Source organism: Nuphar pumila, chromosome 5, assembly GCF_984573655.1.
Source record: "Nuphar pumila chromosome 5, dmNupPumi1.hap1.1, whole genome shotgun sequence".
Taxonomy (NCBI): domain Eukaryota; kingdom Viridiplantae; phylum Streptophyta; class Magnoliopsida; order Nymphaeales; family Nymphaeaceae; genus Nuphar; species Nuphar pumila.
In genome coordinates, this window is record NC_143253.1 from 4803204 (window position 1) to 4875292 (window position 72089).

The 72089-nt window shown below is 38.8% G+C and overlaps 2 protein-coding genes across 2 annotated transcripts; one reads left to right on the plus strand and one right to left on the minus strand.

Annotated features, from left to right (window-relative positions):
* Window positions 1-1365: 1365 nt before the first annotated feature.
* LOC149836552 (gamma-glutamyl hydrolase 2-like) lies at window positions 1366-42778 on the plus strand. Its single transcript, XM_090007036.1, has 10 exons — window positions 1366-2002; window positions 4078-4164; window positions 14909-14998; window positions 15740-15834; window positions 17130-17190; window positions 26897-26986; window positions 27159-27221; window positions 40054-40142; window positions 42282-42374; window positions 42464-42778. Exons 1-10 carry the CDS (start codon window positions 1511-1513, stop codon window positions 42495-42497), a joined length of 1194 nt encoding a protein of 397 aa, XP_089863162.1. The 5' UTR covers window positions 1366-1510; the 3' UTR covers window positions 42498-42778.
* A 19722-nt stretch (window positions 42779-62500) lies between these two features.
* Window positions 62501-65614, minus strand: LOC149836553 (uncharacterized). Its single transcript, XM_090005430.1, has one exon. It carries the CDS (start codon window positions 65579-65581, stop codon window positions 63080-63082), a length of 2502 nt encoding a protein of 833 aa, XP_089861556.1. The 5' UTR covers window positions 65582-65614; the 3' UTR covers window positions 62501-63079.
* Between the last annotated feature and the right edge of the window lie 6475 nt (window positions 65615-72089).

Here is a 72089-nt window from a genome sequence, read left to right on the forward strand (position 1 = left end):
TTGGTCCTCATTCTCTCTGGAGACTTTGAAATACACTACATAAAGAATACACTTGACATGACTATGTACAAATAAATATCTCAAAGCACTCATAGTACTTACACTCATTTAAAGTAAAGAAGTACTAATGTACCTCAAATCATTAATTAGAATAAAGACAAAACTACAACCCAACGTTCAAATGTACTATTATAAGAAATAGACTTTTTACATAAAAATATGTATTACCTAAAACAATACAACGACTAGTGTACCCTCTATTTCACCTTTATGGAAAAAGGCATTCTCGAACTTCTCTAAAAGATGGTTTTGAAATGACCTAACATTTCACATTTCAAAAAGTTACAATTCCAAAATGTAACGACTACTTTTTATAAGCTATATAAACACACACACATAAACTATTCAAATAAGAGGAATGGAATAGACGTGTGAGCTTACAAAGAGAAAAATTTCTATTCGTGATTTGAAAAGAGAGTCTTGAAAAAGAAAGAGAAAAAGAAAAAGGAAGAAAAGAGAAAAAGTCAAGTCCAGCTCTTTGACAAAGAGTATCCTCTGAGTGACAAACAGAACATTCTTAGAATCCTTCATTCGTGCATTCATATCATTCTGAAGATTCTATAGGAAGTATTGTAACTCTGTTATTCACTGTATTCCTTCTTTGTTTAAAGAAGTAGACCTCTGTGAAAGAGGGTGTTGCCATTTTCTGTTGAGAGAAGAAGACCTCTTGGGAAGAGGGTGTGCCCCTTCTCTGTTGAGAGAAGAAGACCTCTTGGGAAGAGGGTGTTGTACTATTTATCCGGTAACTCGGATGTTATAGTGGAATCTCAAGTGGTTTGCTTGGGGACTGGATGTAGGTCTGGATATTGACCGAACCAGTATAACTTCTGTGTTTTATGTGTTGTGCCTTATTGCTTAATTATTTTATTTTATCGATCATTATCATATTTCACTATTCACCCCCCCTTTAGTGGAATTTCACTATCAACAGTCCATCCCGCCTCCACGGGGATGGATTTTAACCTTCATCCCCCCGGTCCAAACAGGGCGAAGCGGCCCATTTCCCCCCGTTTCATTGCCATCCCTATACCGGCCCTGTCCTCAAGATGAAGGATGATCAGGTGGTTTGTGCACTCATATTGCACTTTATCTTTCCACGAAAATAAAAGGCAACGAGACAGACTTATAGGACTGCTGGGCCCACAGCTGACAAAGCATGGGGCCCACAAGAACACCATCGCATGGTTCGGAAAAGTGTGCCCTTCTGCGTTCCAACGTGGCACCATTCTATCCGCCAAGATTGTGTTTCAAAAACAAGCCAAACCATCTTCCAGTTGTTCTGGTAACTCAACCCTCAGACGGCGACCTTCTGGGAAGGACCAAAACAGAGTCCACTGAAGCGTCTTTTTCTGGCACACCTCCACTTCTCGGGAGGCCTCAGGTGAAAAAAAAACCTAACCCTAATTCCGCCGGATTTCCGAATCTCCGGAGCTCAGGGAAACGAAGAAGAATGCTTTTTCCTCTCTGCGATTCCGCCTCCGGCCACGGAGCCGTCGAAGATGCCGGTAGGGTTAGGGTTTCGAACTCGCTCAGTTCCCATTTTCCGTCTTCTTCGTCGTTGTCTTCGCAGTCTTCTTGCTCCTCCTCTTCGTCCTCCTCGAGGTCTCAGTTCATGCCCTCGGACATGTTCAATTGTCTGTGGATACATCTCATGATCTCCCTTTCCAAGAATCTCACCCACGGCAGGGCCAAATCCCTCCTCCTTCCCAGCGAGCCCGATCTTGCACAGGCACGGCTTTCCCGCTACCCGTTCCCCGATCCAGCGTTGAATTACCGGCCGGTGATCGGGATTCTTTCACACCCCGGCGACGGCGCGAGCGGGAGGCTAAACAACGCGACGAACGCGTCGTACATCGCCGCGTCGTACGTGAAGTTCGTTGAGGCTTCGGGGGCTCGCGTGATTCCCCTCATCTACAACGAGCCGACGGAGGTTCTGCTAGAGGTGAGAGGAGGAATTCAGAAAATTTGAGCTCGATTCGGTTTAGTTCGAATTTTCCTTGTGCAGAATCCACATGACATTGTGTAGCAAAGACGATAATCGGTTCGAAGATGCTTAAATACCTCTAATTTGTTGTTTTATTTTCCTTTGACGGTTGTTTTTGCTGTTGTCGTAGTATTAAACTGATTGAATAATCTGAATTCCAGAAACTATATAATCTACAGTGCTTATTTCATGGAACTGGAAAGCACATTCCATGGAATTGAGAACCTTCATGTTTGGCAGATACTCTTGAATCAGCTATTTTGCATAATCAGTAAACAAATCTGGTGTTCTACTGAAAATGTGTAGGCCTTAGTATTCATGTGCTTTGGTTTTTCTGATGTAAATTGACTTCGTGGTCATGTACCTAAGCGCCCTGCTTTTCTAATGAGAGCATAATTTGTACTGCATTATTGCCATATTAAAATATTTCAAACAATTATTTTTCTTTATAAGATAGGAACAAAGATTTGCATATGGTTTTTATTGATTTAGAGAAGGCATACGATAGAGTACCTAGGGACGTTCTCTGGTGGACAATGATGAAGAAATGTGTTTCTCTCAAGTACATTAGTATAATTAAAGATATGTATGAAGGAGTAGTAACCAATGTCCGCACTTGTGGAGGAGTGACAACCAATTTTCCGATAACGGTTGGGTTACATCAAGGATCTGCTTTAAGCCCTTTCCTATTTGCGATAGTGATGGATGAGCTTACGAGATCAATTCAAGAAAATGTACCGTGGTGTATGTTGTTTGCTGATGATATTGTTTTGATTGATGAGTCTAGAGCTGGGGTTAATGCTAAGTTAGAATTATGGAGACAGACATTGGAAGCTAGAGGTTTTAAGTTGAGTAAGAGTAAGACTGAATATATGGAATGTCGGTTTAGTAAGCAACGAAGTAGTGATGAGAGTGTAGTGAAGCTTGGTGAGCAAGAAATACCGGTGAATGATTATTTCAAATATTTGGGATCCATCATTCAAAAGTATGGAGAAATTGATGGAGATGTAAATCATAGGATAAAGGTTGGGTGGATGAAATGGAAAAGTGCAACTGGAGTGTTGTGCGATCGTAGAATGCTATTGCGGTTGAAGGGAAAGTTTTATAGGACGACTATTAGACCCGCTTTACTATATGGTACGGAATGTTGGGCTGCCAAGAGACATCATATTCAAAAAATGAGTGTAGCTAAGATGCGGATGCTTAGATGGATGTGTGGAAATACAATAAAAGATAAGATTCGGAACGAGGAGATACGTAAGAAGGTAGGTGTTGCACCCATTGAAAATAAGATGCGAGAGAATCGTTTACGGTGGTTTGGACATATTCGGCGAAGGCCTAATGAGGCTCCAGTTAGAAGGTTGGAGAAATGGGAAGATATATTAGTTAAAAGAGGTCGGGGTAGGCCTAGGAAGACTTGGATGGAGATGATAGGTAAGGATATGAATGCTTTGAACCTCACCGAGGACATGGCATTGGATAGAAATGATTGGAGGAAAAGGATTCATGTGGAAGACCCAAAATGAATTTCTTTTTTGGTTCATATCGCTGACCCCAATTGTTTTGGGATGAAGGCGTAGTTGTTGTTGTAAGATAGGTTTAGCAGGTGTTTCCTAGGCCGTCACCAAAATCAGTCCACCAATGTCAGGATATCATCGGAGTGATCTCTTTGCAGTATTTAAGATTTTGTTTTCCTTGAAAAAATGTGGGAAAATGTTAACAAAATCAAAGAATGGATAACATTTTTTGTTTTTTCATTTTTTCTTTAACTGGAAAACATTTTTTTACCACAACGAATTTCTTTTGTTCGTATCATGGTGATAAAATTTCTTGAATTTCATGTGATAATAATTGCATCAAATAGAAAAAGATAGTTGCAACTTCGACCTCCTGTAATATCTCTTAGTTGATTTGCCTTTTGAACTCCCAATCTAGTCGTGAATTCAAGAACGATATTGGCTCTCATTTTTTTGCTCTTAATTATTTTTTTACAGTGACATATTTTGTGAATAAAAGCAGTTTTGTGATTGCAGAAACTAAACCTGGTCAATGGGGTTCTTTTTACTGGAGGGTGGGCTAAAAACGGTTTATATTATGATGTGGTGGAGAGAATATTTAAGGTATTTAATCATTGATATCATGGTAGGGGAATAAATAGACCGACCATCTCTTGGAATGTAGTTTGTAGTGATTTTTATTTCTTCACAAGAAGTTTAATCTAGATCCATTTTGTTTGTTTCTGGAGATTGGATAGTTTGCTTGTTTTAATATTTTCCCATTCAGTATGAACCACATCTTTTAACATTTTATGTGAATGTTAATGTTATGTATCAGGCAGATCTGTAGAAGAATAATCTGCAAAATTTGAGATCTATTCTTCATTTGGTATTAGTGTTAAAAATACTTGAATGTAAGAGTTCAAAAGAAGGAGATTAAGTTATATTAGTATGATTGTCACCAGTTAAGTGTGAAGAGCAGTCTACAAAAAATATAAGATATTGTTAGAGTATCCCCAACATGGTGATGATAAAGTATAATTAGTTCTAATGAAGATATGTGATGTTGAGACATCATAATAGAATAAAGAACGAAGCTTCATAAAGGCAGAGGCATGTGCTATAAAAATCTGACTATCTTTGTTGTCTCCTTATTTTCTAGTTTTGAAATTGTCTATAACAAGTTTGTATTATTAATTCTTGCTCCTTTACGGTTCTCAGCTGAAATACTTGATCAATCCATGGAAATTGATAAAGATATCACGTTCTCTTTTGGGCATGATGTCTACGTGAGATACATGAAATAAATCATTTGACACTTGTAGCAAAGAAGGAAACGATTGTGTGTAATTGCTTTATCTCTGATTGGATTAGTGGCAAACAGCAACCCCTAACCAAGAAATGCAGTAAACAGCATAGGAAAAAAGTAGCACGAACTATCAATATGATCTATATTGTAAAATTTATCTTCATGAATTTTTCTCTCTGTCACAGGGAACACTATTTAGGTTCCCTTGTCTAGGGGACATGGCACAGCATGTGGACATGCCATGTGACATGCTATGACATGTCCAAATTGATTGGACTGGGAAGAGCTTTTCAGTTGGATTGTGGATTAAGAAGTGTGATAATGTTGTGTTGATGGGTCAAATCCACTTGGTGGCTGTTGTGAACCTGTAGTTGGGAAGAACAACCGGTATTCATGATAAGATCCATCTCTTGGATATTCTTCTGGATATGACCCATTTTGACGTGACTGGCCAGACATAAATGTTGCATATCTTAGTAGCCATTGAATTGGAACACACTTGCAATCTACCTAATTTTCTTCCTTGAATGTTCTTTGGTGACCTCTCATCATGTCACCATTCCTATTTCTGTACATTCTCCTTTTTGCTGAATATATTCCCTTTTTTTTGCCTTCAAAACCGAAAAAATTGTATGGAGGATTTGATTACAAATGATCTTGTGCTTAATCAAATTCATCTCTTTGTGGGAATTTTCTTTTTAATTTTGTAACTTTTACCCACATAATGTTACCCTTCTGCATTGGAAGTGGGATTGAGCTGCTGAGTAATATGCATTCATGTTTGACATCTTGTATGTTTAAAATTATTGGTGCAAATGGGTTTGTTGAAGTTCAGATCATGAGAAATCGGAATATGAATATTGGGCAGAAAGTCGGTACCCGAATCCAGATTGGAACTAGATCCAGTGTATTTGAATTGAATTACTAGATCCAACAAAAAGGGGTTGAAGATGAGGATTTTGCGTAAAATCTGCAAATGGTTTACTTTGGATCTGTGTCTGAATGTAGAACTGACAAACACTGCAGAACCAAATTAGAATCAGATCGGTGATTAGAAATAGGAAGTAAATATCCATAAGGAAAGCTCTTACTTTTAGAATAACAGTATCAATTGGTATTTCATGCATTGCGTGGTTGAAAATGTTGGTGAATTAGATGAAGGTCTAAGTAGTCAAAAGCAGTGTTGTGAGAGGCATACGCCTTAGTACCTGAAGCGTACGCCTCAGAGGCGAGGCACACACTCAAGGTACTGAGGCGTTGCTGTGATGCGCAAATTGCCCCTCATCAACCTTCTACCAGTTGTGACCACCGACCACCGGAGTTGCTGTGCTGCTCAGTCTTCTCCGACCACCGGACGACCGGCATATCCCTCACTTCCGTACCAGCTGGGCGCGTGGTCCTTCTCCTACTGCCTCCCCTCCCACCGCTTCACTTCCATACCAGTTGTGAGAGGCGTACGCGTCAGAGGCGAAGCGCAGGCTCAACGCCTCGCTTCGCCTCATCGCATTTAACAACCTTGGTCAAAAGCACTAGTTGATGCCTAGCTGCCAATCCCCTAAAAGGCCTAGTCGGGACCCAGAAAAAGAACAATAAAAAATAAAAATTGCAATAAATTCTTAAAAAGCAATAGAAATACATATTTAACACAATTTATGAAGCTAAACAACTGAAACAAACACATAATTCATGAACGACGCCAAACAATTAAAACATGATTACATTTCAAACATTCAAATCCATGTAAACAAATATTTGTTTAGTTGTATAGTCTAGAGACCCAGAATGATTTTCTTTTTTGGTTCATATCACCGACCCCAATTGTTTTGGGATGAAGGCGTAGTTGTTGTTGTTGTATAGTCTAGAGACCCACAATAATAGAATTATATAAGATAAAATATAAAAATATAAAAAAAAACCATTTAAAAGCTTCAATGTTTCAAAATACACAACCAAACATGATTTTAATGTTTTAAACATTATAAGACAACAAACATAACCTATCAACTTTGGTGTTTTCCCACCTAGGTACTCGCCTAGGCACCTAGGCGCTTGTAATGAAATGGTGATCTTCCACAAACGCACAAAAGCTCACAATGGGTATCTATTGGAGACACTACAAGCACTACCCATAAAAGGGTATAAATGAAGAACACAATAAAAATAATAAATATTTGTTTATCATGAGAAATGCTTAAAAAACATTGAATTACAAAGGAGGGGGTCACCCCTATTTATATATGAAAGAAGAGGAGTGGGAAGAGCTCTTCCTAAGAGTCGTTGGTCCTAGTCCAACGACTCTATTTATAGCCGTTGGACTAGGTCCAACGACTATATTATTAGTCAAGATTTAATTAGATCTTGACTAACTAGTTCAACGTGAACTAGATAAAATAAAGAAAAAGAATAAAGAAAATAAAGAAAGTAAAAAAGTATAAATATATATTATATTATTATTATATTATATGTATTACACATTTTGTATTTTTAACATTCTTCCTTAAAATTATGATATAATGATCGAAAGTTTGTTTAAGAGGAAATGATATCTAGGAGCAGCGAGAGGTTTGGTGAAGAAGTTCACTAATTGATATTCCGATGTAACATATGACAGATCAATGGTTTTATGTAGATATTTTTTTCTAACATAGTAACAGTCCATTTCAATATGTTCGGTGCGTTCATGAAATGTTCGGTTGCTGGCAATATAGACCGCACTTTTGTTGTCACAGCACATGCATAAAGCTTTTGTCACTTCAATTCCCATGTCAGCTAGCAAACGTCTGAGCCAAACTACTTACATTATTGTGGTGGCCATGGCTCAGTATTCAACTTCAGTGGACGAAAGAGAGACCTTATATTGTTTTTTGCATTGCCACGAAATCAGGGATTCACCTAAGAAAACACAAAAACCAGTGGTTGAGTGTCTCTTATTGGGATCACCTCCCCAGTCAGCATCATTATAAGCAATTAAATCTAATGAATATAAAACAGACAAGAAGAGGTCTCGTGAAAGGGAGGACATTAGGTATCTAATAATACGCAAACTTGCTCCCATATGAACAGAAGTGGGAGCGTGCTAAAACTGGCTAGCTGTATGTACAATGTGTGCTATATCAGGTTTAGTAATGGAAAGATATGAGAGTGCTCCAATGAGTTGTCTGTAAGGAGTGAAATCATCAAGAGGTTCTCCATCATCAATTATTATTTTGATGTTGACAACTTTTAGAATGTCCACTTTCTTATCATCTGTAATTCCAGACTTGGAAACAATATAAAAAAAATATTTAGATTGAGATAATAAATATCCACGAGGGGAATAAGCAACTTCAGTTCCTAAGAAATATCTCAATAAACCTAAATCAGTCATTTCAAAATGAGTTTTAAGAAGCTTTTTGATGTTTTCAACTCCTTGTTTGTCACCTTCGGTGATAATCATGTCATTCACATAGATAAGGAGAACAATAATCCCTGCATCATAATTCTTAATAAACAAAACAGTATCAGTCAAACAATATCAAAACTAATATCAAGCATAACATGACTAAACATGTCATACCAGACTTTTGGTGCCTCTTTTAAGACCATAAAGATTTTTTTTTAAACGAAGAGCTTTACCCTTAGGGATACTAATACCAGGTGGGGCTTTCATATAAACTTCTTCAACTAGATTTTCATTGAGAAAAGCATTTTTGACATCCATTTGAAATATGAGTCATTTTCTAATAGAGGCTAAAGTGATTAATGTCCTAACAATGGTCATTCGGGCAATTAGAGCAAAAGTTTCTTCGTAATCGATGTCATACTTTTGGGCATACTCCTTGGCCACTAATCTGGCTTTATACCTTTCAAGAGTTTTATCACTCTTGGTTTTAACTTTGTAAACCCATCGACAACCTATAGGTTTCTTGCCCAGAGGAATATCTTGAATAGTCTAAGTGTTAGCCTTTTCTAATGCTTCTAATTCTGCCTTCATGGATTATACCCATTTTGTATGGTTTTTGGCTTGTGAATAGGATGACGGTTCTACATATGATTGCATTAATGCGATAAATGCCTTATATTTGGGTGAAAAAGATTTATTGGACACAAATTTTTTAGGCGGTCTAAAAATTTTGGTTGACCTTCTGGTTTGTACTTCGAAGTATTTTTCTAATGCACATGGAAGATTAGCTTCTCTACGTCTTGAATATTGTAGACTAACATCCCTATGAGTTTGCTCTTCATTATTATGTTAAGAATCAATAGTACCTTGATCATTGTGTGAATCGTATTCATGATCACATTCATTAGATTTTGAAGTCAAATCTATCAAAAAAAATACTCGATTACTTCCTTGGGCTTTTCAAATTCAAATAAACTTTCTTTTTCCAAGAAAAATACATTTCTTGATACATACAATTTTCTATTTTGAAAATCAAAACACCTATAGCTTTTTTGGTTATCTGCATATCCTACAAAGGTACTAGAAATTACACGAGGAGAGTGTTTATTATTCTTGTTGGTGAAAACAAAATATTTGCATCCAAAGACTCTTAATCTAGAGTAATCAGAAGATAGGCTTACAAGTTTCTCAATTGGAGTTATGTTTTTTAAAGAAGAAGATGTCATTTGATTAATAAGATAGGTAGTCGTTAGGGCAGCTTCTGCCCAAAATTCTTTGAGAACTTGATTTGTTATTAATAAAGTCCTAGTGGTTTCCATAATGTGTCGATGTTTTCGTTCGGCCTGATCATTTTGTTGTGGTGTGTGTGGACAAGATCTTTTATGTGTGAAACCATGTAAATTAAGATAGTCTTTAAATTCTTTGGGCATAAATTATCTCCCTGAATCAATGCGAAAAATGAAAATATCATTTTGAAAATTTTTTAGCCATTTTGTGAAATGTTTGAAAGTATGAAAAAACCTCAAATTTATGCTTAAGGAAGTAAATCCAAGTATGCCTAGAAAAGTCATCGACAAAAATTACATAATATGCATATTCACCTTTTGATATGACTGGTGCAAGACCCCAAACATCCGAATGTATTAACTCAAGTGATTTAGAAGAAACAAAAGTTCTACCATGAAATGGTAACCTTTTTGTTTTGCCATCTTTACAAGTAAAACTTTCAGAATTACAAAATTTTCTTAAACTTGAAAAATGTTGGATTTTAGACATATGAGGATGGCCAAGTCTTTGGGTCATAGATCCAATTCTAGTTTCTAAACATTATAACAAAAAGCATTCTTGTGCAATTCCAAAAAATCCATATAAAAATCTGTTTGTGAAAGAAAATTGCGCTGTAATGCGCCCAAGGTCCATTGATTTGCTATTTCAAATATCATTTTCGCTGAATTGCTATTTAAAAACTCTGATAAACTAATAATTACAAAGCTTTCGAACTTTTTATAAAAAGTACAAGTCCTGGATTTTGACGCGTTACACTGTTTTCTTGATTCTAGAGCTGCCAACCACATTACAGATGATGAGGGTAAGTTCTCAACTTTAGTTCTTTATATTGTTACTGGAGATAAGACTCGTCACCCCATCAAATACATTGAAAATGTGTCTATTCCTTTGTCTAAGTATAGCTCTTTAAATCTTTGCAATGTATTTTTTGTTTCCAACATCAAGAAAATTTTTATTTTATTTCTAAACTTGTGGATAATACCAATTCATTTGTGGTATTCACTGCATCCTCTGTTTGTATCAAGGATCTTCACACGAAGAAGATATTTGTTGCTGGAAAAAGGTAAAAAAATATGTACATCTTCAAAGAACCTGCATTCGAGTCAGTTGATTCTGTTTCAAAGTCGAGTCTATTGTCATTTAGTCCATCTAGTTTGTTTATTACTTCTAGGTTAAATAAGGCCAATGTCTGGCATAGTCATCTTGCTCATTGTAGTCATGGTTTCGTTGAGAAATTGGTTTCTAGTAAACTCATTCTTGAGTCTAGTTTAGAATGTGAGTCTGACAGTGTCATTTGTCCAAGTTGTCAAATTGCAAAGAGTCATGTACTTACTTTTAATTTATTGAATGAACAAGCTTTGAAACCTTTTGAAATCGTGCATGCAGATGTATGAAGACCAATACTTAATGCTTCTTCTTCTGGTAGTCGTTATTATTTCCTTTATTGATATCTTTTTTTGTTATACATGAATATATTTTGTGAAACATAAACATGAAATATTCAATATATTCACGAAATTTCATGTGTTAGTTAAAAATCAATTCTCTATGTTTATTATGAATTTCCAGTGTGATGGTGGTGGTTGAGTACTCTTTGAAGCAATTCATTACTTATCTTGAAAATAATGGAACCAATAGAAGAATATCTTGTCCTTACACTCGTCAACAAAATGGGCTGGTTGATACAAACATTATCATATTGTTGAAAATGCCCTAACAATGTTACATGCCAAAAAAATTCCTTTATATCTTTGGACAAAGGTTTTTTTATTCAGCTGTACACATTATAAATGTGTCGCCTATGAAGATCTCCCTATTATGCACTGTTTGGGAAGCATCTTGGTTATGATTCTCTACGAGCTTATTGGTGTATTTGCTATGTTTGTATAGATAAATCCCTAAAAAATAGATTTGAACCCAAAGCTCATGTTTGCAAATTTGTTGGTTATGCTGATAGTTATAAAGGATTCAGGTGCTATTATATCAAGAATAGATGTATTCACATTTCTACAAATATAGTATTTGACAAAAGTTCCTTTGAGTATGATTCTATTACAGAACAAGTTCATAAAACAAATGAGGGAAGCATTGAATATTACCAGCCATGGTTAAGTGAAGAACTGTTTTTAGGGTCTAATGAAAGTTCTATGTCACAAGGAGAAGTTCTAGAAATCCACAAGAAGGAAATGAAAGTTCCTACCTTTTATGAAGAAAATGTAGCTATGAATAGGTGATATAAAGGACATGTATATATCAGAAGAAATACAAGGGCAACTAGTTTTGAAGTTGGGGCACAAAGGGCAGCTAATAATGAAGTGGGACACGAATTAGAAAATATGGGCAATCATGAAGACACCATCAACCGGTGTGATGAAATCATAACACAACTAGAGTTCAGAACTTCAAACAAGGTTAGACATCATGGGTAAGACATGAAAATTTTAGCACAGATCATCAGTCTTTCCTTATGCAAATAGAAAAACAAGAACCAGTTTCTTATTCTCACGCTATTCGAAATAAGAAATGGGTTGAAGCCATGAATGATGAAATGAAAGTGTTGCATGAATGTCAAACATGGGAAGTTGTTAAAAGACATCCAGATAAAAATGTGACAGAGTCTAAGTGAATTTATAAGATTAAATATAAACCAGATGGGACTATTGAAAGGTATAAGGCTCGACTTGTTGCAAAGGGTTTCCCGCAAGAATATGATATGGATTATAAAGAGACATTCAACCCTATGGTTAAAATGAAGACAATATGTATCATCTTGTTTCTATCAATAGATTATGACTGGACGCTGAACCAACTTGATGTTAAGAATGCTTTCTGACACGCAAACTTGAAGAAGAGGTTTATATGGAACAACCACAGGGATGCAATGAAAATTATCCAATTGAATACTTGTGCAAACTCAAAAGGGCTATATATGGACTAAAGCAAGGCTCTCGTTCTTGGTTCGAGTGTTTTGCTTTGAAAATACAGAGACATGACTTTTGCATATCTTCACTTGATCACTCTTTGTTTATCCACGAAGGTAAAAGATATATGATTGTTTTTCTAATATACATGGATGACATCATTGTTACAGGGAGCTCAGATAAACATATTAAGGAAATAAAGGAAGTGTTGAATAAACACTTTAAAATAAAAAATCTTGGTCAATTGAAATACTTCTTGGGAGTTGAGGTTGATAAAAGAAAAGATGCTCTGGTCTTAACGTAAGTACTCTATGGATCTCTTATGACATGTATATCTGATTGAAGCTTCTGTTAATTCATGTCCCATTACACCAACAATTGAGTGTTAATGATGGAGAGTTGTATAGTGATCTTATTGAATACATGAGTATTATTGACATGTTATAATATCTTATCTTCACAAAACTAGATGTTGTACATGCAATGAACCAAGTATCTCAATTCATGCATTAACCAAGAACTACCTATATGGAAGCAATGAAGCGAATTTTCAGATATTTAAAAGGTACTCTGGGAGATAATTTATTCTATAGGAAAAGAGATCATAGGGAAGATCTTCTCATAATGATGGCCTATTCAGATGTTGACTGGGCAGTAGATCCAGATGAGAGAATATCAATTTTCAGGTTATTGTATATTTGTTGGAGGTAATCTAGTTTCTTGGTCCAGTCGTAAACAACAGGCTATAACACGATCAAGCACAGAAGCTAAATTCGGGCCATGACAACAACAACCTCAGAGTTGACATAGATAAGAAGTCTGGTACATGAACTAGATAAGGCAGTCCCTAGATCAGTTTTATTTTGTGACAATCAGAGTGCCATCAAAATCTCATTGAATCCTGTTTATCATGGAAAGACCAAACATATAGAAATTGATCAACACTTCATTAGAAGTAAAATTGAAGATTGTGAACTTGAAGCCAGATTCATCGGTTCAGAAAATCAAATTGCAAATCTCTTCACCAAGGGTTTGACAAAGCAAAGGTTTTAGCATTTGAAGTCCAAGTTGTCCATGGTGATTACCATGTACAACTTGAGGGAGGCTATTGAGAGATGATGATATTGGATCTGGATTTGGATCCGGATCCAAACCAAGATCTAATACAACAGACATTACATCCTGGTTCCCTTATTGGGTTGGGTTCCTTATTGCAGTATTATTCGTTGTAATTTCTATTTTTGTAAAGTGTGTGTGATGGGCAAATATGGAAAGCCCACTTGTATTGTTTTCTATATAATGCAATGGACAGACTTACGTTCTCTCATTGGGAATCGTGGAATAGAAGGAGCAGCAGCCCCAATCCTCTCATCTTCTCTTCTTCTTCTTTGCGATCATCATAAGGTACCAATTCTAATAATCTCCACGTGGATGTGATGTTTTTGTCAAACAGAAGTATTGTGGATCAAGCAAAGCAAGATGCACTTGATGCCACTGGGAATAGGACAGTAATGAGCTGAAACTTGGGAGGATGCTCTTAGTGCTGATACAGTGAAAGAGGAAAACATATCTATGACAACTGAAAAATGGCTGCTGGACCCTGGATAGTAGAGGATCAAAAGATTCGGCTAAAGTTGAGAATAACAGATGATGTTAGTTGTATGAAAGATGTGCGAGGATTCCATTCTATATCTCCAAGAGGTCTAAGCATCTGTGTGCTGCATTCATGTCAGTCATGTTGGTAGAAAAATACTACATTGATGAACTTTGTCATACCCCTGAAAGTATGGCCTGTTTATTGTTTGCTGACTTGTATTACTTTCTGAGAGTAGCAGTTTTTTGCAATATTTGCACGATATTTGTATTTACGAGGGTTCTCCTCTCCATTCTCAGTTCAATGTCATATCCTACCATGTTGGATCTTTTGTGCACATTGCCCAAGCTGGCATGCAAATCTGTAAGCCACCTTCATGTTCTTTGAACTTTTTCCCATGTTCTTTGCTCTTTAATAGTTATCGTTAGAGATATGTTTGCCCTTTATGCATTCATCTCCTAATTTATAGAATTTATTTCTTTGTGTTTCGTCTTTGGTTTTTGCATGCCATTCTTGTCAACCTGTATACCCCAGATGTGCTTCTCTGTGTTCTGGGATGAGCCTGGGATGTGGCATCAATCTTAACCGTTGTTCCATCAACTAAGTTTCTTGTAGATTGTTGTCACAATTCATGATATCTTCCATTGTGACACCTCTTATCTTTCACCTTTTATTGACTGTCATCATGAATATTTGATGTTGCTGATGGTTAATGTTGCACCCTGTATTTATGTCTCATCAATGAAAAGAAAATGTTTCTTGCTAGTGATTCATTTAATATTCTTGTGAGTATGTTCAAGTTTTCTGCATTTCTTTGTTTCTTCCCCAGTATTTTATCACAGTTTTTTATCTTACTGCTTCATTTTTACATGCAGGAAGTCCTACTGAAAAATGATGCTGGAGATCACTTTCCATTGTTTGCTATTTGCTTAGGATTTGAGCTTATAACCATGATTGTTAGCCAGGTAAATTAGAGAATTCTCCCTTGGCATGGCCTGACATGAAATTTTTGCACTTTCAATCTGTCTTTGTTGGTGTATTGATCCCTATTGACTGATTCATGTATAGACTGTTAATATGGGTGTCAATAAAACTACACTCCTGGGGGCATATCATTGCATGTTGAATGTAGTTTCAGCAGATGTTCAAGGGGAAAACTCTTTTTTCCAAGGATGCCTGCAAGCACGTCTACTTAGCATTGCGCCACAACACTTTGTTAGGTGATACTTTTGTTTGTAATTTGCGTTGGTGTGCCAACACTTTGTTTAGGTGACCAAAACATAATCACATCACCTGTATATCTGCCAACTTAAGAAAATGCAAACAAAGTAAACTCATAGTTGGAAGTGGAGTTTGCACTTGAAAGTGACAACTCAATGATCTTAAAACTTTTCAGTCAAGAATCATCAAATTTTAGTTGTACGATCTGGGACATATCCAAACTGCTCTAGAATAATGGGCATTAGGGAGCATGCTGTTTGGTGCTTGAGAATTTTTTTCTTTCTTCCAATAAATTCTCGCAAGTCTGATGCAACTGTAAGTGGTCCAAAACATGAAAAGTTTCACGAGATTTTCTTTATGTGTGTTGTGTCAGACAAACACTAATGCATGCTTTGGGCAGTGGACAGTCTGTTTTACCATTGTTTCTTCTGGTTGTCCTCGTATTCTGTTACTTATGATTAGAAATTTTCTGCTTTTGGTTGTAGGACAAGAAAATTCTTGAAAGTTTTAGTGCACTTGATCAGTCATCTGCTCTTCAGTTTGTAGAAAATGTCAATATTGAAGGAACTGTATTCAAGAGGTATATATTTTCAAATTATGTTTCATTTTGAAATTGTAAACCTGGGTTTCCAATTTTCCAACTCTTTCAGTTTCTTCTGCTACATTATAAAGTCATTCAGCATTGTGCATATGTTTGTGATTTCATATGGATTATTCTCTGCAAATCATGGTCTCTTATTTGCATTTAAGAATGTTGGAAAAATATTCAATTTTTGGCATATTTATAATCCGTCAGTGACATATATTAAGAATTATATTTGCTTTGAAAACCCAAGTAATTCTCCTTGTTGACTAATAAATGCTTCACAATCATATGGAACCCAGATGAAGCAGTTTTAAACCATGCGTTGTAGTTTAGGCATTTATGCTATTGTATAAGGAGACCCAGGAATACTTGGGAGAGATGATGAGTGGAAATGTCGAAAATTCTGGGATATGTAGCATTTTAGCCTTAATTTGGAAAAATGGAGATATTGAGCATGCAAAGTGCTTGATGACATGATTCTACATACACGAGTATCAACTTCCAGTGCTGGTGACATTGAAGATTGGTGTGATGGGTACCTTCTTGAAGAGTATAACTTCATTAATATCTGGCTTTATTGTGGCTTCTAACAGCTTGTGGCATGTCCTTTCCTGTAGATTCTTTTGCTACCAATAGTTGGCTTGGTTTTAGAACCATTTTGACTAAATAAATAACACATTTGGCCGTCACCGTGTGTGTGTGTGTGGTGGCATTTATGAGCCTATATGGACCATCCCCTCTTCAGAATAGGATGGTCTCAATTTTCATAGGGTAATATTCGGTCCTATTGCACAATGGGATTGTCGGTGATCAATTCTGATGGTATTGATGTGGGACTATCTAGATAGGAATCATTCTCATGAAATGCACCCTGCTCTGTGATCCCACATAGTGAGGTTATAAGAAAATATAATTTTCATGTCTCATAGTTCTGGTCAGTAGGGCTGGACAACAGGCTGGACTAGGGGCAAAAACTGTGGCCTGTGTCTGGCTCATATGGATCTGGCCATGGGCTAACTGCAGGCCCGCCCATTTCAAGAAGGGAAATACATCAGTCCAGTCCTAAGTCTGGTTCAAGCTGGGTTGGGTCTCTAAGTGGGGCCCAAGCATGGTCCAAACAGGCTGGGACCACAGCAGGTGAGGGTTGAACCCTAGTTGTCAGCTTTTGAATAACTGATCTGGATGAAGGCCTCGAGTGAGCACCATGCACAAAAGGATTTTGAACTACTTCAGCATGATTCATAATGGATGATAGTGACAGCTATCTAAGTTCACAAATTGTTGTGCAGATTTTCGCCTGAGTTGCTTCAGAAATTAACAACAGAGTGCCTTGTTATGCAAAACCATCAGGCAAGTTTTATGAATTTTTCATTGGCTATTGTTTATGCCATTGTATGATGAAATATTTGACATTTGTTTTTTGTGATACAACAATGTTGCCAGTCACTTTGCATATTTTTGTTGGCTTGGTTTAAGTAATTTACTCATTATTTACGAATTAATCTTAGCTTCTTTTTATGAAATAAACAACCTGTACATGGATCAACTTGGAAGCTATGATAGTGTTCTTATGCAAGCAGTAGGCATCCAGATTGTAGACTCATGTAAATGACCCTGTGATTCGAAAGCAACCAAAATATCTAGCCTTCATGATAGGTCCCTCAGAACAAGTATGCTTCTTCCCTATGTAGTCAAAAGCAGTAGTCGGTACCTAAGCGGTGGAACCCCAAAAAGATTACTCGGAGACTAGGCTGAATAGTTGGATTAGTCGGTACCCCAATTAAAAATAAAAAAAATAAAAATTTACAAATGTAGTGCTAAAAGCCTAAAACTAATAGCAAACAACCATGCAACATAAGATTAATCAACAATGAAATACATAAAGTATAAGATATCGCTACTCATCATGCATAGAAACCTGTTATATTACCAAACCTGCCCAAAAATTAATAACAGTTGAAAAACAAATCAAACAACTGCCAATATCAACAAAAGCTAAATAAATAGTCTTAAAATAAAGCCTAAAAATTTACTGAAACTTACACATGTTGTAGCCTCGAATTTGAGAACATGGACAGAAATTTGCACAATTTACATGAATTGGTACCCCAATTAAAAAAGTTATAAAATACACAATTTACAGGAAAATCCACAGAAAAATACACATATGCATGCAAATAAACATCACACTTTCAGTTTTAGCTTTTCACAAAAAAATTTACTGAAACACAGTAACACACACATGACATAATCAGTAATACAGAAAATCACACATTACTAATACTAAACATGGTTCAGGTTTTTATAGAAAAATTCACAGAAACACACAGAATGATCTCTCTCTCTCTCAGCGGACGAAGCAGTAGCATCAGCAGAAGTTGAAGGCAGAGGAGGAGAGACAAGGGAAGAAGAAGAAGAAGGCAGAGGAGAGACAGGGGAAGAAGAAGAACAGGAAGAAGGCAGAGGAGGAGAGACAAGGGAAGAAGAAGAAGAGGAAGAAAGCAGAGAGAGAGAGAGAGAGAGAGAGAGAGAGAGAGGTGTTAAGGTTTTTAATCCTCCCATTTCCATAAAAACAAAACAAAAAATGACTAAACTGCCCTCATGCTTAGGCGAGGGCAGTTTAATAGCCGACTAGGCACTCTAGTCGGAAAAATTGGTACCCCAGCAAGGGGTTACCTAGGAATCCCACTGATTCCTAGTTTTTTTGGCAACTAGCCCGACTCGGTGCCTAGTTGGCGCTTTTGACTACATAGCTTCTTCCTAGCAAGAGCAACCAAATGATCTAGCCCTTCAAGTATTCCTAGGAACATATTGTCTTTGAGATTCCTTTTTCATGTTTTTTAGTTGTCTAATTTTTATATATCTTACCCTTAATCTCATTCTAGCTATGTCACATAGGTGCGGGTGCAGCAATACGGCACTTTAAAAAAACTTGGGTGCGGGAGGTGTTAAAACTGCTTGCGTTGGCTGTTTTATCGTGAATATCGAGAAGGAGGAGGGGAGAAGAGAGGAGAGAGGAGGAGGGATTTTCCTTTGTAATCGGCAGTCACTCTGATTTTTTGTGTGCTGCACTAAACATCATTAGAATAAAATGGTTTACAATCACCTTTTTACAATGGCAAGATTTCCCCTGGTTAGTAATGTAAAATACATTATAATGGTAACATACATGTGCATATGTTCTATATGGATATGGATCCAGAACTGGATCCATATCCGATCTATATTCTAATACCCTCCCTCAAGTTGTGCATGGGATTGAACCATGTGCAACTTGTTCTTCAGATACCAAAAGCGGTTACTTGTGAGACCTTTTGTGAACATATCAGTAACTTGGTCTTCTGAAGGCACATAGACCGGTTCAATCTCTTTGTCTGCTATCTTTTGTCTGATGAAATGTTGGTCAATCTCAATATGTTTGGTCCGACCGTGATGAACAGGATTGAACGCAATTTGTACAACACTTTTATTATCACACATGAGGATTGAACTTGAGGTAGTCTCTTCCATTTCTGTAAGGAGATGCCTAACCCAGGTTACTTTTGCTGTGGTAGCTGCCATAGATCTATATTCTGCCTCCGTGCTAGACCTTGCCACAGCTTTCTGTTTTCTGCTACTCCATGAGATAAGATTGCTTCCAATGAAAACACAGTATCCTGAAACCGACCTCGTTTCATCTGGGTCTCCTGCCCAGTCTGCATCTGTATAGGCCAATATGTCATGTTTCGGTGTTGCCCACGAAGATTGAGCATATTTGAGTTAATCACCCACCGTGCCTTTTAGATATCAGAGAATACGTTTAACGGCATCCATATGACCAGTCTTTGGTTCATGCATAAACTGAGATACTTGATTTACAGAATATACAATATCTGGTCTAGTAAAAGTAAGGTACTGTAACATGCCTAACCCAGGTTATTTCTTTATCTGATGTTGTTCATGCACCAAATATAAAAAAAAACATTGTCTCTGTATCTAAACTTGTTGACTCTACCAATTCATCTGTGGAATTTACTCCTACTTCTGTCTTTGTCAAGGACCTTCAAACGAAGGAGATGTTTGCTAAAGGAGAGCGACGTGGAAACATGTATGTCTTCAGTGAAGATCTAGCCTCCAGTGTCTTGAAGCCCAAGCCTGATCACCTCTCTGAAAACGTCCTAAGTTTATCCAAATGTAATAAGCCAGATCTATGACATTCTCGTCTTGGTCATTGTAGTCAAGTCTTTATTGAAAAGTTAGTGTCCAATGGTTTTCTTTCAGAGTCTTTTTCACTTTCATTAAAGAATAAAATGTGTTCCAGTTGTCAAGTTTGCAAGAGTCATGTACTTCCCTTTCATCAAATAAATAAAAGATCTTCTATCTCTTTTACAATCACCTTTTTACAATGGCAAAGATTGCCCTATTGTAAAAGTAAGGTACTGTAACATGCCCACTAAACTGCGATACTTGCTTGCATCAGGATACAACTCGCCATCACAAATGTTGAGTTTTTGATTGACAACACTAGGTGTAGGCACAGGTTTGCAATCTGTCATTCCTGCTTTGGCCAAAAGATCAAGAGTGTATTTGTGTTGAGTTAATGACATTTCTCCATCCTGTCTGTCCACCTCTACACCAAGAAAATATCTTAGCTTTCCAAGATCTTTCATCTTGAATCGCATATTCAGCAAAACTTTAATTTGTTGAATATGCTCTGGAGCATTGCCAGTGACCACTATATCATCAACATATATAAGCAAGAAAACTACAGTGGTTTCATCCCTGTATATGAATAAAGAATGGTCTAATTGGGAACGAATAAAACCGTGGTTCTGAATCTCTGAGGAGAAGCTTTCAAACCATGACCTGGAGGCTTGTTTTAAACCATACAATGCTCTGGTTAATTTACATACATATGCTTTTGGGTCTCCCTCTGCATAACCTTGAGGTTGCTCCATATAGACCTCTTCTTTTAAGTCCCCATGAAGAAACACATTTTTGACGTCAAGTTGACTAAGGCTCCACCCATGTTCAATAGCCAAGCCGAGGATAATACGAATGGTTCCCATTTTCACTACTGGGCTGAAGGTCTCATCATAATCTTCACCATATTCTTGGGTGAAACCTTTGGCAACAAGACGTGCCTTGTATCGTTCAATGCTCCCATCCGGTTTATATTTAATCTTATACACCCATTTTGAGCCAACAACATTTTTATCTGGGGGACGACCAACTATCTCCCATGTTCGACACCCATGAAGTGCCTCTATTTCCTCATTCATTGCCTCAATCCATTTGTTAGATTGAGCAGCTTGACAAAACCCAAGTGGTTCTTCATGTTTTTCAACCTTGGATAGGAAAATTTGAAAATCCATAGAGAAGTTATCGTAACTTACCCATTTTTCAATTGGATGTCTTATCCTGCTTGATCTTCTTGGTGCCTCTATGTTATTGGGGAATGTCATGTGTTCTCCAACAGGTGCATCTGTTTGCACTCTGGGTCTTCTGGTGCAGACGTTCCCTTTGTATCTCTGACATTCTGTTTCCGACATCTTATCTGAAACCGTCTCATCATGTATGTTTTCAGGAGCCAAAGTGGTACATTCAGCCGCATGTGAAATAAGTTCAACACTGAGCCATGGATTATACCAATTATCAGTCATAACACCATGTTCACGATCATAGTTGACTTTATTTTATGGAAAGCTACTTTCATCAAAGACAACATTTCTGAAAATTCTGATCTTCTTATTGATGTGGTCATAACACCTGTATCCCTTGTGTTCATCTGCATAACCTACAAACTGGCATATAGAGGCTTTGTCTTGAAATTTGTTTCTCATGGATTTGTCAACATGTACATAACATGTGCATCCAAAAACTCGTAACTATTCCAAAGAGAACATAATAGGGAGACTGATTTTCAAGGATAAGCATAGGAAGACGATTTATCACATGAGTGGCAGTGTGAAAAGCTTTTGTCCAAAGGTTGATAGGCAAATTACAACCATGCATCATACTCATTGCACTTTCCACAATATGTCTGTGTTTACGTTCAGCAATTCCATTTTGTTGTGGAGTATACAGGCAAGAAACTCTACGATGTACCCCATTATCTTGGAGGAAATCTAAAAATTCTTTGGAGGAATACTCACCACCTCCATCACACTGGAGAATTTGAATATTTTGGGAGAATTGATTTTTAACATAGGCATAAAAGTGACGAAAAATAAGAAAAACCTCTGATTTGTGTTTCATGAAGAATATTCAGGTAAAACGAGAGAAACTGTCAATAAAAGATACATAGTATTTACTTCCTGAGGAAGAAGGATTGGGAGCTGGACCCCAAACATCAGAGCATATTATCTCAAAAGGGATAGAAGATCTTTTATTTATTTGATGAAAGGGAAGTACATGACTCTTACAAACTTGACAACTGAAACACATTTTATTCTTTAATGAAAGTGAAACAGACTCTGAAAGAAAACCATTGGATAAAGACTTGACTACAATGACCAAGACGAGAATGTCAGAGATCTGGCTTATTACATTTGGATAAACTTAGGACGTTTTCAGAGAGGTGATCAGGCTTGAGCTTCAAGACACTGGAGGTTGGATCTTCACTGAAGACATACATGTTTCCACGTCGCTCTCCTTTAGCGAACATCTCCTTCGTTTGAAGGTCCTTGACAAAGACAGAAGTAGGAGTAAATTCTACAGATGAATTGGTAGAGTCAACAAGTTTAGATACAAAGACAATATTTTTCTTTATATTTGTTGCATGAACAACATCAGATAAAGAAATAGATGACTCAGACAAAGGAATAAGGACATTGCCTATGTTTGAAATGGGGTGGTGAGTCCCATCTCCAGTTACAATATTAGATTTTCCAGAATAGGGAACCAAAGTAGAGAATTTACCTGCATTGCCAGTGACATGAGTCGCTGCCCCGGAGTCAACATACCATATTCCATCATCATTCTGTTTCAAGTTCAAGTTGGCCATCGCAGATAAGAGAAGATCCTTAGCATCATCACTGACCCGAAAAGTACCTGCAGTTCCTGGTGTAGCAATATTTCTATTATTTTGCGCTCTGTTTCGATTCTGCGGGTTGAACCAACAGTTGGCTTTGATGTGGCCTCGTTTATTACACTGATAGCATGTAGGAACATTCCTTGAAAAACCGGTTGTGGAATTTGGTGTAGGTAGTAATCCACGTCCACCCTGGATGGCAGTTCCCCTGCCTCTGCCACGTTCTCCTCGTGCTTGATCAACTATCATTCCTGTGGCAAGAACCTCATGTGTAGATGATTGTCCAGCTGGAGCATCAGACATGCTCTTCAGAGTCATTTCATATTGAAGGAGTTTGGCACGTAATTCCTCAAAACTGAGTAATGTAGGTAAGCATAATAAGGAGGTCACAAGGACATGATATTCTGATCCCAAGGCATTCAATGTTTGTTGCACCTTTTCTTTATCTGATACTGGATACCCAACCATGGCTAATTGGTCCGTAATGCTTTTAACTTGATTTAGGAATTCAATAATGCTCATTGCCCCCTTTCTTAACATTTGAAATTCGCGTTTGAGAAACAGTACTTTAGCCTCTGATATCTGAGAATATGTTTGAGCCAAAACTTCCCACAAAACTTTGAATGTGCAATCATCAGGAATGGAAATCAATATCTCTTGAGATAGTGTGGAAGTGATGTATGCAACAAGAGCCTGATCACGCTTCATCCAAGAAACGAATGCAGGATTGCGGATAGTACTCGACAATCCTCCATCTTCTTTGGTTTCAATTATGATAAATTCTGGAGGTATTGGAGTAGATCCATCCAAGTGGCCTGAAAGGTCTTGACTACGAATAAAAGGTGCAATTTGCCTTTTCCAAGTCAGGTAGTTGTTGGTAGTTAATTTCTCCGAAACTAGTTGTCCAAGGAAGTTGGAAGAAAGACTCGAATAGCCTGAAGTATCCATTGGTAGCTGGTTGACAATGGGAAGACACTGCTTGCCTGAAGTATTAGTAACTGAAACTGAAATGAAAACACTTGTGGCTGAAGTAACAAGAAAAGAAAACGACAGAGTAATGCAAGATTAAGTAGAAGAGAATAAAGTAGTCTGACAAAACAGTTTTCAGACCAACAGTAACGTTGGCGTGATATGGGAATGAAACTGGAAATAAATCTCAGCGAAAGAAAATAGAAGAAACAGAAGATGACGTTGAACCAACAATATCGTGATGTTCAGAACTGTCAGAAAGGGAAAACAGAAATTAACGACAGCATGGGAAGGAAAAAGTTGGCGTGATATGGGAATGAAACTAAAAATAAATCTCAGCAAAAGAAAAATAGGAGAAACAACAGATGACGTTGACAGAAATGGAGTATTTCAGCAATAGAAGAAGAAGAAACTCGGCTGCTGTTGAAGAACAAAGGGCTCGACTGAAGTAGATAGAGAGATAAAAACAGACGTGACCTGTTTGTAAACTTGACTGAAGGTCGGCTCGGCTGTCTGAAGAGGAGAAATAGCAGGTACGGTAGGTCGTGGAGCAGGCCCTTTCAATGTCTGAAGAGGAGAAATAGCAGGTATGGTAGGTCGTGGAGCAGGTCCTTTCACGATCCCTGATGAAGAAATAGGCTCGACTGAAATAGGCCCCTTTCACGTTCCCAATGAGGAGAAAGACTCGGCAGAAGGCTTGGCAGATCGTCACCAATGGGGCAGACTCTTTCACGATCCCTGACGAAGATACTTTTACGCCCAGATTGATCGGTGCTCTGATACCATGTTAAAACTTCTTGCGTTGGCTGTTTTATCATGAATACCGAGAAGGAGGAGGGGAGAAGAGAGGAGAGAGGAGGAGGGATTTTCCTTTATAATCGGCAGCCACTCTGATTTTTTGTGTGCTGCACTAAACGTCATTAGAATAAAATAGGTTTACAATCACCTTTTTACAATGGCAAGATTGCCCCTGGTTAGTAATGTAAAATACATTATAATGGTAACATACACGTGCATATGTTCTATATGGATATGGATCCAGAACTGGATCCATATCCGATCTATATTCTAATAGGAGGGTATATATATATATATATATATTAGTGCTGGGACCTCGAGGTACCCTTTGGGGGGGTGGCTCGAGGTACCCCTTAGGGGGAGGGGGGTGGGGGCTCGAGGTACCTCTACCCATTCTCGAGCCACTCCCTTTTTTAATGGACCAAAATGGACTTGATCAAAGTTGACTGAGTCCATTTTGAACAAAAATAACCATGGGTGTGGGTTGACTGCACCGGGTACTGCACCTGCACCTGCACCCACGTCGCGTTGCTGCAACGCAGGTGTGGCGGCCTCTATGCCGAGTCCTTGTAACATAGCATTCTAGTTATGAACACCTTGAATGGATCTAATGTAGAAGGGAGATACTGGAGACTCGAGGAGAATGAAAATAAAGAGAGAACAAGTAGTGAAAGGTGAAAAGGGTGGGATGGAGGGTAGAGGTTCTCTTAATGATTGGGTATGATAGAATTAAAACTCATTTTTTCTTGTCATATATTGATTCCCATTTCTTGAATCTAAGTAGGAGCTTTACGTAACTCCACTCCAAAATTAAGTTTCTATAGGTCCTGATACTGGAGACTCGAGGAGAATGAAAATAAAGAGAGAACAAGTAGTGAAAGGTGAAAAGGGTGGGATGGAGGGTAGAGGTTCTCTTAATGATTGGGTATGATAGAATTAAAACTCATTTTTTCTTGTCATATATTGATTCCCATTTCTTGAATCTAAGTAGGAGCTTTACGTAACTCCACTCCAAAATTAAGTTTGTATCGGTCCTGTTTTGTTGATTGGGAATTACTGTGGCAGTGGCTTTGGGTATTGTGATTTTTATTTCCTATATGACTAATTACCTCACTAAATGAAATTTGCTCCTAAATAAGTCAGCTATGATACAATTCAGGTTCGTTTTCTTCTTGTCTTCTCATTTCTTGAATCTAAATAGAAGCTTCATTTAAATATGAAATTAAGTTTGTAGCGGTTATGTTTAGTCTCAAGTTAAGATGATGTTGAATGGTTATTTTATTCACCAGATTTTGGCATTGACTCTGGGTCTTGTGATTTTTATTTCCTATATGACTCGTTGTCTCCTAATTAGTATTTTATGACTTGTCAAAATTTCATTTGTAGAGTCGTGGTCATCAACATTTAAGTAGATGTTTGAAATCTACCAACTTATTGTAATCAAATAAAAGAGAAGTATACAAGAACACAATAGGCAAAAAACCCCTATGGGCAATACAAAAGAGCCACTAAGGGCAATACAAATGCCCTAAGGCCCAAGAGAGAGTGAGAATAAGAGGAAAAAAAACACATGAAAAATATAGATTTTATTCATAAAATGCTCACAAAGCAGCATAACATAAAATGGGCTGAGGACCCATTTAAATATACAAATGAGAGGGACAAAGGGAGGCCAAGCTAGCCGTTAGAGGTGCCTAACGGCTAGTTCAACAGCCACAAAAAATGTATTGCATTTAAATAAATATATATACTATGTATACATAATATACATATACACATAGAATGTATGTATATATATATATATACATACATTCTATGTGTATATGTATATTATGTATATATATAGGTATAATAAATAGGGACAAAATACATATTTTAACACTTATCAGTTTTAGGTTCTCTGCAAATGCTTTTATTCATTATTTATTCTTTCCTTCTTGTTTTTGTAACCCTCTAACATGGATTCTGCACATTGGTGCTTTGATGAACTGCATTTGGATTGCAAAGCTGGAACCTGTAACATCACTCATCTGTTGACACACTAGATTTTCTTGAACATGGACATATCTTAGTCAGAATTTTCTATGGCTTAACCAATTTAAAAGATTGTTTAATTGGCTATTTTTTAATTCTGTTCTTTTTAGCATTTCTTTGTTTCCTTTCCCCTTTGGTGGTATCTGTTGAACTTGTCCTGTTTACCATTGGAAGCCCTTTCCATTATTAGCAATGGATTGGGATTGGGCTGATTTGTCCCTCTGATTATAATCTTGATCACAGTATGGCATATCTCCAGAAAGATTTCGAGAATGTTCTGCTTTATCAAGTTTCTTTGAGATTTTGACAACAAGCAGGGATAAAAATGATAAGGTACAAAAAGATAACTCCTTTGATTCAGTTGCAGTAAATTTCCGCTCTGTGGTGGTTAGTTGGGGCACTGTCATGCAGTTATATATGATAATGTGTTCCATTCCTTATTAATGGCCTTTTATTTACATATCATGTGTATGATCTCTTACTCACTGCTATTTGATTATACCAGGTATATGTTTCAACTATACGAGCATACGACTATCCTGTGACTGGCTTTCAATGGCATCCAGAGGTATGTTTCTCTTCTCTCATTCTTCACCTCATTAATTCATGACTGATTTGTTTGTTATATTAAATAAGTCATGTTTTGAGGTTGTTTAGAAAAATTAAGCATGTTTGGCACTGTCAAACCATCGTCATGCTTTCTTTTTAGAAAAATGCAAGTGGATTATGGGCCCATGCAGCTAGAAAAGCCATAGTTTTCTTTGAAAAATTTACAAAAACATGCCTGACTTTTAACCTATTTATGAATACACGCCTAAGTTTTGAAATTTTACAAATACAAGATTAGTTAGCAAAATAACTCCCAAACACATGCCTCCCTTGACTTAGGTGGGTTCCATGGTCAAACCATGGTTATGCTTCATAAATTTACTATGTTGCCCTTTGTTGTTTCTACCATTAAAACAGGCTTTACCAAACCTTCGTCGTTAACCCATGATTCCTCTCTCCCTAACTGCTTGAAGATTAATCCAATCGCTAGAGCTCGTCTCTCCCTTGTTGGGTCCCGGTCACCAGTGACCTATGTCACACAGACTCGGCTAGGGAGGCGCCGCACCCGAGTCGACACGCCCAGACACGAGTGCGGACACAGGTGCGGCTTCGGACACGATCCGGACTCGGTCAATGCCGAGTCGGACTCGGTCAACGAGTCAATGCCGAGTTTGTCCTTTTGTGGACTCAGTCAACGTTGACTGAGTCCAAAAATTGTCCATTTTTAGGGTAAAAAACAAAAAAAATGATTTTTTTATATATTTTTAAAAAAAATATATATATAGCATGAGTCTCAAACATAAGCCCCAGAAAAAAAAAATCCGGAGGGAGCCCTCGGACCCCTTTCTGCAAGGGCAAAAGTACAATTTGCAAAGTTTATAAAAACACTCATGGTGGTGCCAAACTTTAGAGGACAATATCTACATATATGCACACAGGATATATATATATATATATATATATATATATATATATATATATATATATATATATATATATATATATATATATATATATATATATATATATATATATATATATATATATATATATATATATATATATATAGCCGAGTCCCCGTGTCTAAAATTTTTAAAATTGCGCCGCACCCGCACCCATGTGACATAGCCAGTTACAACTCTCTCTCTTTCTCTCTCTCAAAGCAAGGAGATAAACAGAAGCAATCTGAACCAAACCCCCTCCCCACCACCCAAGGAATCTCTCTGCCATTCTCTCACTCTGCTCTCAACCCCCCCAAAAGCCCCTCTCCTTCCGTCCTGTCTGTTAAAAGACTGGTGTTTCCATATGAAATTGGGGTTCTACTTTAAGATGAATTGAAGTAGTTGGTTCAACAAGGTTTTGGCTGGAGATATGCTTTGGAAGATGGCTCGTGCACCATTGTTGCTTGGTGACATGCACTGGTGACACAAAGATACCTGAATCCTTAAATGAGAGAGAGAGAGAGAGAGCACCAGGATGTGGATTCCGGCATCCCACAATCTGGTGGGGAGCAGTTGTAATGAAGTTCCAATCGAGAGAGGCAAGAACTCCAAGAGCAAGCACGGAAGCACGCACATACACAAGAGGCCACTAGAGGGCACACAATAAACCACAAAAGGTGGTCAAGCACACAAAGAAGAAAAAAATATATTTCATTCACTAAATGCTTCACAAGAAGCTTAAGAGATACATGGGGCCATGCCCCTTATTTATACACAGCAAGGGACCCAAGGAGGGGCTCCCATAGGGACGTTGGAGCCCCTCCAACGGTCATATTTATGACAGTTGGAGGGGGGTCCAACGTCTCTATGTGGGACCCCCTTTAACAATAAAAAGAAATAAATAAAAAAACAGAAAAATGAAAAAGAATAAGAAAGGAAAAAGAAAAGGAAGCATATCTAGGATATGCGTGTACATGTGAAATGACATAAATACCCCTATCGGGTATTACAATATAAATATATATATTTATATATATAGATAGACATATATATGTCAATATATATGTGTATATGTCATAATCTAAATATATAAATATATATATATATACAACATATTTTAACACCCCCCCTCAAACACACAGGGAAATCACCGAGAGTTTGCTAAGGAGAAATAAGAAGCGAGGCGATGGCAAGGCTTTGGTGAAGAAATCCGCCAGCTGATATTCAGTATGTACATATGGGAGTTGAATGGTGCCCCGTAAGAACTCATCACGAACATAATGACAGTCCATCTCAATGTGCTTTGTTCATTCATGAAAGGTGTGATTGCTAGCAATATAGATAGAGCTCTTATTGTCGCAACACAACTTTGAAGGAGTTGAGAAGGAGACACCCATATCTTTAAGCAAGCGTCTTAACCATACAATTTCAGTTGTGGTAGTGGCCATCGCACGATATTCTGCTTCGGTAGACGAGAGAGAGACTTTATGCTGCTTCTTACACCTCCATGAGATAAGTGAATCACCAAGAAACACACAATAACCTGTGGTAGAAATACGATCATCGGGGTTACCCCCCCAATCGGAGTCAGTATACGCAAGTAAAGTAAGAGGTGAAGAAGAGGATAAGAATACTCCCTTAGTTATGAAAATTTTCAAGTATCTGATAATCCTCATTACTGCTGCCATATGAATAGTAGAGGGAGCAGTCTGGAATTGGCTTGCACTATGAACTGCATGAGAAATGTCGGGCCTGGTGATATATAAATATGTTAGAGATCCAATCAGTTGACGGTAAGGCGTGGGATCTGCTAAAGGAGTGCCATCACTGGCTCTCATCTTGGCATTGATGACTTCTGGAGTCTCCACCCTTTTGTCATCTGTCAGCCCAGACCTAGCAATAATGTCAGAGGCAAGCTTCATCTGAGATAGGACATACCCCTTGGGGGAGTATGCAACTTCAATACCTAAGAAATACCTTAGAAAACCCAGGTCAGACATATCAAAATTTTTCTTAAGAATATTTTTAATAAGGTCAATACCTTTCTTATCATTACTTGTGATAATCATATCATCAACATATAGCAATAAGATAGTTATGTATTCATTAGAGGATTTAACAAACAAAGCAGTATCGGTGTAACATGAAGAAAAGCCATTATCAAGCACGACTTTGCTAAAAAGATCATACCAAGCTTTTGGTGCTTGTTTAAGACCATAGAGAGCTTTGTTCAACTTTAAAATATTTCCTTTCCCAATTTCAAGACCCGGCGGAGGATCCATAAGAACTTCTTCACACAGATTTCCATTTAGGAACGCGTTTTTAACATCAAGTTGATATATCGGCCATTGCTTAATGGAAGCTAGAGCAATTAAGGTTCGTACACTAGTCATCCTAGCTACAGGAGCAAAGGTTTCTTCATAATCAATCCCATATTCTTGGGCGTAGCCTTTTGCAACCAAGCGAGCTTTGTATCTTTCTAGGGATCCGTCACATTTGGTTTTGACTTTATATACCCATCTACACCCAATTGCTTTTTTTCCTAGTGGTTGAGGAATAATGCTCCAGGTTTGGGCTTTATTAAGAGCCTCTAACTCAATTTTCATAGCTTCAATCCAATGTGGATGATCTTTAGCTTCCTTAAATGACGAAGGTTCATGGTATGAATGTATTAACATAAGGCAAGACCTATAATTCGGAGAAAAGGATTCATAAGACACAATTTTTTGTGGTGGCCTACTAGTACGAGAAGATCTCCTAGGTGGATTGTTGTCAATAGATTCTTCTAAGGAGAAGTCTTGAGAGTATCTGTCAATAGCAGGTTGATGTTCATTTCCTAACCGCCGGGTATATACATTTATATCATTTAGACTTTCATTTTGGGAACCATTATCTTGTTGTGAGATATCATTATAGTGTAAGATGCCATCACAAGTAGTATCACAAATAATTGCCTCAGGGGATTCAAGTCTAGGAGCTAAGTCAAATAGAAAAGAATAATCAATGTCTTCCCTAGATGTGTGGATATCGAAACCATTTTGTTCTTCAATGAAGTTCACATTTCTTGACACATACAATTTATTATTTCGAATATCATAGCATCTATAGCCTTTTTGATTCTCACCATAGCCAATGAATACACATTCAAGAGCTTTAGGAGACAATTTATCTTGTCCTTGACTAAGTACAAAGCATTTGCATCCAAAGATTCTTAGTCTATTAAAATCTGGAGTAATTTGAAATAGTTTTTCAAAAGGTGAAATATTTTTTAAAGAGGAGGAAGGTGAAATGAAATGGGGATCTTCGAAACACGAGCTTTGATTAACAAGAGCAAGTGTCAAGAATGACACTAAAGCATAACCCTTAAAAAGGGTATAACTGGAAACAAAATAAAAATAAAAATGTATTCTTTATTGATATGAAAAACCAATTGCTTAAGAAGCATTGGAGTAAAATACAAGAGGGGCTGCACCCCTTTATATACACAGCTGAAAGAGAACTCAATAGAGCTGTTGGGCACAGTCCAACAGCTCTATTTAGAGCTGTTGGAATGTGTCAGTCCAACAGCTCTATTGCTAGTCAAGTCTGGACAGGACTTGACTAGCAACAGTCATTCTAGTTCAAACTGAACTAGATGACATAAAGACAAAAAATAAAAATAAAGGAAAAAAAATACAAAAAAGAAAGAAATTAAAAAATGTATTTATATATATATATATAATAATATAATATTATTATATATACATATATGTACAGTTTTACATTTTAACACTCCCCCTCAAACTTACGGTACAATGAGCGAAAGTTTGTCTAAGAGAAAGTGAAATCGGGGAGCAGCGAGAGGCTTTGTAAAGAGGTCTGCTAACTGATATTCTGAAGTGACATATGGCAGATCAATTATCCCGTGTAGATATTCCTCTCTGACGTAGTGACAATCCATTTCGATGTGTTTGGTGCGTTCGTGGAATGTTCTGTTACTGGCAATGTAGATCGCACTTTTGTTGTCACAACACATTTGTGAAGCCTTTGTTGCTTCAACTCCCATGTCAGCAAGCAGTCGTCGGAGCCAAACTACTTCCATGGTCGTGGTTGCCATGGCTCTGTATTCAGCTTCGGTGGATGAGAGAGATACCTTCTGCTGCTTTTTACACCTCCACGAGATTAATGATTCCCCTAAAAAGACACAAAAGCCAGTGGTTGAGTGTCTGTTATTGGGATCACCTCCCCAATCAGCATCAGTATATGCAATTAAATCAAGAGAAGAGGAGGAAGATAAGAAAAGTCCTCGTGAAAGAGAGGACTTGATGTATCTGATAATACGCATGACTGCTCCCATATGAACAGAAGTAGGAGCATGTTGAAATTGACTTGCTGTATGAACAGCATGTGCTATATCTGGTCTGGTAATGGATAGATAGGAAAGTGCCCCGACAAGCTGTCTGTAAGGAGTAGGGTCTGCAAGAAGTTCTCCATCATCAATCTTCATTTTAACATTAACAACTTCTGGAGTGTCAACTTTCTTATCATCAGTAATACCAGACCTGAAAACAATATCAAAAGCAAATTTAGTCTGAGATAATAAATATCCTCTAGGAGAATAAGCAACTTCAATGCCTAAAAAATATCTCAACAAGCCCAAATCAGTCATTTCAAAATGAGATTTAAGAAGTGTTTTGATTGTTTCAACTCCCTGTTTATCGCTTCCGGTGATGATCATATCATCCACATAGAGAAGAAGCACAATGATCCCTGCATCAGAATTCTTAATAAACAAAGCAGTGTCAGTTAAACAGAATTGAAAACCAATATCAATCATAACACGACTAAACCTATCATACCAAGCTTTTGGTGCTTGTTTAAGTCCATAAAGAGCTTTTTCTAAGCGAAGGACTTTACCCTTAGGAATACTTAGACCAGAAGGGGGTTCCATATATACTTCTTCAACTAGCTTTCCATTTAAAAAAGCATTTTTGACATCCATTTGAAAAATAGACCATTTTTTGATAGAAGCTAAGGCAATTAAGGTTCGGACAGTAGTCATACGAGCCACCGGAGCAAAGGTTTCTTCATAATCAATCCCATATTCTTGGGCATAACCTTTGGCTACTAAACGGGCTTTATATCTTTCAAGAGTACCATCACTCTTGGTTTTAATTTTATAAACCCATCGACATCCTATAGTTTTCTTCCCTGGAGGAAGATCTTGAATATTCCATGTAGAAGCCTTTTCAAGTGCATCTAATTCAACTTTCATGGCTTCTATCCATTTGATATCATTTTTTGCTTGAAAATATGTGGATGGTTCTTCATATGAGTGAATTAATGCAATAACTGCCCTATATGTGGGTGAGAAAGACTCGTATGATACAAACTTTTCTGGAGGCCTCGAGATTCGGGATGATTGTCTAGTTGGAATGTTAGAATATTTCTCAAGTGCACATGGAGTATTAGACTCTTGTCGCCTGGAATATTGAATACTAGTATCTCTATGAACTTCTTCATTTTCAACATTAAGATCAATAATTCTTGGATCATCATCAAAGTTACAATCAAGGTCATATTCATCAGATGTTGATGTTAGATCTAGCAAAAAGGAGTACTCAGTGACGTCTTTTAATTTTCTAAAATCAAAGAAGCTCTCCTTTTCAAGAAAGGAAACATTTCTAGACACATATAGTTTATTATTTTTGAAGTCAAAACATCTATAACCTTTCTGGTTTTCAGCATATCCTAAAAAGGCACAGGGAATCGCACGAGGGGAAAGTTTATCATTTTTGTCAGTAAATATGAAACATTTGCACCCAAATATTCTTAATCTAGAGTAGTCTGGAGAAATGTTCATAAGTTTTTCAATGGGAGTGATATTTTGTAACGAAGAAGATGGCATCCTATTAATGAGATAGGTGGCAGTTAAGGCAGCTTCTGCCCAAAAGTCTTTAGGGACTTGATTTGCTATTAATAAAGTTCTAGTGGTTTCTATAATATGGCGATGTTTTCGTTCTGCCAGTCCATTTTGTTGAGGTGTATAAGGACAAGATCTTTGATGTGTGATGCCATGCAATTTAAGATAATTTTGAAAATCTGTGGATAAAAACTCTCCCCCTGAATCTGTGCGAAAAATAGTAATATCATTTTGAAATTTGTTTTTAACCATATTATGAAAAGTTTGAAAGTATGAAAATACTTCATACTTATGTTTGAGAAAGTACATCCACGTATGTCGGGAGAAATCATCGACAAAAATAACATAGTAAACAAATCCTTCTTTAGAAATTACTGGTGCAGGACCCCAAACATCCGAGTGTATTAATTCAAGTGGTCTTGAAGAGAAAAAGGTTCTGTTCTGAAATGGTAATCTTTTCATTTTGCCGAGAATACAATCTTTACAATCAAATGATTCAGAGTTACAAAATTTCCCTAGATTTGGAAAATGTTGGATTTTGGCTATATGTGGGTGACCAAGTCTCTTATGCCACAGTTCCAACTCTATTTTTTGAATATTATAACAAAAAGCTTTCTTCGGCATTTCCAAAAAATCCATGTAATAGAGTCCTCCTTCTCTATGGCCTTCCCCAATCATCTTGCCTGACTGGCGATCTTGTACCCAACAACCATGAGAAGAAAAAGAAATATTACACCCATAATCAGAAATTTGAGATACAGATAAAAGATTTAAATTTAATTTGGGAACATGTCTAATTTCTGGAATAAAAATTTTTTTTGTTTTATAAATTTTTTCAAAATCTCCTATTCCTTCTATTTCAAGAGAAGTCCCATCAGCAGTAAAGACCTTTGACACACTTGTTTTATTTTTAACACATTTGGATAGACTTTGATTATTTGGGGTCATATGAAAAGATGCACCAGAGTCAAGAAGCCAAGAAATTTTACCTAAATCAGAAAAAGATGAGGCTGCTGCGCCGGTTGAAGCTTCAGATGAGGAAGAGGCACCTTTGATGAGAGGCTGAAGGATCTCCATTAGTTGGGCCAGGGAAACTGGTGCATCCTGATCTTTAGGCTCCGATCCAGCAATTGCAGCTCTTTTTTCTCTCAGCTCCTTAAGTTTGGGACATTGTGGCCTGTAGTGTCCCGGTTCATGACAGTGATGACAAATAACTTTCTTCTTATCATAGTCACCATTTTGTCGGTTAAAGTGAGGAGGCCTATATGATCGAACATGATTCCCTGGTCTAGACACGGCTAAAACAGAATCATCTTCAATTTTTGAAGAACCTTTCCGGAGACGATTTTCTTCCATTGTTAACTCTTCAATAGTTTCAATAATAGAAGGAATTTTTCCCCGGTGAAGTAGGGCCGATTTAGTGGTTTCAAATTCCGGCCTTAATCCAGTGATAAACTGGTAAAAATGTTCAACATCGAGTTGTTTCTGACGAAGCTCGATGTCTTCGGCACAATGCCACTTTGGTTCTAAAAGGGAAAGTTCTTCCCAAAGTTCGGACAACCCATTGTAATATTCACGAATAGTTTTGTCTCCTTGTGTCATCATTCGAACTTTTTCTTGGAGGTTGCACACGTGTGCAATATCTTTAAGGGAATACATATTCTTAAGGTATTCCCATGCCTTATCGGCATGATCAAATTTGGCAAGACTTGAGCATTTTTTAATGTCAACGCTATTGATAAGCCATGACATTATCTTCGCATGAGATATTCTCCATTCTTTCCATTTCTTCTCGTATGAGGCAATAGCCTTGATTTTCTCTTCTTCCGATAGAGGGACGTCTTTATCTCCCTCCTTTTTAGTAAGAGATAGCTTAGGTTCCGAATCGGAACCATCCACAATCCCCCATAAGCCTTTTCCCCATATATGGTGCTTCATGATTGAAGCCCATGTTACATAGTTCGTATCGCTTAGTTTCATAGGCATGATGGTGACTTTATCATTGTCATCCATCGATTACAAGGAGAGAAAGAATAGGGATAGAAGAGAAACAAGAAGGAAAATGAGAAAGAAAGAAAAAAAAACAATACAACAAGATGTGAAATATTTTCCAATGAAGTGATAAAACACTTCTCTTCAAGTGGCGAACACTTTTGCAAACAGGCACGGAAACCGAGGCAGCTTTTCCTCAAGATTTAGTACTTCCGCGGCTCTGATACCATGAAATGAAATGGGGATCTTCGAAACACGAGCTTTGATTAACAAGAGCAAGTGTCAAGAATGACACTAAAGCATAACCCTTAAAAAGGGTATAACTGGAAACAAAATAAAAATAAAAATGTATTCTTTATTGATATGAAAAACCAATTGCTTAAGAAGCATTGGAGTAAAATACAAGAGGGGCTGCACCCCTTTATATACACAGCTGAAAGAGAACTCAATAGAGCTGTTGGGCACAGTCCAACAGCTCTATTTAGAGCTGTTGGAATGTGTCAGTCCAACAGCTCTATTAAGAGCTGTTGGACTGTGTCAGTCCAACAGCTCTATTGCTAGTCAAGTCTGGACAGGACTTGACTAGCAACAGTCATTCTAGTTCAAACTGAACTAGATGACATAAAGACAAAAAATAAAAATAAAGGAAAAAAAATACAAAAAAGAAAGAAATTAAAAAATGTATTTATATATATATAATAATATAATATTATTATATATACATATATGTACAGTTTTACATTTTAACAGAAGGCATACAATTTATAAGATATGTTGCGGTAAGAAGGGCTTCGGCCCAAAAGTTTTTGGGAACTTTTTTTGACACAAGAAGAGTTCTTGTGGTTTCAATTAAATGTCTATGTTTCCTTTCCGCAAGACCATTTTGTTGCGGAGTTTTAGGACAAGAACGTTGGTGCACAATTCCATTTATTTTAAAATAATTTTGAAAATCTTTAGACATGTACTCTCCTCCCGAGTCTGATATAAATATGGCTATATTGTTTTGAAATTGGTTTTGAATAAGAATATGAAATTCTTTAAAATTAGTGAAAACATCGGATTTATTTTTAATAATGTAAACCCAAGTATATCTAGTAAAATCATCAATAAAAGAGACATAGTAAGAATAACCTCCTTTGGACATATACGGGTGCCGGCCCCCATACATCGGAATGCACAAGTTCAAAAGGTCTTTTTGACACAAAATTACTATGTGAATATGGAAGAGAGTGAATCTTTCCAAGAATGCAATCATTACATGTAAATGTATTTGTATTACAAAATTTTTCCAAAAATGGAAAGAGATTTAACTTGGAAATACTAGGATGTCCAAGCCTCTTATGCCAAGTCTCAATATCTTTAGTTTGGACATGATTACAAAATGATTTGGATGGAAAAGACAAAAAATCCATATAGTAAAGATCCCCTCTTCTATGGCCTTGCCCAATCCGCTTCCCGGACCGGAGATCCTGCACATAGCAATGAGTAGGTGAAAAGGAGACATTACACTCAAAATCGGTAATTTGAGACACGGAAAAAAGATTTAGGTTAAGTTTTGGAATAATACGGATTTTGGGAACAAAAAATTCTTTATTTTGGTCATAGATTTTCTCAAGATTTCCAATGCCTTCAACACCCAAGGATGTTCCATCGGCAGTGGAGACGTATGATTTAAATTTATTGAGACTTGGTTTTGACAAAAGTGATGCATTTGGGGTCATATGAAATGAGGCACCCGAGTCAAGAATCCAAGATGTCATACCTGGAAAAGAGGAGATGGCTGCGCCGGACGTGGAGGGTGAAGACGATGATGAAGAGTTCATCTTTATGAATTGTTGGAGAGTTTCAGTTAGATGAGCGATGGACTCCTTTATGTCTCCATCCTTCTTTGAATCTTCATTGGCGTTTGGAGGAGTTTCACCAACGGAAGCCACCTTCTTCTTGAAGAAAAAAGTGTCTAGCAAGGTCCCTTTGAGTGTACATGCCTTTCATAAAAGACCAAGCTTCATTAGCCTTCTTGAATTTGGCAAGATTTGCACAAATCTTCAATTCAACATTGTTCATGAACCATGCTAAGATTTTAGCATGCTCACTTTCCCAATCTTCTATTTTAGAAGAATAGTCAAGGATAGCCTTCTCCTTTTCTTCTTCATTTAATGCTTTTTCCTCATCACCTTCAAATTTAGTCAACTTCAATTGTGGTTCCGGAACGGTTCCACATACATAACCCCAAAGTTTCTTACCTTTGAGATTGTTCTCCATTGCGGCTGCCCACATGCGATAATTGGTTCCATCCAATTTGAATGAGAGATCGATTTTTGCATCCTTGTTTGCCATTTGTAGAAGAAGACTATGAAGGCAAGAAAGAGAAGGATATTGCTTGTCAAAAGAGGATCCGATGAAGCTTTTTCAACCAAGGCTCTGATACCATGTAATGAAGTGCCAATCGAGAGAGGCAAGAACTCCAAGAGCAAGCACAGAAGCACGCACATACACAAGAGGCCACTAGAGGGCACACAATAAACCACAAAAGGTTGTCAAGCACACAAAGAAGAAAAAAATATATTTCATTCACTAAATGCTTCACAAGAAGCTTAAGAGATACATGGGGCCATGCCCCTTATTTATACACAGCAAGGGACCCAAGGAGGGGCTCCCATAGGGACGTTGGAGCCCCTCCAACGGTCATATTTATGACCGTTGGAGGGGGGTCCAACGTCTCTATGTGGGACCCCCTTTAACAATAAAAAGAAATAAATAAAAAAACAGAAAAAGGAAAAAGAATAAGAAAGGAAAAAGAAAAGGAAGCATATCTAGGATATGCGTGTACATGTGAAATGACATAAATACCCCTATCAGGTATTACAATATAAATATATATATTTATATATATATATATAGACATATAGACATATAGACATATATATGTCAATATATATGTGTATATGTCATAATCTAAATATATAAATATATATATATACAACATATTTTAACAGCAGTCCTGCAACAGAAGCACCCGCCATGGACAAGATCCAGTGGCAAAACTTGTTGCTCAGGCAGAGAGAACCCCTCATTTTTCGTTTTTGGTTAAATGACAAAAAAGAAAAGAAGAAAAGGAGGGTAATGTGATAATTTGCACGAGGCTAATCATGGTAAACCCACCTGAGATGGAGTTGTGTATTTGAGAATTATTTTTCTAACTCAAGTGGCTCTTTGTAATTTCTGAAAAGGTAGGCGTGTTTTTGTAATTTGGTCAAAACCTAGACATGTTCTTGTAATTTTTTCTTTTTCTTTTTTTTTTTCTGAGAACTGGTTGGATGGTATCATTCTCAAAAAAAAAAAAAAAAATCTAGGACTTTTTTAGCTCCTTAGGCCCAGAAATTTGTTCAAGTGAAAACCAACTCAGGATATTTGGGTTTGATGCGTTTTTTCATATTGTTGGGTGCTTATCCCTGCATTTTATAGGACTTGTGCCTCTTTGTTTGCGGTTGGTTCTTTCCTCATGGCTTTCCATTTTTTTTCTGTATATTGACAGGCATCATACATTATACTCCTGTGTTCTGGCATTCATCTTGTGTTTCTGCTTTTCTAAGAATGAGATAGTTTGCAAGTATATCTGCAACTAAGTTTGAAAGTGATCTTATTTGAAACTAATAATCCGTCCACATGTTTCACATAATTTCACTTGGTTTTGAGGAACTCTGAAGTAGTCAAATCTAAGTAATTGTTGGAAAATTTTCTTTTAATTGAAAACTAGTCTGGAGACTCTGGACATGTTAATAGGTGAGCTAAATACTGTCTCTTTTATCAATTGTTTGTAATTTAATTGCTCATCATAACCTTTGTATTGATAATTTCAAAGTAAAAAAGTTTTAATTAGTGCTCTTGCTGTCTTTGTGTTGGGTCATTTTAGTATAGCATTAAAAACTAGTGTTTTAGCTGATGCCATATTAGTTCATCGATGCACTGTTCTATTCATGTTGGACACATTAGAGATCTGATATAGAAAACTGCAGAAGAACGCATTTGAGTGGGGGCTTTCAATGATTCCACATACTGAGGATGCTGTCCAAGTGACCCAAAATGTTGCCAACTTTTTTATCAGGTTAGTGTATCTCTATATCATTATTTACATTTAAATATTAGATTATCTGTTGCTGCAATTCACATGTCAGGCAACCTTAAAAAGCATTGTTGGAATCAGAGTTACTGAAAGCTTCTTAGATAGGTGGGAAGCCCACTTCTCGGAAACTCGCTTCTGAAACTTGATGAGAAATTTGATTCTCCCATGCTTCTCCTATACTTTCCACAGTTCATCTATCCTTCTTAAATGTTCTATCACTCTACTTTTCATGTTTTTTATGTTTCCTCTTATGTTTCTCACTCACTTCCATGATGTTTCTCTAAATTGGCAGTCATCATTTTTAGATTTTGTTAAAAATTTAATGCTTACACTAAAAAATCATGAAATTTATGAAGTCACTTTTATTTTAGTTTTTATTTGCGTTCTATTTCGATTTTTGTTCAATTCTTATATTGTTTTTTTTTTATTTCTCTCTTCCTGCTTCCTATACATTTTAAAATGCATCGCTTCTCACTTCCCGTTTTCGCTTCCTAGTCTGGCAACCTTGGTTGGAATAGTTTTTCTGAAAATACTTGTGAAAATGTGATCTTCCTTTTGAACATGCAACTTTCTTTGAAAAGACAATTAATTTCCATTTAAACCTAATTCCAAGTCAGGTTTAAGTTACTATCTTTGATTTTCATATTTGGACGTGTTCTGAGTTTCTGACCTAATTAGAAGTCACTTAAATAGCCTAATCTAGGCAGCACTATAGAGGTATATATAATCAAAGATGGTTTTTTCTGGAAATACTTGTGCAAATGAGATCTTTCTTTTGAACATGCAGTTTTCTTTGAAAAAACCATTAAAGTTTCATTTAAACCTATTTCCAAGTCAAAGTTAAGTTGCTATCTTTGATTTCATATTTGGACGTATTCTGACCTAATTAGAAGTCACTTAAACATCCTATTCTAGGCAGAGCAATCATTAAAACTTTGAGGACAGAAAGGGTCAGGATTCTGCTATTTAGATAATGCCAACACTTATTACAGAACCGACCATTAAGTGTCACTGTGTTAGTTTCTGGTCGTGCTATTGCAAAAAATTGGTTAAGTGTAAAAATGGTCCTTCATACGTGGGAATAGTCATTTTGCTCGACAGCAGGCATGCTGTAGTCATGTGCATATAAATTGGTTAAGTGTAGAGATGGTCCTTCATACATGGGAATGGTCATTTTACTTGGCAGTAAGCAATTAAGCATGCTCTGTTCATGCGCACGTAGCTTCACATATAGATCAATCCTACAGTGTTTGGTAGTCATGATCCATTCAAAGTCTAGGTATGTGCTTTGTGTTTTGAAATTTTATCTGTCCCTATGCTTCTTAAACATTACTGGTCATATTGAAAAGCGGTATTGATATATGGTAATGGGTAGGTGTGAAATGATACGTGCTAAATGAATTTTTCAGGGTTTTTCATTTTATTTTTAAATTCTGACCGTACAGATGTGATCTATGTACTTGAATTTTATAGGGATCAGCTCTTGAAGTGTTCGATTCCAACACATGGGTAATTTTTTACAAGGTTCGAAAATCAACAGTCCAAAATCTTTGTAAATTTTTGAGGCTCCAAACATCATTTTTTTCATCAAAAACACATGATCAAGGTGTGGATTCCCTGTAAATCGACCATGCCCAACACATTTTTGGGGTCAAATTTTAACCCGAGAGAGAGAGAGAGAGAGAGAGAGAGAGAGAGAGAGAGAGAGAGAGAGAGAGAGAGAGAGAGAGATGCTATGGTGCTCCAAGAGCATCTACACCCACATACTAGAAATCATAGGTGTTGGTTGCATCTTCTCATAGGAAAACATGGTTTGTCCATGTTTTTTGAACATAAAAATAGGTGGGTGTTGGGACTTGGGAGTACCGATACTTGCAGGACAGTGCTGCATCAGGCCAGCCGTTAGACAAACACGCCTTGTAAGGACCACAAAACTGGATTGGTAGAATAAGCCGTAAATTTGAAGTCATGCATCAGGTGTTTCTTGTATTATCTTTTTGGTCTTCCTTAAAGACGGTTTACCATGGTGTTCTTCCCTGGATTTCCATTCTTCTACCGTTTTGCTCGCCCATGGAAGTTGATGTTTTTAATAAATTTCACATTTTAATTACTTTGGTCCAGTGAGGCTCGAAAATCCATGAATAGACCACCTGCCGGAACGGTTCTGGACAACCTCATTTACAACTACAGAACCACTTATTGTGGGAAGGCAGGGTAAGGCTCAAAAATGACCACTTCATCCAACAATGAGCAGGTCATCTAGATGGTCAGATTTTAACCTTGCTTCAACTGTGGTGTTGTAGGAGGGGATTTGATGAGGTTTACATCTTCTCCTGAATAGTTCTGGGAGATTCAGTGGATTCACCAAATTGATCAAGAAAATTCTGTTAATAAAAAAACTTTGGTGTTTCAAAACATCATGTGTATAAGTAAGTGGGTTAATGTTATTGGAGCTAGTGAAGTCATAGAACATAGTTCCTTTTTTTTCTTTTTCTTTTCCTTTATTTTGGCGTTGTAGAGAGATCTGGATCTTAAGACATAAAAAAAAAGCCAGATCCTCGGTATCAAATATGAGAATGACTTTTTTTTTTAATGCAATGGAAAAAACCTTGTTATGGTTCGGACTTCCTCTTACGGACTGCGAGGTGCCACACTGACCGGGGTCCTGTTTCGGTGTCCGGTAAAGGACACACACCTGTATATTAAACTCTGACGTCTTTCAACTTCAACGCCTGAAGCGGACCCACCTAACCGAGTGAGCAAATTGAGCAGTTTGTAGGCTGGAATGACTTATTTTCTCAATGAAGAAACTGACTGTGATGAAAGAAGGCCATAATACTACCAGCCCGCTAACTGCTTAATTTGCAAAGAGAAAAAAAAAACAAGGCATGTCACCGATCTGGGTTAAAAAAAATTGAAACATTTTGGAAGAAAAACAAAGAAAACCAAAGATCTGTAAATTTTATACGTTTAACACTTGCCAACTTTCTGTTATCAGAGGTGGGTGTGGCCACAGTCGAACGTAAAATCAAAAGTCTGGATTGACATTAAGGATGCGAAGGGGTGGAATCCAAGATGGAGGTTTTGCAATTTTTGGCTGTTCCGGATTGGACCAGATCCAACTCTCTCATATATTTGACTGTTCTGGATCTGAACCGTTTGCGCCCCTAATTGACATGCTACTGTTTATACAAAAGAGGGGTGTTTTCGGCCTTTTAGGACTATCAAAAGCTTGGAGGAGTTTTAGCAAAAAGTTTCATATTTTCACACATGGCAGCAGACTGTAGAGGGGTGTAGCCTTCAAACTCAAAATCTGGGGGTTAAGAAATAATTATCCTTCTGCTCAATAGAGCGGGCTGTTGAGAGATGGCTAACTGGCTACAATTGCCAAAAATACGAGGTTGTTTTCTTTAGAGCATTTGCTAATCCTGATATTTCAATATTCACGTGCTTTTGTGAAATTTCTCTCTAGCTTACTACTTTTCCAAATTTGCTAGACGTTTCTACAAATTTCCTAGAGACGATGTGCCAAAATCATGCAAGATCTACTGTTTTCATGATAAAAAGGTTTACAAGTTGTAATTTCCAATTTTGATATTTTACTGCTTTAAGATGAACTGTTAAAAGGTCTCTCTCTCTCTCTCTCTCTCTTTCGTCTTTTTCAAAAGAAAAAGATTTTGTTTCTTTGGAGGGGCAGAGTAAGCCTAAACTAAGTTTATAGATTTCGTTTCTCTGTTGTCTTGTAAAAAAAAAAACCGTTTCTTTCCAGGGGAAGTTTATAGATTTCAAGTTCCTGCCACGTGCCCTAAGGGGGTTGGCGTAGTGGGGGTGGGGCGTTGGCTGCTAGACGGGCAGTCGTGCCAATGCGTAGCATAGGCCCCGGGGGCAGGAGTCATAGCCTCGGGAGTTTTACGCTGCCGGCACGATGACCGTAAGTATGGCAGGCTGAGCCAGCAAGACCAAGTCTTCGTGCCGGGTGTGATTTCTTTAGCTTGTAGATAAAATAAAAGTCCCTGCCACTCAAAAGTCTTGTTGCAATCACCAGACAGCTATACTCACTTTCAACATTCATATCTTTTCATGGAATATTGGGATGTTTTTTTTTACCCGGACCTTTTTAATACCACCAACCCTCTCGAATAAGTTTTAAGATAGAAGCTTTCAGCACACACCCTGGGAATGAGTAACGAAAACCTTTGGCTACATTCTCCTGAAGGGGGATGTGATGGGAATAAGCGGCATTTGGGAGTATTGCTGACTTAACATTTAGTTTTTTTTTTTGAAACGCAAGCTGGGGTTAGGCAGACCCCCACCAATTATTATTCAAGGTACCACTGGGGTTTGAACCTGCAACGTCCCAACACTTGCATTCTTTGTTTCCAAAACTTAAATGTTAAAGTCATCAATGGGGGCTCTGCTTGTCTGGTAGGAGCAGCTAGTGCACGTCACCTTGTGTTGGGACGTTGCAGGTTCAAAACCTAATGCTGTAGTTGTATAACCGGTAGGATCTGCCTGAATCCAGCTTGCCTTTAAAAAACAAAAAGAATGCAAGTGTTTCTATAAACTTGTTGACCAGGTAATGTTACTAGTTCATGCCTATTTGGGTATACCTTTAGTCACAACTTTCTTATCCAATGATGATGCTAGAACCACAAATTTTAGTAGTTGGGCACATTTACTTGATTGTTCAAGGAACCAGAACCTTAAGTATGGTGGGTGACATTTATTCTCTCCTTGTGTCCATCTCTGAGTAGGTATCTACTGCCATCCTGGCCTCACACACCATCTTTATGATGCTTGGTAGGCCATTTTCATCTTAAATCTCATTTCTTTTTCATGATGTATGTTGTATGATGAGAAATGGGAGGTCTTTTTCATCTTGATCACATTTTTCCTTTGCTGATGAGCACTCAGCCTGACCTAGAACCTGTCTTGGTTCGGTTCTGGACCTGGCATATGGACCAAGTTGGATTTTGGCCCGTTTAGTCAGTGGGTTCGGCTTCTGCCAGTGCTTGAACTGGACCTGGCATGGTCTAAATTCCAAAGCAGCCACTCTTCCAACCTGTATTCTGCCATGCATGGTCAAATGTGCATGATTTTGTTTTTGTTTTCTTGAAAGGCAAGATGGGGTTAGGCAGACCCCCACCAGTTATTATTCAATGTACCATTGGGTTTTGAACAGGCAACTTTCCACCACAAGGAGACGTGCACTGACAGCTCCTACCATCCACAGGGAGCCCCCATTGGTGTGCGTGTCTGTCTAGAATGCGTACCTGAGGGTGCTATTGTACATGCAACACTGGCGAAAGCAAGGTCGTGTGAAAGACCTCTTGGGTGCCACCGCCTTTTCATATGAAAGGCGGTGTTTCATGTGAAAAATGTGGGCCCTACCATTGGAATCCCACAGAGACATTCGTTTCACTCTTACGGAAAAGAGACATTTTCTTAGAAAGAGGGCCTCTTTAAGTTTCAGCCCAAAACAAAGGAAACAGGCCCCTTTTCATATGAAATGGCCCTCTTTCCCACAAGAGTTGAAATAAACATCCCAAGGAAACAAACGGATGGAGCCTGCAAGTTTTCACAGGAAACAATAGGTATTATATGAAACCGGCTCCGCACCCCATCCCCACGGGGAAGCATTTTCCCCTATGAAAGGTGCGTCCCACCCTCCTGGGCAGGGGCGGAGCCAAGTAGAGGCCAGGGTGGGCACGAGCCCACCCTGATCCAAAACACGTGCCCCCAAAGTCTGATCCAGAGCCCCTAAGGGCCTCATGAACCATAGTGACAAATATAGTGAGATTTACGAAAATCTCACGATAATATCGCGAGAAATTGCCTGCAAGTTTAAAATGATAATTTCTCGTGAGATTTTCAAAATATCGTGAGATTTATGAAAAAACATAAATACAGTGATTTAAACTCGATATTTACCTTTTAAACGGCTATTTATCATGGAAAAACCATGTATTTTTATTTTTAAATAATTTTTATTAATATTTTCTTATAAAAAATAAAATTTTATTTTTTAATTAGATTTTTTATTGCCAAGATTTTGCCAAAAAAGTGCGAGATTTATGAACAATTTTCAATTTCTCACGAGTTTTTGAAAATGAGAATTTTGCCGAAAAAAAACGTTTGTCACTATGTCATGAACCCAAAGCACGAAGAAATTTGGACAGATGTCCATTAAAATCAGGCTCATTTATCAAATGGGTCCGATTCAGATTGAGTAGTTTGAGATATAAATACGTTCAGGACTCAGACTGATCCAATCCATTTTACATATTCTATGGAAAACCAATATACTTGACCCACCTTTTGCAAATCCAGTGCCAAGAGGGGGTTGGATCACATCTGGATCTATAACTGTATCATGTGTTCGGAGTAAGATCCTCATGCAAAATCAGATCCACTCATTGAAAATTGGAGTCATCACCGGATCAGCCCAGACCCAGCTGGTTTACAAGCCTAGGCTACAAATCTACACACACAGAGATATGATTCAGTTTGGATATAGCCTTTATTGATACTGACCTGATCAAATTGGAATTCATATGGAAAAAATGATAGTACTGGATATGGATCCGGTTAGCATAAGATAGCTAACCAGATACATTTTCTGCTTATATTTGGATTCTGATGTGAAACCTGAAATTGAATCTGAATCATATTATTCATATGATTCTTCTCTCTACCAGATTTGGACACACATATTTGTTACAAACATTACTGTGCATTTGTGCCTACCCTAGTTTACATTCTTGGCTCCACCCTGTAACAAACACGTGCTAAGATACTGATCTCTCTCTCTCTCTCTCAGAAACTTCAAAGCAATGAAGGCCAACTTGGGGATAGACACCTTACAGGAAATTGATGGGTGATCTTTTCCTAGCTTATATTTTCTTCCTGAGCATTAAAACTTTCCCTGTAAGGTCAGAAGTGCCAGAAGGTTGATGGTTCAGTCTCATTTCGTCACCTTCCTTTCTGGTTTTACTATGGACCTGTCATGAATGAGGCATGTTCTTGTGGTAGTTTTGGTCAGAACCTGGCCAGTCCGAGGCGTTTCAAATAAACCAAACCTCCCCACCTCCCCTTTTTGCAGTTAACTTCACAATGTAACTGTTGGTGAATGAGGAGGTCAACTCTTTACTGATATCATGTGGGGGCAATCTGGGCCATAACATATGCCTGACTGAATCTGAATCTGAGCAATATTTTTTCTTTAGAAGGCTAGTCAGTTGATAGGTAATGATGGGATTTGGACCGAATACCCTTTAGGGTGATAAGTGGTCCTGCTTATCCATCCATCACTTTCAGACCTTAAATGAGCTATTTTTGTTTTTTTGGAGGTTAGGCCAAATGAAAAGACTGGCCTCCGGTTCCGGTTGGTAGAATCCGTGAGGTCCCCTGCAACAGGAGAGTACACTCAGCTTCGACGTTGGGGTAAAACGGGGGCTCCGCTTGTCTGGTAGGATCAGTGAGTGCACGCACCTTCTGTTGGGATGTTGCAAGTTCAAATCCCAATGGTAATAACTGGTAGCGGTCTGCCTGCCTAACCCAGCTTGCCTATCAAAAAATAGAAAAACCTTTCGTGGGTTTTAAGCCATTGTTGTCCCCATGATCACCCCTAACCAAGGTGGAGCCCTCGTGGGTTTAAATGAGCTATCATAACATCAAAATTGCGTGATTGAAAGCATTCACTATCAAGTTTAGTGATTGATACATTCACTGTCAAGTTTAAAGTTTAGTGATTGATATTTGATATGTTTCAAATAATAGTTTGTTTGTTTTTTAAAGGCAAGCAGGGGTTAGCTTGCAACGTCCCACCACAAGGTGACTTGTACTGACAGCTCCGACCAACCATGGGGAGTCCCCGTTAACTATTGGATGCAACTGGGAACCACTCCTTAACCTAAATCCCCTTATTAGGTATTTTCAAGTCAAGTATTTAGCTTCACCCCTGGTCTGCTCCGACCTGTTTACAGAGTAGGCTCAATTAAAATTATTATGTTTTGGTGAATTTATAGTGAATGGCCTAGATTCATCCCTTTGATCGGGGCCGGTTGGTTTTGAAAACTATACCTTACTTAGTAGGTCAGGCAACTGAGATTGGACTAGTGAGCTCTAAAGCATGTGTAAATGCATTGTCTTTCAAGCGATAGTTGCTCTATTTAAGATCAGGTCCTCGGTGCAATGAGTATTCGTGCAACTACATTTTCAGAATACAATCGAGCTTTCGCCTTCTCATAAATGATCGGATCACGCCCTGCACTGGGTGAGACCAACAACCTCGACACATACTACTTTGAACAACCTCTTGATTAGGGTTGAATCATATATGAATCTTGAGTTTAGATCTAGATCCTAACAGTAATTGGGTCAAATGCAAACTATATCTGAATATGGTCTAATCAACAACCGGATCTGGATCTAAACTATAACAAATTTGGATTCCTGATAGAGATCTAAACTATAATCGAATTTGAAAATAGATCTGGATCCAAACTAAGGTTGGATGTGGGCTAAACTAGATATAAATCTCTCTAAAAAATTCAGATCTTTACTTGAATTGGGTCTAACCTAGGAGAGAGAGAAAACTTTAGCTAGCAACAGAGAGGAGAGTAGAGCCCGAGATAAAAATAAGAGAGTAGAGAGGGATTAAAAATGAGGAGAGAGAGCTGGGTTTATATAGGCCCAAGCCCACCTGCCATCATAATGGCTATTAAGAGAGCTCAAATGGTTAGCCATAATGAGCCTGGGCTGGCCCAAATGGTTAGTCAGAGAGGGGAACCCAAAATGGACCAAAAAGATAGGAACATGCTCAAAATGACCCTGAAAAGTACAAGTCCGTCCAAGATAGAATCGAAAGTCAATGATCAACATGGTTGGGCTGCTATGGACCATTTGGACTCTTAATGCTCATGCAAAGGCGTTGAGCAAAGTCTAAAACGAATTCAGATAAGATCTAAAAAGATCCAAGAAGGTTTTAAAGCAAAGTCAAAGTCAATTTAATGATTGGTCAAAGGTTAAAAATATACTTGAGGATTAAAATTGTCCCAAGTATTAAAAATAAAGTCAAGGATCAGATCAGACCAAACCAAACCAAACCCAGTTGAGCTGAGCTGGGTCGGGTCTAAATCCGAAACAATAAACCAAAAATCATAAACCCAAATCCAAATTCAAATCTAAATCTAAATATAAATATATATTGTTTATAATCCAAGATCCAAGGTTTGTTCAAGTCCAAAATCTAATGACTTTAAGGGTCATGCCCTCTAAGGTACTACTCTCCTATATAAAGACAAAAAAAATTCCTACAACTTTTAATATGAGACTAAACTTTTGTAGAGAACCCTATACCCACATACTTATAAAAAAATAGAAAGATAGTGGTTATACTTAGTTTGTTTTAAGCCAAAAATTCAACAATCCTTCACGTAGATCAAAACTATAAGAAAACTTAAGAGGTTGTTCGTGAAGATTTAGTGCATAGGTGAAGGTACCTTTTGGGTTTGAATCCCCACATTAGTGTTACTTAGTCTTAGTCAGTCTGAAACCTTAATAGTGTTAGCTTTGAATTGAGAATCCTAATTGACCTTCCAGACACTGTAACACATACTTTCGCTTCAGGTGGTTATGTTGTGTCGATCAATATATAGAAGATGCACATTAAAGGTCATGTGATGTAGCAAAGTTTCATGAGTGCTCTAGATACAAAATCCAAGTCTCATAGAAGGTGATCCCCACCTTCACGCTCACATAGGTAAGTGCATCAAGGGTGTAAACCTGTTTGAAACACCTCAACCATAAGTCCTATAGATCTTATTAAGAGTTTAATTTGAACTCAACCTCTATACACAGATTTTGAGTACTTGACATCAGGAATAAGAAAATTATTAAGTGTTTTAGACTGATATGTGTTGATATTACTCCTTGAGTAAACTATTCACATAGTTGTATTTTAGACTGATACGACTTGATTTTTCACCATAAATATTATTTTTTGCTTTGTATATAGCTGCTTGATTATCACAATGCATAGGTATCAAGGGTACTAACTTATCACCTAATGATATATTCATTAAGAGATTTTTTAGTCATTCAGTTTCCACACTAGTTAACATTAGTGCTATCAATTCTGCTTTCTTTGTATAATGAGTTATCACAATTTATTTTTTGAATCCCCAAGCAATTGCTCCAGATCAAAGGATAAATATCTATCCACTTGTAGATAATGATTCATTGAAATAAGAATTTAAGTTTGCATCAATGTACCCTTCAAGTACAACAGTTCTCTTTCATAGAATATTCTATATTCTAAAATTTCTCTCAAGTACTTTAGGACATAATATAATATATCTTAATGCTCTTATCCTAGATTACTCATATATCAACTCAACTTTCTCATGCTGAAAGTTATGTTTGGTCTAGTTTCATTCATAGCATACATGAGACTGTCAATAATGCTTGCATACTCCAATTGAGATATACTTCTTCCAGTGTTAATTGATAGCTTAACACTAGGATCAATCGAGGTAGCAATGGACTTATAATCATAATGATTATATTTTCTCAATGTAGTGGGATTGAGTTAATGCATAACCACTTTTATATCTAATAAGTTTATTACCAAGTATAGCATCAACTAATCTCATGTCTTTCATGTCAAATTTAGATAAAAGAAAACTTTTGGTATTATTTATGTATTCTATATTATTATCCATGATTAACATACCATCCGCATAAAGACAAATAATTATAGCACGGATATCTTCTACTTTGCTATATATATGAATTTATCAAAGTCATGAATTCTAAAAATATATAAAATGATTACTTTATCAATTGTTTTCATGTCATTATTTAGATGATTGTTTTAAACCATACAACCTTAATAATTTGCAAACTTTCTTTTATTGACATCGTGTGATATAACCTTTCCATATAAATTTTTTCTTCTAAGACATCATTCAAAAATGTAGTTTTGACATTCATTTGATGAATTTCACAATTATAAATTGATGCCAAAGTAACCATAAATCTAATAGACGTAATCTTACTTATAGTGGCATAGGTATCAAAATAATCAAGTTTAGGTTTTTTTTGAAACATTTAGCTATTAGTTTAGCTTTAAATTTTTCAATAGAGTCATCAGTTTGAATTTTTCTTTTGAAAATATACTTGCATCCCAAAGGTTTAAAACTAGGGGGTAAATCAATTAAAATTCAAGTTTTATTTTTCATGATAGAATCTAATTCACTCTCTATAGCTTCCTTCTAAGAAGGGGCATCAAGAAAGATCATCACTTCCGAAAAAAAAACATAATCTCTATTTATCATATAAAGATTAAAATCAATATCAAAATCTTTTGTTTTTCTCGATCTTTTACTTATTCAAATTTCAGGATTTTCAAGCTCATAAATTCTTTTCCTCGTACTATTTTCAATAACTTTTGGAGTTTCAAGTAATTTTAAAGTTAAATCATCTCTAAATTCAGCTTGGATAGATTTTAAAATAACTTTGATTTCAATATTCATAAATCTATATGTCTTACTATTTTGAGAAAATCCAATGAAGACACATGTTCTGGTTTTTTAACCTAGTTTGGTTAATTTTGGTTTAGTAAGCTTTATATAAGCAATACAACCCCAAACTTTTAAATAATTTAAATTTGGTTTTCTCTATTTTCAAAATTCATAAGGTATAGTGTTTGACTTTGAATATAGAACTCTATTTAAGATATTATATGAATTAAGCAATGCATTTTATCTATGTATTCCATGAATTTAACAAAATTCAATAAACTCATTTGAAAGATAATTCACCACCTCTATCAGATCTAAAAAGACTTTATTTTACAATTATAAAAGTTTTCAACCTCTTCTTTGAAAATCTTAAATTTTTTAAATGATTCATATTTTGTTTTCATGATATATACATAAATATATTTTGTAAAATCATCAATAAAGGTTATAAAATAATTGTTACCCCCACGAGTTGGAGTATTTTTCAAATCACATACATTACTATATACTAAATCTAATAATTTAGAAGTTCTTTCAATATTCTGAAATGATATTTTCGTAAACTTTGTTTTAATACAAATATCATATTTTCTAGGATGTTTAACTTTGCATTTAGGAATAAGTCCTAAGTTACCCATGCTTCTCAAAGATTTATAATTTACATGTCTTAATCTAGCATGCCATAAATCATATGAGTCAAGCATATAAACAAAAAACAACAACAAATTTATTACTGAAATTGAGTTTGAACAACCCATTGGTGATATATCTTTTACCTGCAAACTTGTAGTTCTTCAACAATATAATATTGTCAGATTCCATTAAAACTTTGAAACTATGAGTTGTAAGCATATAAATAGATATAAGATTTTTTGTGATAGTAAGTATATGATACACATTTTTAAGGGTTAGACATTTCTCAAATTTGAAGTGAAGTTTCACACTCTCTTTTCCATAAACTTTAACTTCATGTTTATCTCTTATATATATAATATGGTCTTTCGCCACGGTTCCGTATATTTTGAATATACTTCTATCATTGCATGAATGAATCATTGATCCAGAATCCACGTATCACCTTTTATCTGAATTAATCATAAATATCTCACTAACTACAACCATGAAGTCATTGTCAGGTTTACTAGTTTTCTTGCTTTGGAATTTCTTTCTATGTTAGCATTTTCTCGCATAGTGACTCAGTTTTCCACAAGTATAGCACGAAACAATCTTTCTCTTTTTAGCATCGAATTTGGATTTCTTGTTTTTATTCTTAAGTCTGGGTTTAAACCTTGGTTTAAGTTCAACTATGTTTACCTTACCTCAAACTTCTTTTATATCATCTTTCTTATCTCGAGAACGAGCTTCATGTTCGATTATAAGATGTTGAAGAAGTTGTTCTAAGGTAAACTCCTCATTCTTATGTTTCGATTCATTTCAATAATCTTTCCAATAAGAGGGCAATTTCCCAATGATTGCAGTCGCGTAAAATAATTCATGTTCATACCCTCAGACTTGGTCTGATTAGCCAAGATCTACATCTCATCGACTTGAGGTAACAATGGCTTATCATCGAAGAATTTGAAATCAATATACTTGTGAACTAAAAAATTATAATTTCCTGCATCCTTCATTTTGTACTTGCTTTCAAGAGCTTCCTACAACTTCTTTATAGTGCTGACTTCTAAGTAGAGGTCAAATATGGTGTCAGATTGTGCATTCAATGTGTCTATGACACACAAAGTCCTATTTTTATTTTAGTCTTCTGCTATTTTCAACAATGGTTTCATTCTCTAGTTCTTTTGGATAGTCCTCTGTGAGCATATACAACACTTTTGTAATCGTGAAGATGAGTACCATGTGTTGTCATCATTTGAAATTTGTGTCTTCAAACTTGGATAACTTGAGCAACTCTTAGTTTCCAACCTTTACCGTTGTCATTAGCAGAGTTGTCGCTTGAAAATTGTTTGAAATTATACCTTACTTAGTGGTCAAGCAACTAAGATTGAACTAGTGAGCTCGGAGGCACGCGTAAATGAGTTGTCTTTCAAGCGATAGTTGCCCCACTTAGAATCAAGTTCTTGGTGCAATGGGTATTCATGCAACTACATTCTCAGGATACAACCAAGCTTTTACCTTCTCACGAATGATTAGACCATGCCCTACATTGGGTGAGCCCAACAACCTCGACACGGACCACCTTGAATAACCTCTTGACTAAGGAGGAATCAGATATGGATCCTGGGTTTTGATATAGATCCTAACAGTAATTGGGTCAAATCTAAACTATAATTGTATATGGTCTGATCAGCAAGCGAATTTGGATCTTAGATAGAGATCCAAACTGTAATAAATTTGAATCCTAGATAAGGATCCAAACTAGAACTAGATCTTAACTGAATCTAGAAATAGATCTGGATATGAACCAGGGCTGGATCTGGATCACACTAAAATAATTGAATTCCTGCATCCTTGGCTCAAAACTACCTAAGTATATTTTTCATTTTTACCTAAGTATGTGGATATAGGGTTCCCTACAAAAGTTTAGTCTTATATTGAAAGTTGTAGGAACTTTTTTTATCCTTATATAGAAGGGTAGTGCCTTAGAGGGCATGGCCCTCAAGGGCATTAAATTTTGGGATTGAACAAACCTTAGATATTGGATTACAAAAAATATATATTTAGATTTAGATTTGTGTTTGGTTTTGGGTTTCGGTTTGTGATTTGTAGTTTCAGATTCAGACTCAGACCCGACCTCGCTCAACTTAGTTCAGTTTGGTTTAGTCTATTCTGGTCTTTAACTTTTTTATTACTTGGGACAGTTTTAATCCTCAAGTATATTTTTAACCTTTGACCAACCATTAAATGGACTTTGACTTTGTTTTAAAACCTTCTTAAATCTTTTTCGATCTTATCCGGATCTGTTTTGGACTCTGCTCAACATTTTTGCATGAGCATTAAGAGTCCAAACGGTTCATAGCCACACAACTATGTTGATTGTTGACTTCTGATCTAATCTTGGACGATCTTGTACCAAATAGGGTCATTTCGAACTTTGTTCCTATCTTTTTAGTTTGTTTTGAATACCCCTCCATGGCTAATGTTGGAGCTTTTATGACAGTTCATTTAGCCAACTCAAGCCCATTAAGGCTAGCTGTTTGGGCTCCCTTAATGACCATTATGATGGCTGGTAGGTGTGGGCTTATATAAACCCATCTCCTCCTGCTCATTTCTAATCCCTCTCGGCTCTCTCCTCTCTATCTTGAGCTTTGCTCTCTCTCGCTAGCTGAAGTTTTTTTTCTCTTTCTCTCTTTAATTTTGGTGTTTCTGTTTCTCATGGGATATACCAAAATTTAGGTAGAAAGCCAAATTTTTTAGAGAGATTCAAATCTAGTTTAGCCCAAATGCAGCCTTGGTTTAGATCTAGATCTATTTTTGGATGCAGATCTATTTTTAGATCCAATCTAGATTTGATTATAGTTTAGATCCCTACCCAAGATCCAAATCTGGTTATAGTTTAGATCTCTATCCAAGATCTAGATCCATTATATTTTGGATCCCTATTCAAGATCTACATTTGATTGATAATCAAACCCATATCCAATTGTAGTTTGGATCCAACCCAATTATTGTTAGGATCTAAATACAAACCCGAGATCCATATCCGATTTAGCCCTAGTCAAGAGGTTGTTTAAGGTGGTTTGTATCGAGTTTGTTGGATGCACCAAGTGTAGGGCATGGTTCGATCATTTGTGAGAAGGCCAAAGCTTGATTGTATGTTATGAGCATAGTTGCACGAATACATATTACACCGAGGACTTGATCCTAAGTAGGGAAACTTTCGCTTGAAAATCTTATTCTTTTAGAAAGATCCAAATCTAGTTTAGCCTAGATTTAGCTTTGGTTCAGATCTAGATTTATTTTCAAATCCAATTCAGATTTGGTTATAGTTTGGATCCCTATCAAAGATCTCAATCCATTATAGTTTGGATCTCTATCCAAGATTCATATCCAGTTGTTGATCAAACTTATATTCAATTATAGTTTGGATCTGACCTAGTTACTTGTAGTATCTAGATCTAAACCCAGGATTCATATTCGATTCAATCCTAAGAGGTTGTTCAAGGTGGTTTGTGTCGAGTTTGTTGGGCTCACACAATGCAGGGCATGGTGTGATCATTCACGAGAAGGTGAAAGCTCGGTTGTGTCCTGTGAGCGTAGTTGCACGAATACCCATTATACCGAGGACTTGATCCTAAGTGGGGCAACTATCGCTTTAAAGACAACGCATTTACGCGTGCCTTCGAGCTCACTGGTTTAATCTCAGTTGATTGACCCACTACGTAAGGTATCATTTCTAATAATTGGTTTGTGTACAATTTGGCCTTAGCACATGCCCTACCTCCATTCAGGCATTACACTTGCACCTAGGCCACAACATTCATGGAGATGTGATAATGTACTAAAGGGGCATTTGTTACACTCTCACTTGAATGCTTATTTTCTTCAAAAGAGTCACTTTGGAGGGAAAGTGTTTCCCCATAGGAAAAGGTATGAATTCATTTTGACAGAAAAACTACTTTTTTGCATTTATTATGTGAGTCTTATTATAATGTTTGTTTCACCCTTTGTAAGAAAGAGACCCTATTTCCCATGAAAGAGCCTCTTTCCGGAGGAAAGGGCATAAAACAAATGACCTCTGTGGTTGTAGGGATTTAAAAGCATGAACTTCATATAATAGCCACTGCAGTTGGAAAACCAAGCTTGGGAATTCAATCGCATTGAAAATTCAATCCCATTAACTAAGTAAATCAATATATCCAAAGGAGAACACAGTGGCAAACTAATGATTCTTGAACTCGCGTTCCTTTGCCATTGCACGCACGCAAGCACACATGGTTAACCAAACATAACTGAAACGGGATTCTCAATTCATAATTGAATCTAATTCTTGAACAACCTGCTTACACATCACAATCACATGATCCAAAACACATTTCTTAGTAAACAAATTATGTAGATCATACTAGCCACATGAATTCAGATGCAAACATGTAAACACGGACCCCGAACATATTAATTAATTAGATCTGATAAAAAATATCGTGATATATGTCATTAAGCCTAAGCAAACTTCATGTTCTGAACCACCATGTTTTTCACCTTTTTGCTCTGATGTATATACCTCTTTGGTACTCTAGAGTGCCCCACAAGGCTTTACGACCTAAGAACTCCGTGTATTCGGACCCTCTCTCCCCCTCTTGATGTACTTTGCTTTCAAGTATCTATAAAAAAGCTTTTTGCATCCTTGTCTCTTTGCTCTCTTTATGTTTGGGCATACGCGTACTCTTGCTTTCGCTCGTGCGTGTGTGTTGTGTGTTCTTGTGTGCTCAAAAGGCCTGCCTTCAGTGTTTGTGATTGCCCGAAGCTGCGTCACGGGGGCCTTCGCTTCTAAGCCAGTGACAAGTTGGTACAAGAGCCTTGTCGACATTGGGAGTGACAATGGCGCTAAAGAAGATTGTCATGACTCCTTCAAGCAGTATGGTTTCTGCTGAAGAGGACTTCATGGCCGATGATCAAGTGTCAGCGATCTCGCGCGATGTGGCGGAGCTGACTGGTTCAGTGACCAACATGGAGAAGTTGGTTAATGGAACTTGTGTTGCTTTTAATGATCTCAATGCAGAGATCAAGATATCAGTAGAGGGAGTGGAAGACTCGGTGGAAAGTCTTGCCACTAAACTTATCTACTCGGTGGAGGATTTTTTCACCAAGTTTGATGATTTGTTGGGTCGGTTCAACATCATGGCTGCGGAATTGGATGTTGTTCGACGAAAGAATGAACAGTTAGAGCGGTAGTTGAAAACTGCCCTGGCTGGTGGTGTTGCAACATATGTGGATAGACCACGTTACAGGCTACTTGAGCCCGCAAAGTATAAAGGCACGCGGGACTCAAAGGATCTCAAAAATTTTATCTACGAGATGGACCAGATTTTAGAAGTTGCAAGGATAGAAGAGGACGCAGATCGGCTGCGGACCGCAATAATGTACTTTACGGATGAAGCGACCCTCTGGTGGAGACGTCGCTTGGGTGATGTTTGACGGGGATTAGTTGCTATAGTCTCATGGGAGGATCTCCAAAAGGAAATGTGAGACTACTTTCTACCTAAAAATCAAGAGAAAATCGCCCGCAAAAGATTGTTGGCATTGAAACAGACAGGGTCAGTGCATGGCTATGTTTAGGCATTCTCTTCTATAATATTGGAAGTGGAGAGAATGGATGATGAGGACCGGTTGTTTTACTTTGGCAACAGGTTGCAAGGATGGACAAACCAAGAACTCATTCAGCATGACCCTGCAACACTAGCTGAGGCGCTTGCGGTAGCAGAGAAACTTGCTGAGCTGGATAGGAATGACTCTGCATTTCAAGGCAGACAGCAGGGAAATGATCGCAACAATCAAAGGGACAATCAAAGGAACGACCAAGGACAAAATGCTGGTCGAAGAAACCAGCAGAATCATGGCCGGCAAGATGGCCAAAATAATAATCAGAATTGGAATAACTTTCAAGGTGGTAATTATTGTCGCCGTGACTGTCGCATCTGTCATGGGGATCATTGGCAGGATACATGTCCAAATAGAAACCGCGGTCAAGGGAATGGAGATAACCGCGCACCCCGAGTTGCGAATGCTGTTCAGATTGAGGAAGAGGATCAACCTATAGAGGCGCCAACAATTGGCGCAATGTAGATAATGAATGCAGTAAAGGTCACAACCGTTGTGGAACCGACAGTTTGCAAAGAATTAATGTATTTGGAACTTCTGCTCAACAGAAGACTTACCAAGGCATTGGTAGACACTAGTGTCACGCACAACTTCATCTCGCGTGAAGAAATAGAACGGTTGGGATTACAATGGGAACAAAAAGAGAGTCGCATGAAAGTGGTTAATTCAAAGGCTAAGGTCATCTACGACGTCGCTTGGGATATACCAGTGCAGATCCATAACTGATCGGGAAGGATTGCGTTATCAGTCGCACCCATGGATGATTTTAAAGTCATCCTCGGCATGGAATTCTTGAGAAGCAACAAGGCAGTGCCGATGCCCCACCTCAATGTTATCAACTTCAAGAGTGAGAGTCAACCCTGCATGGTTACTGCGATGACAGGGAAGCCTTGTGAGCGCTTGGTGTCTGCGCTCCAGTTGAAGAGAGGCATGAAAAGCGGTGACGAGACTTTCCTTGTCACAATCCGCACCACAGATAAGGCAGAAGAAGTCGCGGATGTCCCAGAGGCCTTTGCGCCAGTATTGAAAGAGTTTGGCGATGTTATGCCCGCCGAGATGCCGAAGAAGCTAGCTCCAAGGTATGAGGTAGATCATCAGATTGAATTAATATTGGGTGCACAGCCACCCACAATGGCTCCTTATCGCATGACAATTCCTGAGCTGCAGGAATTACGCAGACAATTGGATGATATGCTCAAAGCAGGAATCATCCAACCATCTAAAGCTCCCTTTGGAGCGCCTGTGCTCTTTCAAGCAAAGCACGATGGGTCGAAGCGGTTGTGCGTCGACTATAGGGCACTAAACAAAATGACGGTGAAAAATAAGTACCCGCTTCCTTTGATCATGGACTTGTTTGATCAACTTGGAAAGGCTAAGGTCTTCTCTAAGTTGGATTTAAGATCTGGCTACTGGCAAGTCAGAGTTGCAGAAGGTAATGAGCCAAAAACTACCTGTGTAACGCGATATGGGGCATTCGAATTTCTGGTCATGCTCTTTGGCTTGACGAACATGCCCGCTACCTTTTTGACCTTAATGAATAAGATCTTTTATCCTCACCATGACAAGTTTGTCGTCGTGTACTTGGATGACATAGTGGTGTATAGTGACTCGATGAAGCAGCATGTTCAGCACCTTTGGATTGTGTTTCAGACTCTGAAAAACCACGAGCTATATGTCAAGCGAGAGAAGTGCCTATTCGGCCAAAAGAAAGTCCATTTTCTGGGGCATATTGTGGGAGGAGGCACTCTCAAAATGGATCATAAGAAGATTGAAGTTATTCAAGCATGGGAGCCGCCCTCTAAGGTTCCTCAGTTGTGTTCCTTCTTGGGGCTTGCAAATTATTTTCGACGCTTCATTAAGGGATACTCGCAGATTACGGTTGCGCTCACAGATCTGCTAAAGAAAGACAGACCATGGCTATGGTCTGATGCCTGTCAGAAGGCTTTTGATGGGTTAAAACATGCCTTGACAGAAGAGTCAGTGCTGAAGTTGCCTGATTGTCGGCAACCATTTGAAGTGCAGACCGATGCGTCTGACTTTGCTATTGGTTGAGTGTTGCTCCAAGAAGGACATCCTATCTCATTTGAAAGCAGGAAGTTGAATGACGCTGAACATCGATACACGGTGCACAAGCGCGAGATGTTGGCGGTCATGCATTGTCTTCGCACATGGAGACACTATCTTTTGGGATCACAATTCGTTATGAGCACTGACATTATTGCGAAAAGCTACTTCCAAACTTAGAAGAAGTTGAGTCCAAGGCAAGCGTGTTGGCAGGATTTCTTGGCAGAATTCGATATGGTCCTCGAGTATGAACTAGGTTGGACCAATGTTGTGGCCGACGCCTTGAGTCGAAAGGCAGAACTTCAATTTTGCTCACCTGGGATGACAGTGTGAGCCAACCAACGAGCGATCTTTTTGAACAAGTGTGTTAAGCTTCAAAAAGTGACCCAATAGCTCAACAATTGATCACATTGGTGAAGGAAGGAAAGACGCGGAGATTCTGGCTAGAGGATGGTTTGCTCCGCACTGCGGGCGATCGTCTATATATTCTGCGACAAGATACCTTGAGGAGGTGCTTGATGCACGAGTGCCATGATACTACTTGGGCAGGTCACCCAGGACAACAGAGGACCTTGGCATTGTTGAAACGTGCATTCTACTGGCCGCAGATGTGCGATGATGTAGATGCCTATGTGCGGACTTGCTTTTTTTGCCAACAAGACAAGCCCATCAATCAGAGACTCGGTGGACTACTGGAGCCCCTACCTGTGCCTAGTCGCCCGTGGGAGTGCATAACCATGGACTTTATTGTAAGCTTGTCGAAAGCACAAGGTTGCAGTTCGATTTATGTGGTTATGGATAGGTTCTCGAAGTATGCTATCTTCGTGTCTGCCCCTGCCACCTGCTCAATCGCAGATACTGCAAAGTTATTTGTGTGGAACGTAATTAAGCATTGGGAAATTCCAGAGAGCATCGTCAGTGATCGTGATGCACGCTTCACTGGCAAGTTTTGGCGAGAAGTGTTTCGCTTAATGGGAACGAACTTGCATTTCAGCATAAGTTTTCACCCCCAAACCGACGGTCAGACAGAGAGAATAAATGGCATGCTGGAGGAATACCTGCGACACTTTGTCAGTGCCAACCAAAGGGATTGGGTTGATTTACTTGATGTGGCTCAATTCTGCTACAACCTTCAAAAGAGCGAGTCATCCGGCCATAATCTATTTGAAGTCGCAACTAGACAACAACCGCAGACTCCGCACTCCCTTGCTGCGTGAGGACATGGAAAAGCACCTTATGCATACCAGTTTGTCAGGAACTGATAAGATCAGACAGAGTTGGCGAAGGCATATCTAAACAAGGCAACCAAGCGCATAAATAAATGGGCAGATGAGAAGCGTCGCCCAGCAGAATTTCGAGTTGGAGACAAAGTGTTGGCCAAACTCTTTCGTGACCGCACAGCTATCTTTCGGGGCCACCACCGAGGCCTTATTCACAAGTATGACGGTCCCTTCACCATTATCAAATGTGTGGGAAACTTGGCGTACCGGCTGGACTTACCAACAAACTTTCAAGTGCACCCGGTATTCCATATATGCAATCTGAAGCCATTCCACGAAGATGAAGGAGATCCTCAACATGCCCCGATCCCGCAGCGAGCTCCTTCAACAGTTAGTGTATCAGGCAGAGATCCAGATATCATCCTCAACCATTTCAACAACTATCTAGGGGAAGTCAAAAAGTACTTAGTGCAGTGGAAGGGATTGCCAGAATGTGAAGCCACTTGGGAGAAAGCCAGCAACATCGACAGCTTGTAGAAGGCTACCATGAACAATTGGTGTCGAGGACGGCGCCAACTTAGGCAGGGGAGCGTGTTCCGAACCGCCATGTTTTTCACCTTTTTGCTCTGATGTATATACCTCTTTGGTACTCTAGAGTGCCCCACAAGGCTTTACGACCTAAGAACTCCGTGTATTCGGACCCTCTCTCCTCCTCTTGATGTACTTTGCTTTCAAGTATCTATAAAAAAGCTTTTTGCATCCTTGTCTCTTTGCTATATTTGTGTTTGGGCATACGCGTACTCTTGCTTCCGCTCGTGCGCATGTGTTGTGTGTTCTTGTGCTCTCAAAATGCCTGCCTTCAGTGTTTGTGATTGCCCGAAGCTGCGTTACGGGGGTCTTCGCTTCTAAGCCTGTGACACTTCAGATCTTTTTATTATATATTTACAGGAAGAAACCACTCCATGATCAAGAGACCTAGCTACATTGGCTCTGTCAGTGTCTTGACAGCGTAAAACTTAGTGGGCTTGCAGCTTTACCCCCCCCCCCCCCCCCCCCCCCCCACCCCCAAACCCCACCCACCCACCCACACACACTGAGTTGCCACTCTTTGGCTTGTGCAAGGGGTGACGCTCATGGGATTTGAGCCTAGACCACTTGCCTAGCAGCCTAGGCCCTATCGCAGTAAGCCAAACACCTTTTGGGGGCAAGGAAACTCGGATCTTAAGAATGCAAGCGCATCAATTACTAAAGGTTGGGCGTGTATTTGCAAATTATTCATTAGAACAATAGCTTACACAGTAATTACTACAACAGGAAATTACCAAAATACGCTTAACATTCCACAGTTAAACCGTCAGTTCTGCTGCCTCTTCATCCACCCAACAAAAAGAAAGGGTGATCCTCCTATAATAGGGATGGGAAACGGGTCGGATTGCATGTCGGATCACACCCGAACCTAGATTTGATTTGATTTGATTTGATTTTCATAGGATCTGCTGAAAACAAGAAAAATATTTGATTTTTCAAGTTGGAAAAGCTAAAAATGATTGAAGCTAGACCCAATTCCGACAAGATCCGGTTATATTTATATCTGATTCCTACCCGGATCCGAACACATCGACCATGTTCGTTTCAAGTCCGACCGGATTCGGAAATATACTTTAAAAGGCAGACAAATTGGATTTCGGATCCGGGTCGGGACTCCGACCGGTTTGCATCCCTAATTATCAGACCTGAAAGGGGGTATTTTCGTCATTTTAAGCCAGCGCGTCCCCTGATTTGCCCAAATGAAAATCCTAATTTACGACTATAAATAGGCGGGATTAGGGTGTTAAACCCTCCGATTTCCCTCCAAGTCGAGGTAATCGGAGACGAGGCACGCGCGGCTGAGATCGAACCACACCTGCCGGAAAACCTTCACGATGACGTCGTGGTGCTCGTCGGAGTTGAGGGAGAGGTAGCTCACCAGGAGGTTCTCGAGCTCCTCCGGCCTCCCGATCCCGTTCTGCGAGATCATCTCCACCATCGATTCCCGGAAATCCTCCTGCGGGTCAATGGAGCGCTTCACCACCGCGAAGCTCTCCGCCGTCGCCCTCTCCTTCCCCCTCCTCTCTCCCTGGAACGACTTTCTCGCTCGGATATCCACCCTCGGTGAGCTCACTCTGATCTTCGGCCTCTGTTTCGCCTTCGCCGCATCTGGATCTCTGGGTTGCGGGGTTCTCGAGCTCTGCATTAGTTCCGGTTTCTTCCGGTCTAGTTTTCGCAGAAGAAGGGACTTGAACTCGTTTTCTCTCCCGATCTTCCGATCGGACGGTTTTCTGGCGGAGGTTTTCTTATAGTCCTCTGCATTTCCAGGATTAGATGAGATTTTCCGATCGCGGGCTGAATTTCGAAGATTGGAGTTTCCAGAGGCGGAGTCGATCTCGATTTTCTCCTCCGTTTTGGTGGAATTTCCTTGATCTAGGGTTCCCGGATCAAAGCCCAAAATCTTCGTGAGCTTTAGGTCGAGTTCCTTCCGGTGATCTTCTATCCGAAATCCTTGCGCCCCTTTCGGAGACCTCTCGTTTTCGCCCCCCAGAATCCTTCCATTTCTCGATTTTCTCCGTCCTTTGAAGCTCTTCCGACGCGGAGTATCGGATCCGACGGCTCTCGTTGATAATTCGGCCTCGTTCATTCGACTATGAACTCTTTTAGCCCTTTCTTCTTCGGGAAACAGGACAAATTCAGTCGCCGGAAAATTTTCTAGTTTACCTTTAATGGATTGTACATCCGATGTGACGCGATTTGACTCTAGCTCTACCGCTTCCTTCTGATCGTAGACGTTCTTAACTCTTTCCTTATATAGAAATGTAACGAAATCCGTCGATGCTGAGTTTCCAAAATTTCCGACAACCTCATCTACTTCTGATCCGATGTTTCTCGTCCGGCCTCGAGCTCTTGTCCTGCTTTCCGTTTCCTGAAACGGACTGGAATTTTCCGTCGCAAAATTGTCATAATTTTCGTTCAGGAAACTTATCTCTGCCCCGGTGCATCTTGTCACCAACTCAGCGGTCGTCTTCTTGTGAGACACTGATTCCCTCTCCGAAAACACACCGGAATTTGACCGCGGATAAGTATCACTGTTTCCGGGCTTAATGGATTCGGTTTCCGGAATCTTCGTCCTGGCTCTAGCACTCTCCATCGTCTTAGTGCTTTCCGTTTCAGGAAACAGAACGGAATATAGTGACGGGAAACGATTAATTTTACCTCTCAAGAAATGCGCATCGGAATTGACGCATCTTGTGGTAACATCGTCGTCTTCCGAGCAAGCAGCTACGCTCCCGAGTCTTTCCTTTTCTGGAAGAATTCGGAAGTTTTCTCCGACCAGATTTGGGCATTTTCCGGATATCATAAATTCGGAACATGAGCGTGTCGTCCGGTCTCGAACCTGCATCTTTATCTCCTTTTCTAACAATTGAGCGGAATCCTTAGCCGGAAAAGTTTTTCGTTTGCCAGATAATGGATCTCCATTGACCGCAACGGTTCTTTTTGTGCGGACGACGGGTTCTGTACCTTCGTCCACTCTTCGAACTTCTATTTCCGGCATGAAAACCGAATGCGGCGTTAGGAAGTCCCCGATTTTAGACACGTCCTTTCTGGTACGCCCTCCACAGCTTCTTGTTCTCTCCGTTTCCGGCAACAGAATGGACTCCTGTGACCGGTGGTTTTGGTTTTCGGACCCATTACGGGTCCGAGGGTGCACCTCGACGGTTTGCGCCGTCTCCGGTAATAAAACCGAATCCAAGAAAGTTAAATCCGAGGCTTCCCTGTTTGCATCAAAACTAACGGTACCCTTTGCCGGAAATTCTCGACACCGCCCGGTGACAGCATCAACTTCGGATCCGGTGGCTTTCCTCGTGTTCCTCTCTCTCTTTTCCTCTCGAGCAAACCCGTTTTCCTTGACGGGGAATCCGAGGGGTTCCGGACATAGGAACCCGCCACCCTTCTCGCTCTTACTCCTTTTCGCATCTGCGAGCATCTCGCTGAAGTTCGGTGCCACCTCCGCCGCGGAGACACTCAACCGGAAGCTGCCACAGCTCGAGCGCGGGAGGTCGTACTCGTCGGGCCGGTAGCGTAGCTGCTCGTCCATGCCTTGGTAGCGCGCATCTCCTGTGGATAACCGTGGGAGGGAGAGCTCTGAGTTAGACTTTTCACCGGTGCAGGGGCTTGCATAGCGGCACGTAGTGAATGCCGACTGGCTGTCAGCCCGCTCCGCTCGCCTTAGCTTTTGGAGCCATGAGGTGGGGAGGATGTTTGAAATCGAGAACAGCGAGTTGCTCTTCTTCTTTCCCATCTCCTTGCCGTGAAACAGGTAGGCACCTTTCCTTTAGGTGATGATATGAGACTCATATAATATGATATAGGCAAGCTGATGGAGGGGAAAAAAGCGGCTGTCATTATTATCCTTGTTCTGATCTCGTGGAGGGTAGCTTTTGATTTTACCGTTAATTGGCAGTTAACCGCTAGTGGGCGTTCCGATTCTGGTTGGTATTTTATTTTATTTCTGTGAGAAAGCTATCAGTTATACAACCATACCACTGGGATTCGAACTTGCACCGTCTCAGCAGAAGGTGACGTTCAGTTCCTGACCGACAAGCGGAACCCCGGTTGGTCATTGGTATTTTATCTACTGTAGTTAGCGGAAGGGTAAGAGTAGGACACGTTTTCGAACCACAGGGAAAAAGTGTACTGTTCGCACTTTAATTTGTCGTTTTCTGTTTTTTCCTCGTCACTGAATTTGTTTGTTGCTGTTTTATTTACGGTTGAGGGCTCTGATTGTACCGATGACAATGCTGCTGTGATGACGCTATGCTTTCACCTTTTTGGCCATAGTCTTAGGGTCCCAATGCAAACGAGTTAGGACGGGATTTATGGTTCGGACCAGGTCAGAGGTACCCCGCTGGGGTTCCTATTGCCGTTCATCCACTTAGATGGACGGAGTTGGCTGGAGCCTTTAGTCTCGGCCGCTCAGTAAAGACGCTTTAGATGTTCACCTAGAGCATCAATGGCTCTCAAAAATTTTATGGGACCCAACTTTGTCTGAACGGCATCCAACTATGGTTGTTTGATGCCGTTCATCACCATTATGAATGACATCCAAAGGACCCCTGACGGTAGGGTAACCCGGACAATATCGGCACTCAGCCCATACTGTGATCGATCCTGCCTGATTCTTTGTTGATTAGACCCAAGGGGTTTGGAATAGTGGGATGGAGCCAAGACTGTTAGAGTCTAGGTTCAAATCCCATGGGCGTCGTACCCCTGCGGAAGCTGAAGCTTGGTGACTCCTTGGTTCGAGAGCACGGCAAGCTAAGTCAGCACCGCTAGGTCTCCGCACATGGGGCGTTATCTCTGAGTAAAAATTCAAAAAAAACAACTGGTTATGACATAAGGGACGCCAAGCCCTTACCTTTTCACATAGGCATACTCAGGTTGCCCGAGCCAGCTCTGGTTGGCTTCATTTCTCCAGCGGCAGCAACAACACTCAGGTCAAGTCATTGAGGCCATCGTAGTGACAATTTAGGTAAAATTGACACGTGCGTGTTAGGGATGTAAACTTTTCAAATTAGGATCGGATGTGGCTAATACTATATCCAGCTAATGGGATGTTGGTTAAACGGATACGAATTCATATAGTCAAAAGCTCATATTAAATCTATTGTTTTAATATAAATGAATTTGGATATCCATCAAACTCGGATATTGGTCAGATTCAGTAATAAAAAATCAAAATCATATCAAATATGGTTTTGGCTTACCAAATGCAACTAAATAGGATAGAATTCAGTGAAATATCGGATAAAATATGACCAAGACGTATCTTTGAATGTAGGGTTGTTGAGAATTGGGATCGCTCCGGAACGCTAAAATCTTTCCGAACGTTTCCAGCCAAACGCTAGTCAGAGCTCCACAGTCCATACACGGTCCAAAGGTGCGTCGAATTTTGGCCACAAATACTCTAAATTTAACTTATTTTACTATGACTTCACAAATGAAAAAAAGAAGTCTTGAGAGTTGCCCAATGTCCTGTTTTTTCTCAAAACTTCCGGCTTCTTGTAAACAAGAAAAGGCTTTCTGAAATGCCAATTCCAAAAAATAATATTTCCCTTGGACCGAATGATTTGGAGCAGATGCGGACTAAGTCTGGTTGTAAACCTTGGACGACTCAACCGAGCCCTAACAGGCGCATGACCATGCTTCCCATGTCCGAGCCAGGCTCAGAGGCTCCCGAACCTTCCCTTTCGCTCTGTCACGTGACTCACAGGGACGTTTTCTTCACCCCATTTCATACGAAGGAGCCCCACTTTTGTATGAAATGGGGGCTTTTTCGTAAACTGGATGTAAGGAACACTACGCTGGAATTACATGGTGGGTCCCCTGTTGGACCCACACAGTTTTGTATGAAAAAAGGTCCTACCCCTTCCCCTAAGGAAATGGCTTTCGCACGGAAGAGGGTTTTTTCCTACGAAAGCCGTCACCCGCCGGGCTGCGTAAAACGAACGCCCGGTATAGGGTCAATTCCGTCATCCCAACGCTCATCTGACCGCACGTTTTGGTCTTTGACGCCCGAAAATTTCAGAAAAGGGATACTCGCGAAACGGACGGACGATGGACGGTGAGAAACGGCCGTACTGTCTCCTGAGGTTTCTAAAAAGTCGCGCCCTTTTTTCAGCGCCTTCCAACTCTTTTCTTCTCTTGCCTCTCATCTTTTCCAGCCTCCTTTGGTCCTCTTTTTCCGCTTCGGTTCCCTCTCCAAATTCGAAAATTTCTCCCTCCGACTCAAAGATCGCGTGCTGGTAAAAGTGGGGTTCGGAAGAACCAGTTAATGACTCATCTGTCCCTCCTTGACACGAGATTGATACTCTTCTGACACGTCTGAGCCCAATTTTTCACGCTCATGGCAATCTTTGATTGGCAGGCATGGTTGTCTCTTTTGTTAAAAGTCAAACAACGATCCCTTCAGGAGATCTTCTTTGTCTCTTTCTCTTTCTGTCCTCTTTCTTTTATGAGTTTGGTGAGCTCAATCAGAGTATGGGTCCCTGGAGGCACTGGTACACAGCCCACTTGGACCAGAGTATGACCGTTTGGTCTGTTCCAACTTCCAAGAGACGGACTAGGCATGGTTCTCATGGCCGAGTTCAACTCGTACCGATTTTTTCTTTCATGGACAGGCAAGCTGGGTAATACATCCTTGGTCACTGTAGCCCGATCATGACAATCCAGCTAGTCAAAGTTGGTGACACTTGATCAACTTGACTGTATCCGTTGAGTCTTCTTGCCATGTCAAACCTGAGACTTCCTGAAGGAGAATCCTCCAGCCAAACAACACCTGTATTGACTAGGCAAGTCCTACCAAGGTACATGATGACCTCTTCGTCGAAGGACAATAACCAGCGCTATTGAATCAGGGCCATCCCTACTTTGTACAGTATTGTCCATCTCCGACTCTAGGCTATAGGCTTGAACGCAATCAAGTCCTTGGTGGGAGGCTTGATTTTTTAAATTCACACAAATGCCCCAAAGCAACACTCAGAGAGAGAGAGAGAGACTGGCATTTACGTTGGTTGGACCCTTGGAGGGTGGCGTTTTCTCTAACATATTTTTTTCGCTTGGATTAGATTCTGTATGATGTGATGGGTTGCTACTTACAATATTACTATCTGATATGATCTGCCAATGATATGCAATATGATTGGCTGGTAGATTGTCAGCCATTCCAATCGGATGCAAGGCTAGGTTTGTGTAGGCAGATTCCACTCGCATCAGGTAAGAAGATAGGGAGCAGACGAACTGGATAGGACACCCATTATTTCCTATTTTTGTTTATACGCAAGCTCACAAAGTCTAGTTCGAAGTAGGGCTGTTCTTCAACGGGCTCAAACAAATTTCCGACGTGGTGCGAAGTAAAAGATATCTTGAGTTAGCCATTTTACAAGCAATGATTGCAAATAATTTGAGAGAGAGAGAGAGACAGAGTCCAAGATCATTAAAGGTTTTGATTTAAGTGGATGGCTGTCTTGTCTCGGGCTATAGGTTCGAATCCCCTTCCGCGGGACGCATTGAGCACAGGCCCCACGTGTCCGCACTCCCATGCAAATGTGGGACTTGCGGACGCTGATTTGGTGCGTCCACCTCTGTTCTGTACCCCCTCCCCCAGGACAGTGGTGGACGGACAGTAACGGACTATAAAAAACAAAAAAAAAAAAAATTTCATGGTGTGTGAACCGCCTGTCCTGGAACGTCCGTGAACAATACAGGACAAGATGCACTGACCACGATTCAAACACACCCTTTGTATTTCCCTCCGGTGGGAATGTATCAGGTCAGAGGTGCCTTGGATGCCGTTCATCTACAAGAAGAATGGCCCTGCAAACTGCAAATTTTTGTGGGACCTATCTGAGAGGTGAACCATTCAACCATCGTGTTTGAGTTACCGATTATCACATGAATGAATGACATTCAAGGCACCTCTGACGATTTGACTTGATCTTGTGTCGAATTTATATCGCAGGTCCAGTTCCCTAGAAAGCAGATCAGGTCATGCTGAACATGAGCGTTTTTTCTCATGCCCACATCGTGACCGTCTATTTGCATTTTGGATGAATGCCACGTGGTTTTGTTGACTTTCGAGCTTTTTAAAATGCAAATCGGATGACCACGATGTCAGCATGAGCAAAAACGCTCATGTTCAGCATGACCTGATCTGCTTCCAGTTCCCTATGTTTCAGGTAGCATAAGTTATAAGGAATTAAGTTCGGATAGGGTGCAATTACATGGCACAAAATTTGTACATTAAGCACTTGATTGCCCTCCATCAGGCCTTGGGCCCCACAACTGACAGACTCTGTCCAGGTGCTTAATGCACAAATATTTGTGCAATCATATTGTACTTGATTTTTTCACTAAGAAATAAGGTCCTCGGTAAATAGTGCTGCCTTTTAAGGTGAAAAGATCAGTACAATAAGATTGCACAAATATTTGTACCTTGCACCTGATCACCCTCCATCTCGAGGACAGGTCTGTCAGTTGTGGGCCCAAGTCCTGATGATCAGATGCTTAATGCACAAATATCGTGCCATGTGATTCCACCCTATCCTGACTCCCTTTCAAGTGATCAATCATTAATATAACTACCTCTGACATTTGAGTATCTTCAGGATTTACATTGTCTGCTATAATTAAAATATTATTTCTTCACTGCTACTATTGCCACTGTTTCTACCTTTTAACCATAATGCTACCACTGTTAATTATCTTCTCCATTCTTCTGATCATCATTACTAGGGTACTTAGATTCTTTACCAGTTTTTTTGCTGTAGAGTTTTTGTTTTTGGAGGAACAAAAACAAACACTCTACAGCAGACAGACTGGTAAAGAATTTACCTGTATTTGTCGTTTAATAATATTTGGAACATAGTTGCGAGAGTAGAAAAACGGTGGTGAGAAAAGCGTGAGGTGAGAAGTGAGCATTTAATATATATATATATATACTTGAATGTTAAGCAAGAAGCATAGGAAGTATAAGGGGAAGCCAAAGAGTGATAGTGGAAACAACTAGAAAAGAACATTTTATCAAAAACATTCAATATATATTATATACATAGATTTTGCTATGAAGCGTAATTAAAAAAATATAGTTTTTTTTTTACAGAGAAAGCTGGGGTTAGGCAGATCCCTACTAGTTATACAACTACACCATAGGGATTCGAACTTGCAACGTCCCAACAAGGTGACGTGCTTTAACTGCTCCTGCCACACAAGAGGAGCCCCCATTGGTAATTAAAATATAGAATTCCTTAACATTAGAGAGACATTTTTTTATGGGAAGTTTTTACTAGGAGAAGAAAGCTTAACACTTTTTAAAAGCGAGTTTCTCATAAAGCTTCATAAGCATAAGTGAGCTTGAGAAGTTTTGGGAAGCTTTGGGTACCTATGATTTAGATCTCCATTTCACAAACTATCACGAATGAACTATTTATTTGCATCTTTCAACTGCTCTGATACTATGTCACAAGGACACGGCAAAAGGACACAAAAGCATTTGCATTAAGAATAGCATATAAGAGGAAATTAACGACATGGGAGTAAATTGAAGTATCAGTCCTGCGGAATTGCTTCTACAGCTGCCATTAAAGTTTCACACACACACACACACACACACACACATCTGATAGGCAATTTAGTGTCTCTAAGTCAGTCAATGGTTCAAATCGTGGCCGACCTGATAAGAACGGCAGCCGACCTACATAGGGGGATATAAGAAGCCTCTGCTTCGCAACAGGTTGGTCCAGAAATCAATTGTTTTGTTTTGTTTACCTTGATCCTGATCCAAGGACTGTTGATGTCTACTTGATTGGTAAGAAAACAAGGATACACTGACGCTTTGTTTGCTACAGTTGGTGGTACCAGAAAGGGGAAAGACAAGGATAAATACGTAGATGGGTCAGTGAGAAGTCATATAGTGTTATAGATGATCTACTAACCAGAGCAATGAGAAGTAACATAGTGTTGCAGAGCTGCTAGGGAGTGACTGGTGAAATAAGGCAACGAAGCAATTGTCACTAGACGTGACAATTGCCGGTGATAGTGATGATCCAACCCATGTCTTTACCTATTAGCCCTACAGGTTTTTGTGGAAAGATTTTAGATTTACCATGCTGTGATGGACCCAGTTTAATGATATGTCCGGAATGTGGTACTGGACCTATAGGTTTAATCACTGTGCTCCAGATGGTCGATGTGTGTCAGACATTAGCTAAAATGGACCCAGCTGAGTGAATGTCCAGAAGTACTTGTCTCAC

Excerpts from the sequence above, each read along its gene's own strand:
- LOC149836552 (XM_090007036.1), top strand. The coding sequence starts at position 1,511 with ATGCTTTTTCCTCTCTGCGATTCCGCCTCCGGCCACGGAGCCGTCGAA. Across the intron at positions 26,987-27,158 it reads GCAGGGATAAAAATGATAAG|GTATATGTTTCAACTATACG; the intron begins GTACAAAAAGAT and ends TGATTATACCAG. Across the intron at positions 27,222-40,053 it reads GCTTTCAATGGCATCCAGAG|AAGAACGCATTTGAGTGGGG; the intron begins GTATGTTTCTCT and ends AGAAAACTGCAG.
- LOC149836553 (XM_090005430.1), bottom strand. The coding sequence starts at position 65,581 with ATGGGAAAGAAGAAGAGCAACTCGCTGTTCTCGATTTCAAACATCCTC.